At 41.1% G+C, this 72,089-nt stretch overlaps 1 protein-coding gene across 1 annotated transcript; it reads left to right on the top strand.

Annotated features, from left to right (window-relative positions):
- Nucleotides 1–12,447: 12,447 nt before the first annotated feature.
- On the top strand, nucleotides 12,448–48,927 carry wdr75 (WD repeat domain 75). Its single transcript, XM_047046803.1, has 17 exons — nucleotides 12,448–12,589; nucleotides 12,892–12,962; nucleotides 16,286–16,402; nucleotides 16,487–16,575; nucleotides 16,705–16,863; nucleotides 18,331–18,390; nucleotides 18,593–18,708; nucleotides 18,801–18,976; nucleotides 29,415–29,566; nucleotides 30,087–30,267; nucleotides 34,050–34,141; nucleotides 34,235–34,330; nucleotides 46,886–47,055; nucleotides 47,533–47,592; nucleotides 47,717–47,860; nucleotides 48,127–48,218; nucleotides 48,534–48,927. Exons 1-17 carry the CDS (start codon nucleotides 12,467–12,469, stop codon nucleotides 48,745–48,747), a joined length of 2,112 nt encoding a protein of 703 aa, XP_046902759.1. The 5' UTR covers nucleotides 12,448–12,466; the 3' UTR covers nucleotides 48,748–48,927.
- Nucleotides 48,928–72,089: the final 23,162 nt, after the last annotated feature.

Below are 72,089 nucleotides of genomic sequence, written 5' to 3'. Positions count from 1 at the left end.
TTGGGATAATTATTTATATCTCAATTCCACTCGTTGGCATGGACACTGCCGCGGCTAGTGTAGTCGAAAGGCATTGTGGGAAATGTAGTTTTTGGTCAAAGCACGCTCTTAATTTATTTTTTGGTATTTATTTTTAGACACTCAAAACTTTCAAGCTCTCGCATCCACATAAAATGACATGGCGGGCCACATCTGGTCGCGGGCCTTAAGTTTGACACATGTGGAATAGATGAACACAAAAGAGCTGAAAGTGAAACAAGACTACAATAACTAGATTCAATTTGTAACCAGCCAGGAAGATTCCGGGAGGATGTATCCCATCGCCAATACAATAAGCTCTTGATATTGGCAGCCCAATAATACATATACATTTACATTACATTTATTCATTTAGCAGACGCTTTTATCCAAAGCGACTTCCAAGAGAGAACTTTACAAAGTGCATAGGTCACTGATAATAACAACAAGATAGCCCCACAGCATTGTGGGTAGTCAAAAACAAGAAGTACATATTGTGAACAACCAAAAAATAGTGCTAAAGGGAAGAAACCATAAGAACATGTAGTTAAACAAGTTAAAATTACACAACATTAATCTCTAAGTGCAGGTGTACCTGTAAGAAAGCAATAAAAAATAGGATTAACTAAAATAGAATACAACAGTTTAAATCAGCTACCACTAACCAACAAGAGCAACAGTCTAAGCAAGAGTCGTTGTGATCCTTGAGGAAACTAGCGTTGGGTTCAGCAAACCATTCCTAAGTACCATTGTACTCCCGGAACAAGTGCGTCTTGAGCCTTCTCTTGAAGGTGGAGAGACAGTCCGTGTCTCTGATGGAGGTGGGGAGTTGATTCCACCACTGGGGGGCCAGGCAGGAGTAGAGCTTGTGCTGGGACCAGGCGGTCTTGAGAGGTGGGACCACCAGGCGGTTGTCTGAAGAAGACCGTAGGTGGCGGGTGGGGGTGTAAGGCTGATTGTAGAGATTGTGTAAGGTAGATTGTAGACCAGGCGGGCCACTGCGTTCTGAATCTTCTGAAGAGGGCGGGTTGCGCATGATGGGAGACCGGCGAGCAGCGAGTTGCAGTAGTCCAACTTGGAGAGGACAAGTGCTTGCACAAGCAGCTGGGTGGAGTGCTCAGACAGGTATCTCCTGAGCTTCCGGATGTTGTAGAGGGTGAATCTACACGACCGGGACACCGCAGCAATGTGGGCCGTGAGGGAGAGCTCGTCATCCATGGTAACCCCAAGGTTCCTGGCAGAGGATGAGGGGGGTCACCGTCGCAGATCCCAGGGTGATTGAGAGGGAGATGGAGGGTTTGGCCGGGATGATAAGAAGTTCCGTTTTGGCAAGGTTCAGCTGGAGGTGGTGCTCAGTCATCCAGGCGGAGATGTCTGCGAGGCAGGCCTCAATCCTAGCTGAGATCCCCGGATCGGTCGGAGGGAACGACAGGTACAGCTGCGTGTCGTCAGCGTAGCAGTGGTAGGAGAAGCCATGGGAGGTGATGATTGGTCTAAGTGAGGTGGTGTACAGAGAGAAGAGGAGGGGTCCAAGGACGGAGCCCTGTGGGACACCAGTGGAGAGCTGGCGAGGGCCTGACAGTTTGCCTCCCCAGGAGACCTGGTAGGATCTTCCCGACAGGTAGGATGAGATCCACTGGAGTGCAGTGCCAGTGATGCCCATCTCAGAAAGTCTGGAGAGCAGGATCTGGTGGTTAACCGTATCAAACGCCGCAGAAAGGTCCAGCAGAATGATGACGGATGACCTGGAAGCCGCTCTGGCAGACTGGAGGGCAGTGGTGACTAAAAGGAGGGCAGTCTCTGTGGAGTGGCCGGTCTTGAAGCCCGATTGGTTGGGGTCGAGCAGGTTGTTCTGAAAAAGTAAGTTAGACAGTTGGTTAGATACAGCACGTTCAATTGTTTTAGAGAAGAAGGGTAACAATGATACCGGTCTGTAGTTCTGGAGGACGGCAGGGTTAAGGGAGGGTTTTTTGAGTAAAGGGGTAACTCTGGCCTGTTTGAAAGCAGAGGGGAAGGTGCCAGAGGTAAGAGAGGAGTTTAGAACATGGAGCAGAAAAGTTATGATAGAGGGGAGATGGTTTGAAAGAGAGGGGAGGGGACAGGATCAAGGGGACAGGAGGTGGGGCGATGAGAGAGAATGAGGTCAGAGAGCTCTGCCTCGGACAGGGGAGAGAAGGAGTTTAGACATTTAGTTGGGTCAGTAATGGAGGGTGAGGGGGTAGGAAAGGTGGGTTTAGGGAACCGACTGCTAATGTCGGCGACTTTTTTCTCAAAGAAGGAGGAGAAGTCATCTGCTGTCAGGGTGGAGGGAGGGGGTGGGGGAGGTGGGTTAAGAAGGGTGGAGAAGGTAGAGAAAAGTTTGTGGGGGTTTGAAGCGGAGTTAATTTTGTTAAGTAGAGGGTTTTGGCACCAGTTATGTGAGAAGAGAAGGATTTAAGGAGGGAGTGATACTTATCAAGGTCCAGACCGTCTTTGGACTTGCGCCATCTCCTCTCAGCTGCTCGAAGGGTGGACCGTTCTTTACGAATAACATCCGTAAGCCACGGGCAGGGGGGAGAAGACCGTGCAGGCCTGGTAGACAGAGGACAGAGAGAGTCAAGTGATGCAGTTAAAGTGGTTAGCAAGGTGTGGTGGCAGTGTTAGTGGGGTGGGACGAGAACTCGTCAATGGGAGGGAGGGAGGATGTTACAATAGAGGAGAAATGGGAGGGGGATAGGGAGCGGAGGTTGTGCCGGAAAGTTACGAGGGGAGGGGAGGTAGGAGGGGTTGGAGGGAGAGAGACACAGAATTGGATAAAGTAGTGATCAGAGATGTGCAGTTACAGAGTTACAGAGGTTAAGTCAGTGATACAGTTACGTGTCAGGACGAGGTCAAGCTGTTTGCCTGCCTTGTGGGTCGCCGGTGTGCTCAGCAGCGTCAGGTCGAAGGAGGTCAGGAGAGACAAGAAGTCGATAGCCTGCGTTCCTTGGAGGTGGATGTTGAAGTCCCCCAGGACTATCAGGGGGGTTCCATCATCCAGGGAGGACGCTGAGGAGCATGTCCAGCTCCTCCACAAAGTCGGCTAGCGGTCATGGTGGGCGATAAAGAACAATTAAGCATGCTTTGATAGGATTAGTTAGCATCACATAACAACGAGGTAGTCCCAAACATTGCAAGCAGCCAAAACATGAAGCATACAATGTGAAAAAACTAGTGCTGTCAGTTAAACGCGTTATTAACGGCGTTAACGCAAACCCAAATTAACGGCGTCAATTTTTTTATTGCACGATTAACGCTTTTTTTGACCTAGCAAACTTTGTAGTTTTTTTCACATTCTGTTGCGACAACCACGGACGTTAGAAAAACTACAATACCGCACCGGATCTAGCTAGACCGGAAACAAAACAACAGGCACGCCACACACTTGTTTGGGCTTGCGAGCCGGCTAAAGAGCAGAGCCCGTTTACGGATATTAAACATTCTGTGGTAGTAGGCTAACGTTACGTTTTGAATTGATTGCCAGCACCAGACGCCGAAATGGATGCCAACAAGATTCTGAATAGAAAGTTTACTTTTAAAAGGTTGTCAAATGGTTCCATTTACTATACGAAAGTGATCAGTGTGTTCTGTCGTTGTGAACTGAGCTATCATCGCAGCACGTCGTGGAGTGTAAAATACAATTTTGATGGCCAAGCACACAGCTGATGCAAATGCTCCGCCCGCTCGTCAAAGCCAGGCGATTGCAATGTTGTTTTCAATTAAAAAAAAACATTTGCACGAAGCAATCCGAACCACTTTTCCATGTTGATAAGAGCATTACAATTTGAAAAAATAATGGATGAAAAAGAAATCAAGGGACATTTAGAATATATAAAAATGTGCGATTAATTGCGATTAATCGCGAGTTAACTATGACACTAATGCAATTAATTGCGATTAAATATTTTAATCCTTTGACAGCTCTAGAAAAAACTAAACAAGTGCCAAAAGGGAAGACCCATAAGAGCATGCAGTTATACAAGTTACAAATTAAAACAACATGAACCACAAAAAAGTGCAGGACTGTACCTGTAGAAGAACAATCAATAGTAAAAAAAATTAACAGCGAGTACAAGACTTAACTGTTGTACTCCCGGAACAAGTGCGTCTTGAGCCTTTTATATAGCCTTTTTTATAATACATTTGAAAATTAGGTAGAGCCGTTCCGCCATGTATTTTAGGCCTCTGTAGAAACAATTTCCTGATCCTAGGTGTTTTATTATTCCAAATAAAAGATGAAATAAGACTATCAAGCTTTGTAAAAAATGCTTTCGTAAGGAAATATGGGATGCACTGAAACAAAAATAAGAATTTGGGAAGGATATTCATTTTAATTTTTACTGATTCGCCCGGCTAAGGACAAAGGCATAGTGGACCAACGGGTAAGATCCTGTCGGGGTACGCTCCAAAAGTGGACTAAAATTGGCCTTCAAAAGTTGGGAATGGGACCTTGTAATACACACACTGAGATAATTAAACTTATAATTAGTCACTTTGAAAGGTAGAGAGAGAAGTGAGGTCTGATTAACAATTGTAGTAATGGGTAAGAGCTCACTTTTGTCAAGGTTGAGTTTGTACCCTGTGAAACTGCCAAAAGCTTTAAGGATGGTAAGAATATGCGGAATGGATGTAAGAGGGTCAGATATATACAGGAGGACATCGTCTGCATATAGAGACATTTTGTGTTCCTGATTTGCTCTGAAGATCCTAAGGGAATCATCTGAATCTAAGGGAGTTAGATGGCTGAGCGGTGAGGGAGTCGGGATAGTAATCAGAAGGTTGCCGGATCGATTCCCCGCCGGGCCAAATGATGTTGTGTCCTTGGGCAAGGCACTTCACCCTACTTTCCTCAGGGGGAATGTCCCTGTACTTAATGTAAGTCGCTCTGGAGAAGAGTCTGCTAAAAATTACTAAATGTAAATGTAAGATCCCTTTGATATCTGCAGACTGCCTATTAATGGCTGCAAGGGGGCTCCATTACCAAGGCAAAAAGCAGTGGAGACAGAGGACAGCCCTGTCTCACGCTGAAGAGGGAAGTATGAGGAATACGTATCATTAGTTCTGACTGAAGCCAAAGGAGAGGTGTACAACAGTTTGACCCAAGAAATAAAAGTATCCCCAAACCCAAACCGCTTAAGAACATAAAACAAGTAATTCCACTCCACACGATCAAACGCTTTCTCAGCGCCCAAAGCTAAAACTGCCTCCGGACGCTGAGAAGAGGGAGTGTAAAGGATATTAAATACACGCCTGACATTAAAAAATAAATGTCTATTCTTTACAAACCCAGTTTGGTCAGATGAGACAATAGTGGGCAAAACAGATTGAAGGCGGAGAGCCAGCACCTTAGCCAATATCTTTACATCAACATTAAGACGACTAATTGGACGATAGCAGAAACAACTGTGGGGATCCTTGCCTTTTTTTAGAAGAAGGGATATTGATGCCTGGCATAAAGTTGGTGGAAGGCACTGGGAGTTTAGACTCATCAAACACAGCTTTGAGGAAGGGGCCAAGTTTTGCTGAGAACTTCTTATAAAACTCTGTATTAAAGCCATCCGGCCCCAAACATTTTCAAATTTGCATGCATGCAATAGCATTGTTAATTTTGTCTAAAGAGATAGGGCTGTCTAAAGAATTCACCAACTCCTCCTCCATAGCGGGGATATTTAGACCCTAAAAGAAATTGTCCATTAGTCTCAGATCATTGGGGGGTTCAGATGTATATAAATTAGAGTAAAAATCACAAAACCGTTTATTGATATCCCTAGGGTCCGATAACAATCCTGACTCAGATTCAATTTGATCAATGATATGAGTAGTAAAGGTAAGTCTCAGACTATAAGCAAGAGCTTTGTTTGGTTTTTCTCCATATTCATAGGACATCTGTTTAGACTTCATCAAAGCCCGTTCTGCTTGTCCAGTAGAAAGCATATTCAATTCAGCCTAGTACATCATTCGTTGTTTATAAAGCTCTGGGGTTGGGTTACCAGCATAGACTTTGTCTACATCCGAGATGAGCTCTGTAAATTTTGTTAGTCTGGCCATTTGTGCTTTAAACTTGGGCAGTGTGATAACTGCTTTGAAATAGAGAGTTGTCACTTTGCATTGCACTCTGTAGCCTAAACCCAACAGATACTGCATGAGATCAGTATAAATTCAAATCAACCCGTCGGGAAAGAGTGTCACAGCAACAGCAACAACAAAATATATAGCTGCAAGCAGCGATGCAGGTTTCTCCGCAAAATGGTAAATATTATAAAAATGTACATTGTAGAAGGTCAAGAGTTGGACAACAAGAAGGCAAAACTACTTCATGTTGGGCCAACTACAATAGGCTGAATGGGGATTTGAACTCATGAGCATAAGGTTACAAGGCAGCCTCTCTATCCTCTCTGCTACACATCAACTGTTGACAATGGATGAGTAGAAAGGGAATAGTATTAGCTTTGGTCAGCTTTGGGACAAAGGTTAAGAAACGGTTGACATTTCAAAGTGGAATTGCATGAAATTGCGCATGGTATTTCATAATGATGTCATCCTGTTTAACTAAACAGATATTCCAATTTAAGACAGGCTTAAAGACTGTGGCTGGATTCAAACCTACAACCTTATACTTTGCAGGTCACTGTCCCAGTCCATAGAGCTATTTTCAGTGTTGAACATTGTCATGTTCAGTTACTGTATAAAAAAGTAAGCTGTTTCTTCTGTGGTAAGAGTTGTTAGATTCAGCCAAAGTTTAAACTACTCAAATTCAATCATATTTTAATTGTAGATGGTACTTCAGAGTAGGGGTGTCACGATACCAAAAATTCAGTAGTCGGTGCCAATACCATTAAAATAACACGATTCTTGATGCCAATTTCGGTACCATGGTAAAAAAAGAGAGGATTGTCTAAGATTCCATGTAGGCTGCTTGAACCATGAACTTCTTTAAAATATTTGAAAAATAGCAAAATGTCCTACAAAGACATACAAAACGTGCAATAGAGCAAAGCACAACATAATAAAGTGCAAATAAGCCATTCAGCTAACAAGATGAACATGACATGAGTTTACCTTCTAAGCTATGGGCTAACGTTAAAACTACAGCTAACCTAAACTATGTACATAAGCCATTGTAACACACGTGCCCACCATCTCAAACATCATGTAACGTGTATTTTAGTATGACAGATTAAAACAAACAAAAAAAGGAGCATTCTTTGGATGTATTCAGAATTTCGCCGACTTCAACGAACATTGATTTATTTTGTATGATGCCAGATGTTAGCATCGGTGCTGCGCCTCTTCTGGAACTGAATCAGAACTTGCCTTGAATTCTTTAAACAAATCCAGATGACGATCTTTCAGGTGCTTAGCTAAATTGTAAGTATTCCCCCTTGGTCTGAAGACTGCGGAAGCATTTTTTGCATAATGGCTTCTGCGGATTAATTATAACGCCACGGTCATCTGCCTCAAAGCAAACTACTTTTTTTGCCTTTCTTGTCAACAAGTCGAAGCGGGGGCGATCGCTAAAGCAGCAGTTGTTATCTTGTTTTTCTTAATGTAAACGTCGACTGGAACACTCCAGAAAGCGCAGCACCGATGCTAACATCTGGCATCGGCGCTTACGGTGCTTAAAAAAAATGGGCATCGTCGGTGTTTTGTTATTTTAGCATCGGAAGGTACCGTAAGTATCGGTTCTCGTGACATCCCTACTTCAGAGTGATGTCATCTTGAACCCAATAAGGTTTGAAAACCATCAGTCAAAATGATATTTGATTTATTGACACAAATATATTGAGGCAATGTGGACATTTACTTAAATACACCAATTTCAGACATTTTGTATTACATTTCTCATTCCATTTCACCCTATATAAAAATACACCTGCCCGCACACTATCCCCCAATCCATGCCGTTTACCTCCCTCCCAGCACAAGTCAATCCAAAGCAGAAATGCTGTAGCGGACGCATGAAGTTTAGACGTCGACCAGAAATTGCCTCCCACAATCAAAACACATTGCTCGCAACACTGTTTCCAGAATTTCTCAAAGAAGGCTTGAAGACCGTTTTCCAGAACCACAGTCATCTTACAATCAAGAAGAGCCTCATTGGCAAAAGGTCTATGGCACAGCCCACGATCATCTCCTTGCCAACATAAATGAATAAAGGCCGACTCTCACTTCCCATTAAACCACACAACATGCACTCTCAGGGTGACCAACGAGATTATTTTAACAAACAACAATATTACAAACATCTAACTGAACGAACGCAACAACTGAAATCCCTCGCATCGCTGTTGTAACCAAACTATTTTCCACAAATCTTGGCGTTTTTTTAACATGCCGCACTGCATGCTGGGTACCCAAGAGCGCTGACGCTGATGATCTAGCTGTGCTCCAACTGCGTGATATGACGAGATGCTAGTCAAGGTCTTGGCGTCTCCTGAAATGTAACGCGTCTTTCTGCATTGAAGCTTCGTGCGCATCATCATCAAGACCCCATGTATATGTCAAGATAACATCCAAGCTAACAATTTTGCCAAATCTGACTGCAGCTTTGTATACCATATGTACTGTGTTATGGTTGTTTGAGTTAAACAACTTGCTTAATGAATTAAATGGCTGTTAAATGTTAATTCCAAATATACATTTATAAAGAGAGTTCTAATCAAATCTGAATTATTTTTAAACCTAGAGATTTAAAAGACAACCTTTGCCTAAACTGACATGCACCAACTCAGAGAACTGAGTTTCAACATCCATTTACACATTTAGTCTCTTTTTTACTCTACTCTTAAGGCATAACTATGTTTAACTTAATGTCTGCACCTCTCTGTCACCTACTGTCTCTGGAGTGGGGGGTGGGGGCTTCACAGGGTGTCTACAGGTGTAAACAAGTTAAATTTAAGACTTTAAGACATTTTAATATCCCTTCCAATTGAAATTAAAGGCCGAATTTACGGTGGAATACAGATCAGAAGTGGAAATATACAGTAATCTTCCCAAACACTGATGTTTGTTCAATATGAACAGTATGGTGAAATGACAACAATCGGTTGAGTTTAAGTACATTGACTAAATGTGTGTAATGCGAAAGGATAACACAAAAATGGAATTGCTGTCCTAAATTATATTTTTTATTACACAATGGTGGAGCAGAAACTAGCAATTCCATGAATCCCATGGAAACAAAGGCAAATGTGTGAGATGTACTGATGTGGAGCACAAATCATCCAAGAAGCTGTACTTCTCTTGAGTGGTTTTTATTCAGATGACTAATCATTGGATTCAGGTAAAAAGTCTATAACTTGAACTGGTTTCATTACTTAAGACACTAAAAGTCAGCAGCTTGGCATGCTGGGACATGGAAAGGATACATTTTTTTTACTTTCATCAAAGTAAAAAATGCTGGTTTGTCCTTTTTCATCAATATCCTCAAAAAAGCAGCCTGCAGAGCTACTGTGTCTGTGGGGTAGGGCCTGCAGGCAGGCAGTCAGGGCAGGCCAGCTGGATGAAGCTGTCCTGGGGTCAGGGCAGATTCTGATTCTGTCCAGCTAGAGGGGGGTAGTCCAGCAAGGGATGAGTGTTTCTCTCAGCATCCTCTGTTGAACTCTGTTGAGCAGGCCTCTGCATGATCTTAAAGGTCTCAAAGTGCTCAAACCTTCACCATAATTCAAGAGTAGTGTACTTTCACGAACCCAATCATTGATTCTAGCTTAAAATGTGTAAAAATAGGACTTACTGAATGTGGCTGCCTCCAACACAGCTTTCAGGTGATTCCAGTTGAAAACAACAATGGCCGCCCAAAAATTATTTATATTCGTAACGGCGAGCTGCGATTGGATGCGAAATGAGGGTGAGGGTCGGCTTGGTCAGCACACCATTTCCAGAAAGGATGTGTGTGCGTCTCGCCAAGCTCACGCGTGTCGGTAGGTTGACCACCTGTTCCTCTATGCGCTGTATAGCACAGCATTTTCAAAATGCGACGTGCGGAACAAGGGGTGAAAATGCTGTGCGACACAACGCAAAGCGGGACAGGTGGTCACCCGAGTGTCAAGGGGCAGGGTGAGTCTGTGAGAATTAAGAGCGCGCGCACTGTGGAGCAATTAAATTGAATTCAATCATATATTGACATACCAAGGTGAAATTGTTTATGGTACTAGATTGATGTCGTCTTCAACCCTATTAGGTTTGAAAAACAGTCAATTATATTTGATTTATTAACAAAAAGAATATTGAGGCAATTTGGACATTTACATAAATACACTTCTTTCAGCCATTTTGTATTGCATTTCTTATTCCATGTCACCCTATGTAAAGACATGTATTCTACACATCTGTAACTAATTTCAAGTCGATTGGGTCTATGGTTAATGAGTAGAAGGGTTTTGAAGGTTGTACCAAATTTGGACAGTACAAGAAAATTCATAAGTCTGACAATATGGGTCCTTGAGGCTTTTTGTTCCCCATGAGAATAAGGCATGAATACAAATTTTCTGGTATTTTGGAGAAATGGGGCGCTGGGGAAATCTTGTAGACTTTGGGCGTGTTTTATAGCGCCACTTATGGGCGCACATGGGCCACTAGCCGTCTGGGAGTAATGAGTGACCTGTTGTATCATTGGGCCATATTGGAAAAAATCGGGGTCCAGGACTTTTTCAGCTATTGGGCCATTTAGCGGAGAAATATAATAATAATAATAAGAATACTAACAAAAACAATAGGTTTCCTCCTACCGGAGGAACCCTAACTAAAACAAATCAGACAACCTGTAATTTAACACAGTGTGGGCCCAGGCCAGGGTCTTCATAATTAGGTCAATATTCTAACCATAGAAACATTTTTAAACGTGAATTATACAAAAACGCTCTCAGAGAGTTTAACCTGAGCAATTCAAGTTGGAGTAAGCTAAACCAACTGGTAGGGTATGCCTATTAACAACAATGTACCTGATCATGATGACGGCAGAATGTTCTCCTTTATGTAAGATAATGCAAGTTCGGGATCAGTGAAAGATTTCTCCTCATCCCTGAAAGTGATATGGAATATAGCTGTAAAACGGATACCATATTTGACATCCTTGACATCTTTAAGGAGCTGCCTCGCCTCTGTAAACGCTGCTCGTTTCTTAGCTACTTCTGGTGCGAAGTCAGGGAAGATGTGCACGCGCTTCTCCATGTTAAACAACTTCTTCTTCTGACTTGAAATCCGTAGGATGCAATCTTTCACGTCTTCGTGATGCACGCGAATTATGAACGGTCTGGGCCTCTCTCCTTTTCGCGGTTTTGGTGCCAGTGAACGATGACCACGGTCCAGACGTGGCGTGTCTTCCAAATCCAATATCTCTTTCAATACAGTCGCACAGAACTGCCGTGGGTTTTTACCTTCTGCACCCTCCTCTATTCCTATTAGACGGATATTCTGGCGACGGCTAAGGCCTTCCAAGTCCAAGCACTTCTTTGTCAAACTGCACACTTCTGACTGCAATTGTCTCACGGTAGTTTCAAGAGTCATGACTGATGAACTCCACTCTGTGGTGGACTGCTCGAGATCGTCAATGCGCTTGGTGTTCTGTGCATTAGCAGACTGTAGAGAGTTGACGGTGGAATGCAACTCCTGTCGAATGGAGACAATTTCTTGACGAAGGGCAGTCGTCTGTGTATCCATTTTTGTGCCCAGCGATTCAATCGCCATCATAATTTTCTCAGTCAGGAGAAAGCTGTAGAGAATCAGCTTCAGCGGTTGGGCTAGCACCTTTCCTGCTAGCAGTTGAATTAGCAGCCTTGTGCTGACGATTAGCCATTATCTTTAAATGAAAAAATAAGTACTATGTATACGCAATATCTCCCTACCTAAGTTACCTCACTGATGTTACTAGACTATAAGATGACATATTCATATAATTATCGGTATTCTGCACGCTTAAGAAACAATTATACTATGAGTTGCATGCAGAGCTCTGGACTTCACAGCCTCACATGGCGAGCGTCAGAGCCAAATTGGTAGACACATTTCTACCACCCATACCGCCCAGCCCTAGTGAGTACTTGTATCTTGTGAGTGAAAAGTTTATATCTGTGCATGTGAAAGAATCTATGCGCTCACGACGTTTGACAAATCGGACTCAATAAGAATGATCTGTGCCTACCTCGGCTGTGTGTGAAGTTGTGTTTCAGCTTGAGGAGGCAAAGATGGCACTGTTGGTATCGATACTGTTGCAAATGAGTATCTATTCCAATAAAATAAAAATATATCGATAGTATCTGAGCATCAATTTTTTTCACAAACCTAGTCTGTATAGTAAGTAGCTGTCTATTAGCATTGTATTAATATTATAGCATTCTGGAGATTTTTTTTGGGGGGAGATACTGGTATTTCAACTTTCTCTATCAATTTGAAATTGACTGTGATCCGTTATTTGATTTTTCACTTTTTAGAGATGTTCCAGTTGGTTGCAGTAAATCTCCCTCGCTGTGGAGACCAGCAAATAGAGGCACGAGAACTCTCTGCTGTGCTCAGCAATGTCGATTCCAATCCTGAAGCTACCTGTTTTGGTAAAGGGGTATGTACGCTTTGCTTTCTGTCCCATCACAAACTCTGAGGTCCTGAACATCCTATCCCTTTTGAGAAATACAGCATGACAGATAGATGAACCAACTGTAAAGTTTGTCCACCATTCTTTGTGAAACAAACGTATACCCCGAATATTTTTATATTGCCATACATCTAAGGGACTTGTGTTTTTTCAGATTACAGTGTTAATGTCTTGAGCAAATAGTAGATTTTCAAAACCCCAACTTTTCAAAACCCCAACTTTTCCATGCAGATACACGAAGAAAAAGCTGACTTTGCCCTTTTTCACAGGGGGAATACATTGCTTCGGCTAAATGTTTACAACTTGAAGTGTATTTCTTTAAAAAGCAGAAGGCTTACAAGTAAGTAATATGTTCAATAAAACAAGTAGGAATTGTCCAGTATAATAAAGTTCGTCAGCTAGCCTAGCCTAAGTCTAGGAGCATGTGTTTCTTCCCCCGCTTTTTGTGATCGTACTTTGTAACTGTGCTTAGTACATGTTCCACAACTTACAATTTCTTTAAGAAAATGGAGTACAGTTAAGACAACAGTAACAAACTCACTTATTTGCCGTGTAACATTGATTGCCCAATTGACAATATTGAACTACAAAAAACAAGTGCTTTTGTTGTTGAATATTGTGTTTAATGTGTTTTTTTGGCCTGGTCACATTATGAATAGACACAAATTACTATTAATTACACTGTCTGGTGACTAGCTTGCAGTAAATAAGTTATTGTCTACTTATGGCTAACGCATGCTGCATACAGTTGGAATATTGGTTGATTTGCCAGTTGCCAAATGGTAGGCATTTTAATAGCAAGCTAGCAACAGCTGAGCAAGTCTAGATGTAACAGGCTTGCTTGAACCCTAACAATATAGAAGATTACTGTTGTATTACTCTTTTACTGCAATTACTTGCACTTAATGGTGCTAACAAAGCTGGTACAGGTATTGGAAGCGTTTACTTAAAGGGAAAATCGATTTTACCTTGTCATATTAGAAAAATGACAGTTTGGTGTGTAAAGTAGACATACAGTGAACTTCAAAGTCCATTGACGCCTCTTTCCTATGCAAATCTCAAAATTGTTAACTGCTGCTGTGAAACGATAGGTTTAAAAAAAAATCCCCCGCTGTGACGTCCCAACGGGTCTCCACCTTTTTTGGCTCATTGTCACGCCCCAACATTTACCTACAGACCAGCCCACCGGTGTTTTGGCCCAGGGACATAAATGGAGGTTGCATAGATCTCAGACACTAGTTTATCTGCACGCTGCTCTGTGTAGCCTACTTCCACAGGAATTGAAAGAATAACGTTTTTCTAACGATATTTAAAATGGACCACGGTCGTAAATGCAGTGTTCCAGGCTGTACAGGGAATTCTGACAGTCATAGTCTTCCCACGGAACCAAACACTCGGCGGGCATGGCTGGTGTTTGTCTATGAGAAGATCCCTGTGAAGTTTGACACTCATTAAAGGATTTGTTAAGCCGCTGTTGCTGAAAAGAGGTGCTTTTCCGACCGGATGCTCATCACAAACGCAAGCTTTAAGTAAGAATTTATTTAATGTTGCGGTGCGGCAGGGATAGACTGGAAATAAAAATAGGCCCCCACATACGCCACCACAGCTGCCCTGCTAATGCATGCACATTCTGTGTTTGATGTGATGCTAGTTAAGGATTTCGCTAGTTAATGCGAGCGTGCATTTTGTGAAAATGAATAAAGGCCAAACATTTTGCGGCCTTTGTTTGTGCGCAAAATAGTTAAACTTTATGTAAAATAAACATAGCCGTTATTCAATTGGTAAAACCTTGTCTAGTGAAGGTGATGTATTTTTGTCTCTTATCTTCAGCCCCACCCTTACGTTTCTTAGCCTGGTTTTCCATCGTTCTTCTTCCCCCGGTGCTCTCGATGGCCAGTCCACTACTGCGGGGCTGTGCCACGCAGCCGCGGTGGTGGATTTTCAAGTCATATCATTTTAAATTCTCGTGCTGTCAGGGGGTGCTGCAGCACCCCTAGTTCCCGCGGCCATAATAACAACAAGATAGCCCCAGCAGTGGTAGGAGAAGCCGTGGGAGGTGATGATTGGTCCAAGCGAGGTGGTGTACAGGAAGAAGAGGAAGGTTCCAAGGATGGAGCCCTGTAGGACACCAGTGGAGAGCTGGCGGGGGCCTGACACTTTGCTCCCCCAGGAGACCTGGTAGGATCTTCCCGACAGGTAGGATGAGATCCACTGACGTGCAGTGCAAGTGATGCCCATCTCAGAAAGTCTGGAGAGCAATATTTGATGGTTAACCGTATCAAATGCTGCAGAAAGGTCCAGCAGAATGATGACGGATGACCTTGAACCCGCTCTGGCAGGTTGGAGGGCAGTGGTGACTGACAGGAGAGCGGTTTCTGTGGGGTGGCCAGTTTTGAGGCCCGATTGGTTGGGGTCGAGCAGGTGGTTCTGAGAGAGAAAGTAAGAAATTGGTTAGATACAGCACGTTCAATTGTTTTTGAATAGAAGGGTAGTAGTGATACCGGTCTGTAGTTCTGGAGGACGGCAGGGTTAAGGGAGGGTTTTTTGAGTAGAGCTCTTCTCCTGTCTCGCCCCCCAGTGGTGGAATCAACTCACCACCTCCATCAGAGACACAGACTGTCTCTCCACCTTCAAGAGAAGGCTCAAGACGCACTTGTTCCGGGAGTACAACGGTACTTAGGAATGGTTTGCTGAACCCAAAGCTAGTTTCCTCAAGGATCACAATGACTCTTGCTTAGACTTGTTGCTCTTGTTGGTTAGTGGTAACTGATTTAAACTGTTGTATTCGCAGCGAAATATTCTATTTTAGTTAATTTTTATTTTATTTTACTGTTGCTTGCTTTTTTACAGGTACACTTGCACTTAGATTCATGTTGTTTAATTGTAACTTGCTTAACCACATGCCCTTATGGTCTTCCATCTGGCACTTATTTTCTGGTTGTTCACAATGTGTGCTTCTTGTTTTGGCTACCCGCAATGCTTTGGGGCTATCTTGTTGTTATTATCAGTGACCTATGCACTTTGTAAAGCTCTCTCTTGGAAGTCGCTTTGGATAAAAACGTCTGCTAAATGAATAAATGTAAATGTAGTAGAGGGCTAACTCTGGCCTGTTTGAAGGCAGAGGGGAAAGTGCTTTTATATATTAGCATTGAGGGACCAGAGGTTACACAGTCTCAGCCAGACAGAGTTGTTGCAGAGATGGCTGTCAGCAGGGGAGAGAGCACGTCATGTTTGAGGTTAAAAGTCTTGTTTAGCTGACCTTTTAGTTTTTTATCACTAGAAATGTGATTCAATTTTTTTTCTTTTTATATCAAAGATGTGTGTAATAAATGTTTAAACTCGCTAACAGAATAACATAACTTAAGTCTTTGGTTTGTTGTGACAATGATAAATTAAAACTTTTGGAGGGGGGGTTCCAGTAAAAATTGTCTTGGGGTCAGTAAGTTTCAAACCCACTGGCCCAGTGGGGCCAGCGGCAAATAACGTTGAGCCCTGTAAAGTTACAAATGCAGAAAATTGTGAGGGCTTTGGGCCTATAGTCACAAAGTGCATGTTTATGACAGACTTGTGGGTATATTTCACCTTCTTCTGATCTACGACTTGTTGCATAATATAGTGTTGAAACCGTTTCAATTATCTTCTGTAATTTAATTGTGTTCTCAGGTTTTATTTGAGTGCAAGCTGTAAGAAAGGGGCAAGGAACGTTTTCACATGCATTTCTTGTCATCCTAAAGAGGACTGCATTGCAACTGGTCATGTTGATGGCAAGATTCGCCTGTGGTGAGTTGCACAAAGTTGTTGACCTAGAATTTCACGTCTATTAACAGTTCTGTGATTCATATTTTGTCATCTCTTTTACTACAGGAGAAACTTCAACCACAATAAGGAGTACACTTACTCCACCTTACACTGGCACCACAATACAGTCAACTCACTTTGTTTTACGCCAGAAGGTTTGTCATTCCTGGTTTGTTTTCAATTAGTTTTGCATATTGTGTTGGTATACTACAATATGGTAGCAATTTATCTACAGCTATGGTTTCTCCATTGGTCTAAGTCTGTTTTGATTTATCTTGTTTAAGGCACAAACTTGCTTAGTGGAGGGTCTGAGTCTGTACTGGTTCAGTGGCGCTACACACAGGAGAACCAGAAGGAGTTTCTGCCTCGTCTTGGTGCCACCATTACACACATCACAGTGTCACCAGATGGGACGCTCTGCTGCACTTCGCACTCTGACAACAGTAAGGAGGGATCTCGCAAACACATGACCCATGGCACATTATCATAGATAGGTTTGAAAAGTCATAGAATCATCTATCCTATATTCATGGCCTGATCACCATTTTACACATGATTTCAGTCATGTAAGGGATAATGCCCGACAAGGTGTCCAATATCATCCAATAATAACCGTCCGACACGCAGCGGAGCTTCCGCGGAGTCCATTATTGGATTATATTTTACTAGTGGTGGGCTGTTATCGGTGTTAACGTGCTGCGTTAACATGACTCTTATCAGTGATAGAAAAAAAATATTGCCGTTAATCTATTCTCAAAGTTGGGTTGGGAGCTGGGTCTATACTCCGCAAGCTATGATGACTTTCACCTTGATAGTCTAGCGCGGATGTATACCTAGCCGAATTGCACTGTAGGGGGCGAGAACGAGTCTTTGAACCTGTGTGTATGCCTTGTGTATGAAATTATCACATCAAGCGTGACGTGCTAACATGGATGCAGCTATGAAGCCGCCTGGTTTGCTTCAGGGAAAATTTATTTTTAAGAAGCTTCCCAATGGAAACCTCGACAAGACGAAGGTTGTTTGCACCTTGTGCTATGCGGAATTAGTTTACTGGAGGAGTCACTTCCAGTACTAACTACTATGTTTGAGTGCAACCGAGGCAAGCCCGTCAGCACAGCTCTATCAGCCAAGCTAACTAATCTAATAAACAGTTAATAAACACAAGTACATCTTATTGAAGATAATTTATTTTCATCACCAATTATCATAGTCGAAACAGCTTTCTCAAGCAGTTTGTGATGCATTTTGGAAACAGGAGACGAGCCCCTGGTCTAATCACCACCTGGCTTGAGAAACCCGTTCTCAAAGACATACTTTTAGTCATTATTTGGGTAGCACACATATTCTGAATGCTTTTGGCGGAAATCAAATGAGCCATTTTCATCTAGATTTAACGCCCAGTTTATAGTGAAATTAATCTAGATTTTTTTTAATTATCTATGCCCACCACAAATTTTTAAGCAACATAAAATTGTTGGAACAGCAGTAAACATGTCAAGTTGAATAGTTCAATTCTTAGTTTTTTTTCTACTAAAAAGAACAATACATAAATATAGCTGCAAGCAGCAATGGTGGATTCCTCCTCAAATAAACACTCATTGCAATGTTTCTCCAAATAAGTTAAAATAAATGAAGTCACTCATTGGAAAAATATTTTAGCTTGTTAATGTGTTTCAATAAATTGTAAACAGAGGCTTTGACTGCATTCCTTTTGCTATGGTTACTTATTTAGACACAGACTCGTACTATAGCCAGCGCAATAATTTACACGTTTTACTGGAACTAGTACATGTACATTATCACCTGATAACGGACACCCCTACAACCCAGACCATGGTATAAGTCACATAAAATCACAAAAATGGATCTCACTATTATTCACGAATTGTCTTTCCTTGTGTGCCTTAAAGAGATTTCAATCATCCAGGACGGTGTTAATGTGTCTGCCATCATTCAGGGTCTGGTTAAAGGTCAGTAACCTAGCGTACCTTAGGTTTCCTTACGTACATTTCCTCACAATACCTGGTGAAATGTTTTGGCTTAAGAGGAATTTAACCTTTATAAATGACATTTCTAAGATTTTTTTTACATAGCATATGTATTTAGAGCACACTCCCTGCTATCTATTGAGTGAGAAATGTTCACGTTTTCCTCTCTCCCCCTTACTCCCAGATGAGAAAGTGTGGACGGATCTAGTGATTGACCCGCGGAGTAAAGCTTTAGTGCTCAATGGTAAACCAGGACATCTGCAGTTCTATTCTCTCCAGCAAGACAAGCAGCTGTACAATGTAAGCTTTCCCTGTAATTCCTTTGCCCTGTTCTTTGTTACTTGTTGGATATTTGTTTAATAGCGGACATACTTCTTTTTCTCTCCATGCAGTTAGATATTGTACAGCAGGAGTACATTCATGAGGCAGGATTGGACCAGTTTGAAGTAGTCAAAGCTACATTTGATGCCTACGGTGACTGGCTTGCAACGGTGGAACAGAGAAGACAGGAAGGCTCTGGGCCGGAGATCAATTTGAAACTCTGGGCAAATGATGAACAGACACAGAGGTACTTTTATAGAACTGTTACTAGTGGTGCAACGGATCGGAAAAAAGTGACAAATATAACTGCTCTTCGTTTATTGCAACTAAATCATACGGGAGGCTTTTCAAGTTCTTCCGCTCCTCTGCCAGCCATGACTCACTGCACTTTTTCTTAATAGCTCTTTTGCAAAGCGAGCATCGCAGATTAAGACTTAAGCCATTTGTTACCTTCAATTTAAATTCCCCTATTCACATTCATGTAATCTATTAGGGTTACTGTACTAGGGTTACTGTGGTTGCACGACCTATATATATATTTATCATTTTTTATTTACCATGAGGGATATCAATTATTGATAATAAGTCCTGTAGAGCAATTGATGCCATTCAATATCTGAATGATTGGAGTGGACAAGCATAAGGCGGTTTCCCCTACTTACATTGCGGATAGCCGGTCACATGACCCCCTAGTCTTCAAACAGGGATGTTGTTACTGACACATAATGATCACCATATTTTCAACTTGCAGATGGTAGTGTTTACGTTGAGAATCCAGTTAAGATACTGCCAGTGACAACATTGTGTCTGTTCACTACATAATTTTTTACGCTCTGCCCTGCTTGCCTTCCCACAGTTCACCACTCTAGCAAGACTTTATATACTAAATAATGGTTCTGGCTCTTTTGTGCAATATTTTACTAATGAAAGTTTACAGTACATGTTACGCCACCGCACCTGTCGGCTGGGCTAGCGAGCTAGCAGTGGCACAGAACAGTCACGTAATGTGACTAAAATGAAAGATTATATTCAAATAATAATCCAATCTTTAAATAAAATCTTGTCACATTACGTAACTTTGTTCTGAACAGGACTGGGTGTGCAGCCACACATGATTAGTTTCCTCTCCGCGCCGGCCGCTCCGCTGTAGTGAAACTGTCAGTTGCACTGTTAGAATCACCTCTGTGATTGCCAACAAGGGTTTTGCCACCAAGTACTAAGTCAGTTGTTCCCACTTCTGGGACTTTCTCTGCTGGGCCCCCCTTTGGTACATAAGACATTCATTTTTGCGCGCCCCCCCACCCCCGCTATTGCAGGGCTGCCAACTCTCAGGAGTGTAGTAGTTAGTGTTAAGCGCACGCCTAGTGGCAGGGTGAGAGGGAGGTTTAGATTCCTCTCAGGAGTAACTTTTAAATATAACACTAGTGGCGCGGCGGCCTTGCACATGGTGGTGATTGGAAAGGGGACTGTAACGGTGTCCTGATTGGGGCCTGGGTAATTAAGGGGAGGAGTTTATTGTTTTTAAACTCCCGGATGGCGGAAAGAAGGGGGGAACCTGAGAGTTGTTTTAAGAGAACGTCACCATCAATGCGACCAGTTGTCCCCCTGGGTTTTCTGTTCCCCACTACTGCTGATCCGTCTTGTTGTTGCACAAGCCGTGCTTAATGTATAGACCATCTATATAATCTGATCAACCCGACCAACCGCGAGCGAGCTGTCCGCCGAAACGAAACGGTGGCTTGGGCTGTCCCGGAGTTTGGGATGGGAGTCTATATGAATGGGGGTTAGTGTTCCAAGTTTTCCTTCCATTTTCCACCTGTTGGGGCCTGCCGCTGTTTTAGATTAGCATCTGTTGTAGCCTTAATATTCCCCCCAGACAACGACGACTGTAACATTAGCTAGCTGTACAATTTACCGGGGCTAGGTCTAAATCTAGGAACAAAATGGAGCACAGCTGCCAGCTGTAGGTATATGCAGGTAGCAACGCTAGTGCAAAATAACTATTTAGCTGGTCGGCTCCATGACGCCAGGTAAGTAAGTGTCGTGAGACTGCTCACCAAAAGAACGAAGTGGAACCCACTTGTGTAGCAAATTAAGACATTCGTAGGTACCTAGCGAAAAGTAGCCTCAACTTTCCTAGACTTTTAGTTACGGTACTAATGCTGAGGGCTCGCTGATAACGCTGTCTGTCTTACTAGAACAGCGTATCTATGTGTCGTTGCCAACATTTACATTTATGCATTTAGCAGACGCTTTTATCCAAAGCGACTTCCAAGAGAGAGCTTTACAAAAGAGGATAGGCTACTGATCATAACAACGAGGTAATCCCAAACATTACAAGAAGCCAAAACATGAAGCATACATTGTGAAAAAATAAACAAGTACCAAAGGGAAGACCCATAGCATGCAGTTATACAAGTTAAAAATTAAAACAACATGAACTACTAAAAGTGCATGACTGTACCTGTAGAAGAACAATCAACAGTAAAATATTTCACAGCAAGTACAAGACTTAACTTCGTTATAACTAACCTACAAGAGCAACAAGTCACTCAATAAGAGTCATTGTGATCCTGGAGGAAACTGACAACAGGAACAGTACTCCCGGAACAAGTGCGTCTTGAGCCTTTTCTTGAAGGTGGGGAGACAGTCAGTGTCCCTGATGGAGGTGGGGAGCTGGTTCTACCATTGGGGGGGCCAGGCAGGAGAAGAGCTTGTGTTGGGACCGGGCGGTCTTGAGCGGTGGGACCACCAGGCAGTTGTCTGAAGAAGACCGTAGGTGACGGGTGGGGGTGTAAGGTAGCAGGAGAGACTTGAGTTGTCGGGTGCAGTCCCGTTCACTCGGAAGGTAAGTACCACGGTCTTGAATCTGATACGGGCGGTGATGGGTAGCCAGTGGAGAGAGATGAGGAGAGGGGTAACATGTGCTGATGTTGTGACGTTAGGCTAGCACTGAGGTCACTTGGTGCACACAAGGCACTTTTTGCCACAAAAACGTAGTAAACTCCTAAACCGTGCAATGAAGCATAAATCGCAATAGAATCGACGCAATCGCTAACAAGATGAAACTTTTGACACCAACGTTGTCTAAGTAGTCAAAATATTGAGGGATCCTTAGGGGTGGGAAAGTAAATAATAATGAATGATATATATGTGAGAGAACAATGGTGTGTGCTCGCCAAAGGCAAACACCCCAATTACACTCAGTGCATTTTTGTCACATATGTGTGTAGACAATGGCTGCAAATGGTAGATTGCAAACTCGAGAGGGTACAATTCCTGTGGAAATTGTGAGCTTGCGTCGGTTGCAGCTGGGATCACAGGGTTTCCGCGGGGTCTTAAAAAGTCTAACATTCTGAACTTGAACGGCCAGATTTTCATCCGAGGTCTTAAATGTCTTTGTCAGGTTTAAAAAAGGTTTTACCTTCGTTCATTTTCAGAAACGCTGGTCGCAGAAAGTTATTACAAAGTAGCAAAAAGTATTGAGTCGTAGCCTACAAAGTGGAGCTCTAGTGTCTTTGCTACAAAACCATCAGAACGCTGCCCTCAAAACATTGGTTCGGTGTGTTGTAGTTCTTTCTGGGGGATATTGGTGTTGGTATGTATGCGGTGATAAAACTACAAATCCCTTGATAAATGCAATACCTGCCCGCAAAATACATCGGTGTCTCCTCAGAGTTTGTTATAGTTTGGAAAATGGGAAAGTGTACTTTCAACGAGACATGGCTAGATCACAGCAATTTCTGCTGTTGGTTACAAGCGGTACCCAGCTCCAGGTACGAAGCTCGCTACAAACTTTGCACCAAAAATAGGTAGAATTAGGGACTCTTGGTGTGAAAGCGCTGGAGTCACACGCCAGAGCGGAGAAACACGAGCTACACACACTCTATTTGAGGTAAAGTTTGTTTTAGCCTATTTTCATTTTGGGGGTAAGGTTTTGGGCATTTAGCCCAGATGTGTGTGGAAGATTACTAATGTGATTATGCTTTTTCAATGACTGAATTCGAAAAACGAAAATAGAGATATCCGCCATGTTACTCTGTCCTGTTTTCTCCCTTCCATTCCAAAACTTCAGTCTCCCTTCTCTGCGGAACGCACTAGTCAGCTTCTTTAATACTCCCTCTATATCAGTCTCTCTCAATCCTGGTCGATGATCTTGGTCCTTGGGCCTACTGTAACCCTGCTTAAATGTTTATCTGCTCCAAATGACTTGGTTGTCAAAACCAAAGTTGGAAGCAAGATACCACTAATGAGTGTGTCCTTTGTGCACCTCCAACCCTTTAATTGTTAGTCATATTCATTATTTTAACGATTGAAAACAGACCGCTGTCATATGCCGTCCAACAGATGCTAATGTCATGATGCCAGCGCCTCAGTAAAATAGCAGACTACTGTTTCCGAAAGTAGATGTTCTAATAATATCAGTGTATATCGTATTGTACATTACATTTCACAATTGTTTATCACAATGTTAAATTAGCAAGTAGTTATCACCTTGGTCTTTGCCTATGGCGTTTTGGCAACTGTTTTGCAGTTTTAGGTCATTAGCTATGTCCCAAAAGTTTACGAGCGCCCGGGTTTGTGACGTATGTGACTGTGGCTAGCTAGTTAGCTACCGTTTGATTCACTTTTCTCCACAAAAACTTAAATTAATCCTAAACCGTGCAACAGAACATAAAATCGAATGCAATTGTGACCAAGACAAACATTTTGACACCGACATTGTCAATGTAGTGCAAGAATTGAGGGACGAGTTGGGGTGGGAAAATAAATAATTATAAATAAAATGAAAGAGAATAAGGTTGTAGGTAGAAAGGAAGGGGCAGTGTTTCCCATACACTGATTTATAATAAATAAATAAAAATTACGCCACAAATGCATTTACTGGTTAGATTTTTTTTTATACTGTTGAACATGAAAAGTATTTCATTGTAGGGCTGCGCGCACCGCATTGATGCGCTCAGTCCTTTATTGCCCCCCTCGTCTTCTGTCTCTCAACAACGGACCCATCTGTGAATAGCCCTCCTCTCTCCGTGCACGCTCTGAATCATTCTCACTCAATTTAAGACTTTCATGACCCCCAAAAAAATGCGGATGTGGCGGATCAATTGGGAATCGCTTTGTCTCAAAGGCTGTCCTCCTTGACCTTTTGGGTCTTTTTAAATCTAACTATTTGTATTATCTGTGTGGTCCTTTTGGCGTTATAAATGCTATCCTTTCCCGGTTTTCTGCCACCACTGCGAGCGCATCCCGAATGTTTACAAACAAATAATTGGTCTATACCAATCACCTGTGTGAGTCCGACCATTAAAGAACTGGGCAGAGAGAATAACAGAAATGTACCTAGAATCCACACCTCAAACAAGTTAATCTAAAGGCAAAACGATACGTCCAATCAAAAAATGATATTTTCCGAGACCCATGACTCTGCCGAAACCAGAGATATCCTTTTCATGTCTGTGCGGTTAGAAATACGACTCTACCAGCAGTTTCAAAAACGTTCCCTCCGCTTTCTCTGAGAACTTTGTCACCAGATTTGCATTGGTCTCCATGGGGTGAGAGTTGGACTTTTTCTCACTCTCGTAGGGCTCTAAACGAAAAGTCTGTTGGATTCCACAGACAACTGTCTACGACCAGCCCAACATTTGCTATCTATTGATCCAAAAATGAAGCATGAAGAGTGAAAATTGTGGTAATGCTGGGAAACTAGAAATATTTTTTCAACCAGATTTCGAAGCTCCTCTCCACTGTAGCGTTCCAGTCAGCACTCTAGGCTCTCACATACACACCCATGTAAATCTCAAACGGTTTGAAAAACTCATGAAACATAATCAGTGATATTAAAAAAAGTTTAATAGATATCATAAAGCCTCTGCAAGTGAATCTTCCACTTCCTGACGGGGAGGCCACAGGTGGTGAGAATCGGTGACCGCACCTCATCTGTACTGATCACCAACACAGGCACCCCCCAGGGCTGTGTGCTCAGCCCTCTCCTGTTCTCCTTGTTCACCCACGACTGTGCGGCAACGCACAGCTCCAACCTCCTCGTTAAGTTTGCTGACGACACAACCATTTTGGGCCTCATCTCTGACAGTGACGAGTCAGCCTACAGAGAGGAGGTTGACACCCTGACATCATGGTGTCAGGACAACAACCTCTCTTAACATCAGCAAGACCAAGGAGATGATTGTGGACTATAGGAGGCGGCAGGAGGAGGAGCATGCACCCCTACTCATCAATGGATCGGAAGTGGAGAAGGTCAGCTGCTTCAAGTTCCTCGGGGTGAACATCAGCAATGACCTCACTTGGTCTGTTCACACGGACAAGGTGGTCAAAGCGGCCCGTAAGCGCCTCTTCTTCCTGAGGAGACTGAAGAAGTTTGGTATGGACTCAGTCATCCTCACTATCTGTTACAGATGCACTATAAAGAGCATTCTGACTGGTTGTATCACAGTGTGGTATGGGAGCTGCACAGACCGGGACCGCAAGGCCCTGCGAAGTGTGGTCCGTTCTGCTGAGTTCATCATCGGCAGGAAGCTCCCAGCCCTACAGGACACCTACCACACACGTTGCTAAGGAAAGCCAGCAGGATTCTAAGAGACTGTTCCCACCCATCTTTCAGTCTCTTTACCCCGTTGCCTTCTGGCAGGCGTTACCGCAGCATCCGGTCGCGCACACGCAGACTGGACAACAGTTTCTACCCAAGGGTCATCAGGCTTCTCAATGGACACTGAAATTGACATTTTTTTTACTGCACACTAGTCACTTATACACTGTCACTTTCAGCTACTGGTTGCTCTTTCAGTAACATTGCACTACTGTACCTCACTGTACCTCGCCACCAGGCTCCTGTTTGGTCATTGACATAGTCACTGATCTGCAAATTTGCACTATTGCACTGTACTCCACTTAGGTTAGAATAGGTTATAGGGTTGAAACAGGTTTTTTGTGCATTAGGGTTAGTATAGCGTACTATTTATTGTTATCTGTAATTTACGAAGTTTTAGTGTTAGGGTTAGTATAGTCGTTTATTTATTGCTACCTGTATATTTAGGAAGTTTCACTTATTTAAGCTCAGCATAGATGTAAATTTGTTCCGTGTATTTATGTTTGTTATGCCAGGTGCTTGCGTTGTCTTGTCTTAAGAATTTCAGTGCCCAGTCTAACCTTGTGTTATTCTGTGCACCTGACAAATAAGACTTGAACTTGAACTAAAGCTGATTTTTCAGCTTTACACATTCGACTGTAGGGGGCGCCATAGGCCGACATAGGCCCTAAAGTCCGATTTTTCTCATCGGGAACAAAAAAGCCTCAAGAACCCATAAGGTCCGCCATGATGGATTTTCCTGTACAGTGAAAACTTGGGGAAATGTTTGAAATGCATCTCCTCTGAAACCAAAGGTCCAATTGACGTGAAATGTTGTATAGATGTGTAGAATTTGTCTTTATATAGGGTGACATGGAATAAGAAATGCAATTCAAGATGGCTGAAAAGGGGTGTATTTATGTAAATATCCACATTGCCACAATATCTTTGTGTCAATAATGACAGCTGCGGATGGAAAAGAGAATTGCAGCCTTGGAATGCAGGAAAATAAATTGCCGAATGCGCATCTGGCAGCAATTTAACAGTAAACAGGAGTGAAAAAGCCTTAAATTAGCTTTTCCTGGTGGGATTTTGAAAAAACAAAACAATACTGGGTGATAAAACATATTTAGGAAAGGAAAGAAAGCAGGGTCCTGGAATTTGATGGATTGCGAAGATATCATTTTTCTATTTTTAGTGTTAATGCTTCGGTTGTTGTGTGTCAGCAATACTAATGGGGGATCTGGAAATGGGATATCATAGCTCTAAGTACCAGGATTTTTCCTGCATAGAGAAAATGTTGGCGCGCGCCAAAGCAGTTTTCCCGAGCGCCAATGACAAATCCCAAGCGCCAAAGGCAAAAAAAAAACCTGTGTTCATCACACGTGCAATGCATGTCAGCGAACATGTTCTCAATAGTATGTTACAAGTAGGCTACAGCCAAACTCTCGTTCTGTTTTGATCAATATTAATCGAGTTGGTAAGCGTGTATTCTTGTCTGATCAATTTGCAACTGTGAGGTGTGCGAATGGACAGAGTGGCCACTAAATTGTCGTTCCGCTGCGAGGGCCAGCCCGACGTGCACAAATACACCTGTACAAAAGACCTGGGAATAACGTTAAAAACTTTGCAGGTGTCCTTTTTATAATCCAATGGAGTGCGGTGCCACAATTGAAGTTTTTCGAATCAGCATTTCAACATTTTTAAAAACAATCTTTCATGTGCCTCCATGAGAACTCATCCCAGGCTCTTCACTCTGATTGATCCCAGCCCCTTCACTGTAATTGGTCCTCTGCTCCTCCCTTGCAGCACACGCTTCTCTAGCGTGTGCACTAGGAGGCTGTATCTGAGACTGTAATGATATATCAACTGCTTTCAAAGGGGTTTGCTGGCTAGCTGACAGAACAACAATATAAAGTGGATATACTTTCAGAATAGATCAGTGAATTTTGTTACACAAATTAGTGTGTTTACTGATGTCAAAACTGCCAGCACATTGCAATTATACATGCAAGCGCTGTAGGGTGAATTATGCCTACAATTATAACTGGCTCAACCATTGTGCATGTAATGATTTCTGTTATGAACTAAATGTTTAGATGTTTGTGGTAGTAGGACAATTTATCAACATAACATAAGAAATGGGAAGTAGGAAATGGCAAAGAAATGAAAGCTACATAATCATTTGGATAAATGTAGGCTACCACAGCATTGGCAGTTTGAGTAGAATAGATGTGGAAGTCTAACAAGTACTTCAGATATGACAGAATTTTAATTGTGATCTGAGAAATATACCAAAACCACTGAGAAGAACTGTCATCACCAGCTGCACCATGTATCTATATTCCACACATCTGTGTGTGCCACCGACATAATCACGGCAGGGTTTTTCCTACATAGAGAAAATGTTGGCGCGCGAAAGCCGTTTTCCCAAGCGCCAATGACAAATTCCGAGCGCCAAAGGCAAAAAAACCTGTTCACGCGTACAATGCATGTCAGCGAATATGTTCTCAATAGTATGTTTCAAGTAGGCTACAGCCGAACCCTCGTTCTGTTTTGATCAATAATAATCAAGTTGATAAGCGTGTGTTCTTGTCTGATCAATACGCAACTGTGAGGTGCGCGAATGGACAGAGCGGCCACTAAACTGTCGTTCCGCTGCGAGGGCCAGCCAGACGTGCACGAATAGTACACCTGTAGACTACAAATGCTAATTACATTTCCACTCAAAATGCTGACAAAAGTTTGATTTAAGATTTCAAACGCAGCCTCCATTGGTATTCTTAACCTGGAATGATAACATATAGTGCAGTGTTTCCTCTATGGCTACATTTCTGCCATCATGGTATTAGAAATCAGGCTGTACAAAAGTTTAGTCCGTATATCAGCAGTGAGTGCATGTCGGAGAATAGCACGGACACGCGCTTCACACCGCAGTTGAGATTGCACGTGTGCGTCCTTGAGAACGTATAACTTATGTTGTCAGTTCTTAAGATAGTTATTGTATAAGTCTATAGTTCTTGCAAATTTAAATTAAGTTAACTGGTGATTTTCGTTGTTTGTATTCTTCCCCTGCTAGCTAAATTGCACATGTCTGTTGATTTGATAGCGATTGCTGCCCTTTCTCAGGTTTGTATTTTAGGTGCATTATTATGCTGCAGTAGTTTTAATTAATAAAAAGTGGGTATATTGTTAATATTTGCTACAGAATGCTTAGCCTATCAAGATCAAATGAAGCAGACAGTGTACATGCTTCAGAGTGGCCTACCTTAATCGATAGGCTAGGCTACTGACCATTTACAATAAGTTGTTACGTCAATTATTAATTGGCAGCATTTATGCCATTTAAAACATACTTTATAACTTTATTGCTTTAGGGGAAATTAGGACCAAAATATGTGTGTGGGGGGGGGGGGTGCAAAACACTTGGGAATAAATACATTTATTAGAAAAAAGAAAAAAGTGTATATATATATATATTTTGTATTATATATATATATATATATATATTTTGTTGTATACATTTTGTAGATTATTTTTACTATGAACGATCAAAGCTTTCAGTGAAGTCACTGCCTAATGTTTAGTCAGTTGCTCAGAGACTTATATTTACATTTATTTGAGGTATTGTCTGCTCTTTACAAAGTTGTTAACATGAAACTGGTCTTAAATGTCATTCTGTGTGGTATTAAAAAGTCTTAAATCCATCTGTCCTAAACCTGCAGATACCCTGATATAATATTGTTGATAGATGGCCTATACAGCTCATATCGGTTTGGACTTTAAATTTTCCTAACAAGCGACCACATTTTTAAAAACGTTCCCAAAAACCTGCAACTCAGGATTATTTCAAGCGACTGATAGAAAAAAGCCCAAAGTTGTGGATTATAAGTGGACTTGGAAACTCTGATTTTGTCGCGTTGACCCATGGTTATTCAACGCAACACTCAAATTGAGTAACATCTGTTTGTACAGCTTAAATATTCTGTTGAAATAGGTCAGCTGATCTTTGTTTCAGACATTTGATATGAAATCTATTATTTCTTAATGTGTTCCTTTAATGTATTTGTTCCTTTTTCCAATCCCACCCCCTATCTAGTTTTGTGCTGAACACCACTGTCTCGGCCCCCCACGAGGACAGGATTACAGCCATGTGCTTCTGCCCTCTGCCAGAGACCACCATGCTTGTGACCGCCAGCCAAGACAGCAGCTTCAAAGTTTGGCTGCTGGCAGACCAGTCAGACATGAATGGTAAGCCAGCCCAGTTCTAGCCTAATTGTTTCAAGTTCACCATCCAATATAATTCCTCAAGGATGGGTGCCCGCTAAAGAGATCCTTGGGAAACAGACTTGTACCATAGCCCAGTTAGCGCCCTTGGCCAGTGTTAGGCAGCCATCCATTATCTGAGTTGCGCATGTTGTGATTCATGCTGAGATGGGTTTGTGGCCAAAAAGAGGCTGACCATGTATAAACTCCATGAGAATGGTTTCACAAACCTCATGTAATGTGGCCACATGACTCAGTCTTTTGGCAAAGACAGCTAAATACGTCAGCATTTACAACACAAGGCAATTTTCACAAATGATCAAATCTGTCTCAAATGACAGCTTACATTGCATGTTTACATAACCTTGAACACAAGCAACACAAACATGTATTCACCAACATGTATTGTAGTGGTACAATTTGGTGGATGTAATCCCCAAGGCCGCTAGTTAAATACTCGAGTAAAAGTTCATTCTGTAACTTTCTCACTTCCCTTAACCCACAGACGACGTTAACTCCTGGTCGTGTTACTTTGTGGGAAGATATCACCACTTGAAGCCTGAGTGTTGCTGCTTCTCGGCAGACGGCTCCTTACTGGCTGTGGGCTTTCAGGAGGTGGTGACTGTGTGGAGTTCTGCCTCTTGGGAACTGGTGACCACTTTTTCTAAGCCCCCAGGAACAATCAGGTAAGGATAAGTGTGTGTAAACAGTGACCCCCCTGCTAAGCAATCCAAGTGCACCCAGTGCTTGACATTGTACATACATGCTAATAATTTACATGTTCAAAGAATCCGGTGTTTGTAAAGTAACAATTGCTGCGGTGGATTAAGGTTGTCACGATACTAGAATTTCAAACTCGATGCCGATACCCAGGTACTGGGATACCATTTTCGATACCACGGGTGGACAATGACAAAACATATTAAGATGCATACAATTTTGTATTTAATAGAAATGAGAACAATACAAACAATATCAATGACATCTGAAAGTTGTCTAACATAGTGCAATAAAAGACTGTACAGTGTTTCTCACAGATTAGAAAGCAATTTGTGGTGTGTGTTGGGGGGTATCGCCCCGTGTCTGACCGGGGGGGGGGGGGGGTATTATATTATGTATTATACTTTATTAGGGATGAGTATTGATAAGATTTTAACAATTCCGATTCCTTATCAATTCCTGCTTTTGGATTCTTTTATCAATTATTATTGGGCAAGGGGGGGGAAGCACAAACGGGTTTATTTACATTAATTTTATTTTATATTTTTCTATAATGCTACACACCATATACAGTATGTATACATACACATTTACATTTTGTCGTTGCTCTTCTTCTACACTTCTATTTGACCTTGGCTGAAAATTGAAGATTCTATAGCTAAGATATGTCAGTTATAGCTACGCTAGCTTAGCTATAGAATCTTCCATTTTCAGCCAAGGTCAAATCATATAATATGACAGTGTCGCTCCGTTTAATATTGGGTTAACACTACAACATGAACGTTTGCTAATAACTAGGGATGAGTATTGATAAGATTTTAACAATTCAGATTCCTTATTAATTCCTGCTTATCGAATCCTTATCGATTCTCTTATCGATTCTTATTGGGTAAGGGGGGGGAAAAGAGCACAAACAGGTTTATTTACATACATTTTCTGTTTGTAGAATTTTCTATAATGCTACACACCATATACAGTATGTATACATATATATTTACATTTTGTTGTTGCTCTTCTTCTACACTTCCATTTGACCTTGGCTGAAAATGGAAGATTCTATAGCTAAGCTATGTCAGTATATATAGCTACGCTAGCTTAGCTATATAATCTTCCATTTTCAGCCGAGGTCAGATCATATAATGTGACAGTGTCTCTCAGTTTAATATTGGGTTAACACGACAACGCAAACGTTTGCTGATAACACACGCCCTCCGATAATTAACGTGAAGTGATCAATAATGGGAGACGAATGTCGGAGCAAAAATGTATGCTTCAAACGACGGGACAGAAGATAACTTGATTGACTACACACAATAAAGGCAAATTGCTTCACACAGTGACAAGTGGTTGTGATCATTTTTGAGGAGGTTAGCTCTACCTTGAATAGTTGGAGATGAAGCGCAAACGTTAGCTGCGCTGCTGCATGCATCGAACACATGACGTTCCAGTAACTTCATTCCATGCTGTGTGTTCAAATGCTTATTCATATTTGTTGCATTTCCTCCCTTCGACAAAATAGACTTTTTACACGCGTTACAAGTGGCGTTGTTGTCATTTTGTCGTGTGAAATACAACCAAACTTTAGAACGCTTCTGCCTAGTTTGCTCCAGTGTGAATAAAATATTAAAGTTTGCGCATGCGCAACGGCACAGAGAACCGTTAGCAGAATCGTTAAAGAATTTGGCTGACGATTCCAAGGAATCGGTTCACTGTGAACCGGTTCTAAACAATAATTTTATTATTAATCAAAATGATTCACACCTTCACAAAATCCACATGCCCAACCCAAAATACACACATTTAACACCCTATACAAAATTTGGTTCAGGCTGGTCCTCATCCTCAACACGTGCCTTTTTCAGTCACGGAAAATACTTTTCAATACTCACCTGGATTGAAGCAGAAAACATTCAGTGTAAGAATAAAAAAATGACTGAACATTATTTATAATAAGTTTATTTGATTCACAGCTGCTACGTATAGTGTTTTGACCTCGACAACCCAACTGCATTTTACCGCAAACTTGCGACTAGTTAACGTTCTAAAGAAGGCGCAAAGTGTGTTTGTGTCGAATATTTTATAAATAAAAGGTAGTGCGGGCATACATTTTGACAACCCTACCGTGGACCGCATTTGAAAAAGGTCCATTCATATTCCATACTGTCAGAGTAAAGGCCCTTGCACACTGAGTCAGAAATTTTTGTATGCGTTTTTTTCGTATTCGTCAGCCTAAAATTCGTCACACAAACACCTTGCACACTGAGTCCGATGCGTATTTATTAAACGTTTGCGGAAAAAAACGGAAACAATACAAAATGGATTCGTCAAGCAGTGCGGATGGTTTTGTTGCCCTCTCTTATAAAAAAGAGAAAAATGAGGAGAAATAGGAAATAGTCTATTGGGTCCATCCAATCCTGAAGTTGCACAGAGAGGAAGAGTTTCATCTCCCTTATCAAGGAGCTCAGAAATTATCCTCAGAATGTCAGTGGATCAGTTTGATTATCTAATTGCATATATTATAACTTAACAGTATATTGTTATGTAGTTTATTGCAGTCATTTAGGTGACCAGGGCATTGCATGTATTCTATTAAAAGTCCAAGTATACTAGCAACTGAATGAATACACCCTGGTTGGGACGACGTTATCACTTTTGACAACGAATGAATGACATTAGCAACAAGCTGTTGTTTAGTTAACTTGAACACAATACTATATAAATCTTCATACTTCCTTTGTCTTTATAATCCACACTTTTCTTGTCATACAGTGCTCTGTGCTGCGAGACCAAGTGTATCAACACGCCATTCTGGATTTTGTCGTTCGCTTGTATGGTGGCTCTGAATTGCCAAAAACCTATCAAAATGCTAGCTACGGATGCGAAAAACGCAGAAAATCGAACCCAATCCGAACTTGTTTTGACGGACGAAAGTTTCGGAGGCAGTGTGCAAGCGCGATTGACATAACGTGAGGTCGTTTTTTTTTTACGTGCGAACATTTCGGATACGAATTTCGGACTCAGTGTGCAAGGGCCTTAACTAGAAGCGAAAATAGATTGAAATCAAAACATGTACTTATTTATGCATATTAATCAATGTGAACAGTTGTTTTTTTTATAATAAAATACAAAAAGAATAAGTCTCTGGCATTGTTCAGAAAGCCGGTCCAAATGCGTGGTTTGGGGACCCCTGCTCTACACTTTATGTGCAGGAGTAGTACTGGTACAGAGTTGGTTGGTTAAGTCTTAACTCTGTCCCTACGCTGCTAAGAGAACCTCATGTACAGTTAAAATTGTTTAGTTATAATTCTAGATTTTCACTCTAGATGTTATCTTTGCTGTGTAACCAAACAACCTTATTATAATGTCCAACCAGCCGTGACTTAAGGATTTCATGGAACACAGGTCGTCATCTTTTCTTGAATACTATGACCAAGTAGCTTTGGACATTTATTCATTTAGCAAGCGCTTTTGTCCAAAGCAACTTCCAAGAGAGAGCTTTACAAAGTGCCCCAAAGCATTGCGGGTAGCCAAAACAAGAAGCACACATTGTGAACAACCACATGTGTATACTTTTAGCACCATATGCTGTAAGTGCTCTGTAGTACAATTGGTTCCATATTGTGTGTGTTGAAAATGACTGATTAACTAAATAGTTTTCTGGTTCAAAATGGTATATGAGATGACAGTGATGTTATAAATGTATTATTTTAAGGTTTGGGTTTTAAAATGGTCTGTCTCTATCCACCAGGGACATTTGTTTTGGACGACTGAGCTGTTCCAAGTATCTGCTTGGAACAACCACAAACAACCTCTGCTGTTGGAATCTCCTCACCTGTGCATGTAAGTTCTCATCCTCCATCTCCGATCTCCCCGGGCCGCTCTCTCTCCCCTGTGTCGTCAATCTGTTTTTGTTGTTCATCTTTACTCCATCAGTGGAGTGGAGTACCTCCATGGATGTGTCTCTTCTCGTGGCTGACCCCCTGTCTGAGCACATGGCTGCCTTTAGCTGTCAAGCTGGCAGCACAGACTGTAAGTTCTACCATACACTACCATAGAGTTTTTTCGTTGATTTGGGTTTAATTATATTTTGATAAAAAAAAAAAAAAAACAGTTGTAGACAAAATATGATGGTGTAAAATTACGTTACAACTTCAACATTTGTTTTTACCTCTTTGCGTTCCATGGCCCACATTGCAACGCACACAATTATTTGTTTTATATTGGTACACATGCCATATATTGTTGGAAATCTATGATTCTTGTGATTCTATTTATGTAATTTTTGGTTACGTGAATTTCAAGATCGAGTCGCAACAGCAGGTACAATCAACTTCTTTGTCCAACCAACAAACCGAAAGAAAACAGAGATGACTCACCTATGTGAGCAGTGATATATTGGTTTAGAGGGAATTTTGGAACCTTCAACTTAAAAGTCCCTGCACACAACTTGCTCACATAAGCGAACACTTTTGTGCGTTCATGCACAAAAAGTTAATAGGACTGTTGGTAATTTTTTTTACTTTTTAACATTTCAAATCAAGGCAAAATGGACTAGGAAAACTAAATAGTTGCAATTTTTTTAATATATATATATATAGAATAAATATGTTTACTCATTGATCTTCAAATAACAAACTAGTAGAAATAAAGTAGAAATAATAATACAATTTAATGCAAATAAACCACTAACTCAAGAACATTAATAAGAAATATAACTGCAAGCAGTAATGGCGGATTCCTCCAAACATTGCGAACCATTGAAAAAAGTATTTTCTTGACAAATTGTAACTGTATAGAAAAATCAATGCTGCAGACTTACCAAGGGGATACCAAATCTGACCAATTCCAAATATAGCTGCAAGCAGCAATGAGGTGGCCAAGCAGTCAAATGACCCAGAAAACATTTTAGACATTCTGAGAAGAGGGTAACAAGTACACGCAGCAAGTTTGGTGTGAATCCATCAAAGATTTGCTGAGATACAACCCAACTTCCTGTTTGCTGGCTTAACGGCACATTTTGATTGCCTGTACAGGAAAAACGGTTTCGAAAATCAGAAAACCACCTGTTAGCTTTTGTGAGACTTGGTCTGAAGATAATCTCTGCTAAATTTGGTGAAGATTGGACAACATGTGTAGGAGGAGTAGAGAAAAAACGTTTTTCAATGAATTCAAAATGGCGGCCGCATCAATTCGGCTATTATCACAAATTATTATGAGTCACACACGGGATGTCCTAAGATATCATGAGACAAAGGAATCACTCAATAAAGGAAAACAAATCAATTGTTATTGGCCAAAACACATTTTTGCTTGCTGCGGCCACGCCCAGTGATCACATGACACCAAATGTTGTAGATATTCTCAGAAGAGGGTTCCGAGACATCATACCAAGTTTGGTGTTGATATCTCAAAGATTTGCTGAGATATGACTTCACTTCCTGTTTGGCTGCTTTTCTGCTGAATTTGATTGACTGTACCGGACAAACGGTTGTGAGGATCAACATTCTAATTCTAACTTTTGTGAGGCTTGTTCTGAAGATCATCTCTGGTCATTTTGAAGAAGATTTGACAAACATTTCAAAGGTTTTTGATAAAACCGGAAACTGCGGAAAATCCATATAACCGGAAATTGACGCCATGGTGTGCGTTGAACTCGTCTTGATCCAGGGAATCCAATAGTACCTCATTTTTGAAAATCGGTCATACGGTTCAAAAGTTGCGTTTGTAAACACAAGTCCAACTTTGACCCATTGGTGGCGCTAGAGTGGTCTAATGGGAGACATGAAACTTGGTGTAAGTATGAAAGGGACTGTCCTTAATGTGTGCCAAATTTCACAAAAAGTTGTCGATGGGGTCTAGGGGCTGCCATAGACTCCCATGGTACAATAATTACAAATAATAAAACCACCAATAACAATAGGTTTCCTCCTGACGGAGGAATCCTAATAACAGGAGTTAATAGTCTGGGGGAGTATCAGAAATAAAGTAAAGATAAAGCACTCTAATGTATTTATGCTTCAGTTGCTCTGTGTCACCAATACTGATGGGGGATCTGGAAATGGGATATCATAGCTCTAAGAACCACCTTTCATTAAAGCCAGCCATTATATAAAGTAATACCTTTTTATCCTAGTATGGATAAAAGTATTTGACCCAAGGTTTTTTTTTTTTGTCTCCAAAGGGCACTTTTGGAAAATGCCTGGAAGTACATTTACATTTATTCATTTAGCAGACACTTTTATTCAAAGCGACTTCCAAGAGAGCTTTACAAAAGTGCATAGGTCAATGATCATAAACAATGAGATAGCCACAAAAACATCGCGGGTAGCCAAAACATGAAGCATACATTGTGAAAAGCAAATAAGTGCCAATAGGAAGAAACATAAGAGCATGTCGTTAAACAAATTACAAATGAAACAACATGAACCTCAAAAGTGCAAGAGTATACCTGTAGGAAAGCAAGCAACAATAATATAATTTACAGCGAGTACAATCAGTTAAAACTAGGGATGCACCGATACTAGTGTCGGTATCGGACCCGATACCAAGCTTAAGTACTTGCACTCCTAAATATACCCCCGATAACAAAGACAGCCAGGCCGAATCCCCTCAAGTTTTTTACATTAATTTTTAAAAATTATTATTATGACAATGGTGTAGGTATATATACACGGCTTTCTTTTGTAGCTCTAGATTTATTGCTAGGAAATTACCGGAGTTTTCCGTTTCTTAGCCTACATGAATCGTGGTGTTGAAATAACACAGAACGTAGACAATCAGCATCACACTCTCGACACAGCATATTACAGACTATACAACAAATAATGTGTTACCAATGCCATCATAATCAAGCAAATATCATACGGTCTATTAACATATTAATAAAATCCTTCCACTGTCGAAAACTAAACATTCCACAGCGCTGGTCTGACCACTACATAGACATACACTATTTATAAACTTTACAGAATTAAATGAGGTTAAACAGAGGACTAAGAACAACAACCTAACAGCTTACTTTTATCATGAACGCTAGCCTGACGTTGTCATACTCATAATTCTAGTCAGAATACGAGTCTGATACTGCTCCATTGGGCTGTGATTATGGGGCGTATTTCAACCGAACCCGGAAAAAAAATGCCTCTTCGCTCAACTGGATAGAGCTACAACCAATCAGAGCAACGTAGTATGTGATGAATCCCGTAGGAAGGACGGCAAAAACATATTTTTGATCGACAAATGCCTTGATCGCGTTTCTCTGTTCCTCTTTAAAAAATGTATGCGTCTTCTAAAACAGACTCAATGGCAGAATTTACACATCTCAGCTCTCCAGCGGCAGCCATGTTTGTTAAACGAATTCAACCCAAGCGCTCTTTGGTTACGTGGTTGATTACGTTACTGTTGATCATCTGTCCATCATCGTATAAAGCCTGCCCTGACTATTTGATTAGTACAAACAGCTCTTGTTAGGGCATAGTTTTTCCCCGACGACAATGCCAGACCGAACTTCCCAACCTAACATGTTGTGGGCGGGGCTAAGTTCGGCTGGCACCCAGGCTACACGAACGCACCAATTCACCTAATTAAAGATTGCGAGCCAAAAAATTAAACCTTGTGCGGTATTAGCCTACTGCAGGAGACCAACCGTCATTTCTAATAACTCTAGCTGATAAGTCTGTTGACAAGCGTAGTCGGTCTCCTGTTGGCTGATCCCACCAGCCTTTCTTAATGGTAATTATGCCCTTTGAAGGTTATCGGACACTGACATTTGTGCTTTCAATTTATGATAAGCACATAAAAATAATACTTTAATTTGAGTAATTATACCGAAGCTGTCCTACATTCATTATTCTCACTGTGTTGTGCTTGGAAAACTGGCACAACACCCCTAAAAAATATAAATTATTTATGTATATATTCATAAATGTACAGGTATCGGTATTGGCGAGTACCAGAAAAAATATATAGGTACTCATACTCGGTTCTTAAAAAATGGTATTGTGCATCCCTAGTTAAAACTAACCAACAAGTGCAACAAGTCACTCAATAAGTATCATTGTGTTCCTGGAGGAAATAACGTAACATCGGATCCAACAAATCTTTCTTAACCTTTTAGATGTGAGTTCTAAATATTTCCGACGCTTCCACCAGAGTTATTTTTCCAAAACGGAAGCTAGCTAGCATTAGTTAGCTTCCGTTACTTAGCAACCTAGCATTATACTCGTAGAAATGCTACTACCTGCTAGTGCTACTTGTTAGCCTCCTAATTGTAAATACTATAGCGTATGTCATACTTTTTGTGTAACAGAAAATAGTCGGTTGGAATGTTCGCACATGTGCGATGTTACGCTGTGGGACCCACTTTCGAACGATCACATATGTGCGACGCTACTCCTTAACGGGTTAAGTACCGTTGTACTCCCGGGAACAAGTGCGTCTGTAGCCTTTTCTTGAAGGTGGGGAGACAGTCAGTGTATCTGATGGAGTCTTCGTACGCCGAGGCTGCCACTGCAGTACTAGGCTGCCTTAACAATGCTAAGCCGCACAGTGTTTCCCACAGATTAGAAATCTAATTGTGGCGGGGAGGGGTGGGGGTTGTCAGACGGGGGGGGGGGGGGGGGGTCGTAATAATTCCTTCGTTAATAATTCGTTACAGTTAATTTGTTAGTAATTTGTTACATTAAATATTAATCCAAAATGATTCACACCTTCACAAAATTAACAACAAACCTATAATTTGTGCATTATGCATGTAGCAACGCTAGTGCTAAACAACTATTTACAGTGCCCTCCAAAAGTATTGGAACAGTGAGGCCAATTCCTTTATTTTTGCTGTAGACTGAAAACATTTGGGCTTGACATCAAACGATGAATGTGAAACCAGAGATCAACGTTTCAGCTTTTATTTCCAGGTATTTACATCAGGATCTGATGCACAAATTAGAAAATATCACCTTTTTGTTCGAACCCACCCATTTGTCACGTGAGCAAAAGTATTGGAACATGTGACTGACAGGTGTGTTTTGTTGCCCAGGTGTGTCCTATTTACATACATTATTCAATCAATAAATACCACTGAATGTCTACACTCAGGTTCAGATTGGGTAAGATAGGTTTTGTCTATGCAGACTATATTCAGAGGTGAAAACAACATGAAAACCAGAGCGCTGTCTTTGGGTGAAAAACAAGCAATTGTGAGTCTTAGAGAAGATGGAAAATCAATCAGAGCCATTGCAGAAACATTGGCCATAGCCAGTACAACCATTTGGAATGTCCTGAAGAAGAAGAAAACTACTGGTGTACTAAGTAACAGACGTCGAACAGGTAGACCAAGGAAAACATCAGCAGTTGATGACAGAAACATTGTGAGAGCTGTAAAGAAAGACCCTAAAACAACTGTTAGTGAGATCAGCAACAACCTCCAGATGGCAGGAGTGAAGGTATCACTATCTACTGTTCGCAGAAGACTTCATGAACAAAAGTACAAGGGCTACACCAGAAGATGCAAACCACTCATTAGCAAGAAGAATAGGAAGGCCAGGCTGGAATTTGCCAAAAAGTACAGAGATGAACCTCAAAAATTCTGGGACAAAGTTTTATGGACTGATGAGACAAAGATTAACTTTTACCAAAGTGATGGAAAGGCTAAAGTTTGGAGAAAGAAAGGAACTGCTCATGATCCCAAACACACAAGCTCATCTGTGAAACACGGTGGAGGTAATGTCATGGCTTGGGCTTGCATGGCTTCTTCTGGGACGGGCTCATTAATCTTCATTGAGGATGTAACACATGATGGCAGCAGCAAAATGAACTCGGAAGTCTACAGAAACATTTTGTCTGCCAATTTAAGGAAAGATGCAACCAAACTGATTGGCAGAGCCTTCATCATGCAGCAAGATAACGACCCAAAACACACTGCCAAAACAACAAAGGAGTTCATCAGGGGCAAGAAATGAAAGGTATTAGACTGGCCAAGTCAATCTCCAGACTTAAACCCTATAGAGCATGCATTTTACCTGCTTAAGAGGAGACTGAAGGGAGGAACCCCACAAAACAAACAACAACTGAAAGCGGCTGCAGTGAAAGCCTGGGAAAGCATCAAAAAGGAAGAATGCAAAAGTTTGGTGACGTCAATGGGTCACAGACTTGCTGCAGTTATTGAAAGCAAAGGATTTGCAACTAAATATTAAGTCTTATTCACTTAAATATGTTTTAAGTATATCTGTTCCAATACTTTTGATCACATGACAAATGGGTGGATTCAAACAAAATGTGATATTTTCTTAGTTGTGCATCAGATCCTGATGTAAATACCTGGAAATAAAAGCTGAAACGTTGATCTCTGGTCTCACGTTCATTATTTGATGTCAAGCCCAAATGTTTTCAGTCTACAGCAAAAATAAAGGAATTCGCCTCACTGTTCCAATACTTTTGGAGGGCACTGTAACTGGTCGGCTCCATGACGCCGGGTAAGCTAGCTCTTGAGACTTCTCACCAAAAGAACGAAGGGGAAACTTCGAGTACTGTAAGTCGCTCTGGATAAGAGCGTCTGCTAAATGACTAAATGTAAATGTGAGTAAGCTACCTAGCGAAAAGTAGCCTCAACTTTCCTCGACTTTTAGCTACGGCACTAATGCTGAAGGCTCGCTGATATAGCTGTCGGTCTTACTAGAACGGCATATGTATGCATTGTTGCTAACGTGTGCTGACGTTGTGACTGCGTGCATATGTGAGAAAGACGCATGAGTGACAGAGAGACGGAGGGAGAGCAGGGGAAAGGAAATGCAGCTGAACGAATACGCTGCGTGTTTTAACCTAAATAGCGATAAAAAAACATTTTTTACGAAACGCAATGTGTGGCGGCCGGTGTTGATTCTGTGGCGCACCGCCACAAATAAGTCTATGTGTGGGAAACACTGCCGCAGCTGACAATGATCCGTCAATTATGACAACAAAGCCGTGTCTCGCTCGTCACAAGTACCAAAACTTTGATCTTTAGCTACCTACTATGTAACCTATTTAGCTACTAGATCCCCTTCTGCTCTACCTGTGAAACTAAATTACCTAAGCACAATGAATGGAAACACAAACTATCTACTTTCAGTTCAGGTGGCAGTCACTAAGTACACTCAGCAAAGACACTATGCGCTAAGTACCCTACGAAACATATATTTTTTTGGGGTACCATTATCAACTTTAGACTTGGACTAGGTAAGGATTCATGCTGTGGTCACATTGTTTTCCAGCTAATACTTCCCACCTGCATCTGTATGCAAAATTAAATTCAGGCGGAAATAAAAACTTTCTATTTCATTGTTGTCAAGCTTTTATTACTCAAAAGCAATAGCACTCTAACAACAGGGGAAAGAACTTCAGGGTCACCTTTCAAATGAGACCACAACCATGTTCTCCAAATTGTTCAAGAACAACTTTCAATTTGGTTTGGGTATGCCTTGTTTAGGCATTTTAGGCTAATTTTACAGGATTGTTCAGAGGTTAGTAAGTAAAGTAAGTAAATTGTAGTTCATTGTTGTTCATAAAGCACACTAACACAGCAAGGCTGACCGAGGTGCCAGACAAAAGCACTACAAAATAATAATAATAATAATTTCAAAAGACACCATAAAATACATAGTAGAAACAAAATACAGACAGTCAATAACAGTAAAATAAGTAACATCACAACTCAAGAGATAGTGGGAAACGCTAGCAGTGTTTCCCCTAGGATTTTTTTTAGCAGTGGGGGCAGGTCAGGTCTACCCCCCCCCCCCCCCCCCCCAAACAAAGGGCTAACCCGATATTTCGGAGCAGCTTAATGTATTAGTCTAATAGCTAATGTAATATTGCACATACTTTCGTCCTATTTCCCCTAAAAAAATAAAATTAGCATACTTAAAGACACCTTACAATATGTTCTTAATGGCATAAATGCTGCCAATAAATAATTGACGTAACAACTTATTGTAAATGCAGTGGCCTAGCCTATAGATTAAGGCAGGCCACTCAGAAGCATGTAAACTGTCTGCTTCATTTGATCTTGATAGGCTAAGCATTCTGTAGCAAATAATAACAATATACATTTTGTCATTTTAGTCATTTAGCAGACGCTCTTATCCAGAGCGACGTATATACCCACTATTTATTCATTAAAACTAGGCTACTTAAGCATAATAATGCACCTAAAATACAAACGTGAGCAAGGGCAGCAATCGCTATCGAATCAACAGACGTGCAATTTCGCTAGCAGGGGAAGAATACATACAACGAAAATCACCAGTTAACTTAATTTAAATTTGCAAGAACTATAGACTAATACAATAACAGGCTTAAATGAACTGACAACATAAGTTATACGATTTAGGACGCACACGCGCAATCTCAACTCGCTGTGAAGCGCGTCTGTTCTCCGACATGCGCTCTAACAGTCACGGCTGATAGACGGCCAAAAATGTTGTACAGCTTTCTTTTGGGCCGCCACAGCAAAATCAACATAGGGGAAACACTGCGCTAGTGCATATAAGTGTTTTAAGTATTGATTTTAAAACAGACACCGAAGGAGCCTGCCTGATAGAAAGGGGAAGTTGATTCCACAGCCTAAGACCAGCAACTGCGAAGGCTCTATCACCTGTATGTTTACAGTAGGGCTGTAACAACGAATTTGTTGTGTCGTGCAATTATTACGCCACTCAATATGTTGCGGAGATGTTTGAGTATCTAAAAAAAGTTACGTTGAGCGAGAAGCGGAGGTAGAGGAAAGGCCATCGGAGAGACGTTGTTGAGTAACGTTGTTCTGAAACACATGGCGTAGGGAGATAAATCAGTACGACTCAAGTCATCCAAGGTGTGGGAGCATTTCACACTAAATACATCGAAACTGTGTGTTAATTGACTGAGGTGAAGTTAGTTTCATATTCAACATCCGTCTCACATTCGGAAGACGCTACTTTGCAGCATTGCGTTAGGGACCGGGTGAAAACAACTCATACCATTTTGAACAGACACCAGAGTATCTTAACAATGTCTGGTATACTTTCACAGCCTTTACTTTTTCAAAATTACTTAGAAAATAGCATTAAATCCACGCTGATATTAATAACATTTTCAAAACTGTGTTTCTGTTTGTGCACATTCTGAAAACAATTTGCATTGTGAATTTGCATAGTTCTGTTTCTGAATAAAGGGTTGGAAATAAAAGCCTTTTTTTTTATTAATCGAAAAAAGAATCGACAGATTAATCGATTATTAAAATAATCGTTAGTTGCAGCCCTAGTTTACAGTGTGACCGGGGAGTGTACAAAAGTAGCTTGTCCTTAGACCTCAGTGACCTAATGGGTGCGTGTAATTGTAAGAGGTTCGAGATATAAGGGGTCATTAAGAGCTTAAAAAACAAATAACATTTTAAAATGTATTCTGTACTTGACAGGAAGCCAGTGCAAAGAGGCCAAGACTGGGTAATGTGGTCAAACTTCCTAGTGGATGACAAAATTCTGGCAGCAGCATTTTGCACCATCTGAAGACGGGAGAGTGAGGACTGGGGGAGACCATCATAAAGGGAATTGCAATAATCTGAACGTGAGGTGATAAAAGCATTAATTACAGTTTCAAGGTCTTCAAAAGACAATGCAGATTTAAACTTGGAAATCAGTCGTAACAGATAGAAACTGTTTGTCACCACTGAATTAATCTGCTTAATTAACCCAAGGTCTGAGTCAATAAAGAACCCAAGATTCTTGACGTGAGAACTCGCATTGGGGAAAAAACTAGAGAGGGTAACATTTCTGGGGAAATTGTAGGGTGTGCTTGCTTGCGTCGGTTGCAGGTGGGTCCGTTGTCCCATCTAGTGATATATTCAAACATTTAGCCTACTCATATTGCATAATTCATTAAGAACACCCTTTGAAACAAGAAGCCCCCTTGAAACAAGCTACTGTAACAACGTTGTCACTGGCAGTATTTCAGATGGAATTGCAATTCAAATAGTACCATCTGCTAACTGAAAATAAGCCCCCCAAAACGTAAATAAGTTCGATATAAATTTAGGGGGACATGGCTAATTCAAAAGTTTGCTACAGGCAAGCTTGCTGCTGTTGCTATCCACACTTCACTGATTGTTTGAAAGCGCCAGAAATGGGGAAAAGAGATAATTACGGTGGCCGACATGTTCAAACACGCTACAAATAGACAAAGTACAAGCAAATTGACAATACACAAGCAAATTAAGAAAAAAAAATTTTGACCACACATGCGCAGCATTCAGCAAACGCGCTGCAAATATAGAAACACGCTGCAAATACACACAACAAATACATAAACACGCTGAAAATATAGAAACACGCTGCAAAAAGGAAAATACGCAAACCCCGAAAACAAATTCAAACAGAAAAACGCTGCATCCAGATAACACAACGGAAGTGCTCCTGGCCAGTGGCTCCCACTCCGCTAAGTAGAAGAGCGTGATTTTAGAACCAGAGAGGGCAGATGAGAAATTTGTTTTGAATAGGACCAAAATCGAAGAGGCGACATAAAAAGATTAATATTCATTTTTACATGTGCCCCTCCTCTTTGACAGTTTTTCAAAAGACTTACTTCGATGTTGGTCCAAACTTTTCATATGCTCTCTCCTTCTCTCTTGCTCCATGGGGCCGAAAATCAAGATGTTCCACTTGGCTCTCCCCCTAGAGGCCTGGAAACTTCCGTTGTGAAAACTGGATGCAGCATTTTTGGTTTGCGTGTTTTCGTTTTTGCAACGCGTTTATGTACTGCAGCGTTTTTGGTTTGCGTGCTTTCTTTTTTGCAACGCGTATTTGCAGCGTGTTTATGTATTTGGTTGTGTTGTGTGTATTTGCAGCGTGTTTGCTGAATGCTGCACATGTTGTCAAATTAATGAAGATGTTTTCTTAATTTGCTTGTGTTTTGTCTATGCATGTGTTTTCTTAGTTTGCAGCGCGTTTGCACATGTCGGCCACCGTAGATAATGTATAGAAAGCCGGTCATTCTCGGGAAAATAAGCCCCGACAGTGCGAACAGCTCCCCGACGCGAAGCTAAGGGGTTTTGTTTCGCCCTGAAGGGGCTTATGTTCCTAATAATGACCGGCATTCTATACATTATCCCGCTTATTACACGGCTACTTGCCAACAAAAATAACTTAACACAGTGCGTCTTTTTACAATGTATTTGTTACCATTCGTATTGTTGATCAGCAGAGAAATAGTTCGCCAAAGACGTTGAACTTCATAGACTTTGAACATTCTTTAGGCTTCAAATCACCTGACGTCGCTAAGCAACAGAGTACGCTGGGGTTGAAAAGTTACCGGACTACTTGCGGAGTGCTACGAAAGATGTGAATCCGAGGCAAAAAGGCCACTTCCCTTGACAGCGGTCAAATATGCATAGCAACGGTCAAATATGAGAAAATTGTTCACCGCAGAACGTTGGGAAGCTTCATTCAAGTGAATGGAGCATTCTACAGCATTAAGAACAGCCGTGTAATAAGACATAGAGCTAATAAAGTTAGCTGTGGCATTGAAGACAGTACTGTAACCTACTACTACACACTGCTGGTGGGCGAGCCGAGTCTGTGACTCAGAGGCTAACGTCAAAACAAGATGCGGTCTCACTCAAATTCCAAGTTTTACACAAGTAACAAAAATATGCTGACCCGCTGGCTGTCTTCACAATCGCCCAATCTTTAAAACACTGCTCTCCATTTGGATGTAGAATTGACCCTGGTACGAAATTAAGAAAATACTCATCAGACGCAGATCGGCAACATTGTTGTTGACGAGTGTCAACACTTGTTGACAACACTGTTGTTGCTGCCGCAATCGTCAATGGAGGCTGACGGGGCTCTTACGTAGCAAATAAATCAACGTTTTTACAGCAACCTGCATTAAAATCTCACCACCTGGCTGTCTTCACAATAGTCATATCGTCATAAAATGTCCCTCTTTCTATAAAATTAGCTACGAAAATACTACTATGACGCTTTCTAGCATTGCTGCCGCTTAAAAGACTAGGCGGTCTCACGGGCGACACGCACTCACTCAAATTACAAAGACTTTGACAACCTAAAGCAAACATCCGAGATTGCAGTTCCACTTGAAATCGCTTTCTCAACAAAGCCAAATGGTTGGGATTGTTTGGGGGTGGGATTTTTCACTCGTAATCCAAGCTCCAATTTGCGTGCTAGAATGTCTATCACGTTGTATCCATGCGTCGTTGCTAACGTGTGTTGACGTGGTGACGTAGCTAGCACAGATTACCCTTCGTCGACGCCACAAAAACGTTGTAACCTCCTAAACTGTGCAACGGAACGTAAATCCCAATACAAGCAACTCAATCGCTACCCAGACGAAACTTTTGACACCGAGGTTGTCTATGTAGTCCAAATATTGACAAAGTTTTAGGGGTGGAAAAATAAATAAATAATAATATGTATGTGAAATAACAATGGTTGTGCCCTTGCCGAAGGCAAAGCACACCCAATTACCAATCCTGTTAACAAAACTAGCTCTAGAGCCAGCAGGACCAAAAATAATCACAGGTTACTAACATCTCTTGATTTGGTTTTGTTTTCCCCATAGTGTTCGTGTTCAAGCCGAGGGAGCCAAGAACATTCTTTTCCCATAAGGCTTTGTGCACAGGTAAGGTGCAGCGTGCTATATTCGCCCCCCGAGGTGAGATGCTGGACAGCTGCGATGAGCGTACCAAGTGGCTCAACAGATCCCAGCTTTATTTCCTTACCCAACACATGGTAAATATTGCTAGACAAACTGAAATATTATGCACTCATCACTGAGTATCTTGAGAATCAAAATTTTTAAGTAGCTTAATTTTATTTACTATTCGTTCGTAGACGACTTTTGTCAACAATAGGTTACGTTTCTAATCAAGCTGCTAACAAATGGGCAGGGAAATTCAGGGAAATTTTGATAATTTATTCCAATTCTTGCTGGCAAGCTATTTAGCCTAGATAAGATGCAAGAGAGTAGCATCAATCTCTTTGAAGCCACTTCCATTGGTTCAAAGAACCAATCAGAATCCCTTTCATACAGAATCATCTTTCATGGTCAGCTGCCTCCACAAACTCAATACAAAGCTAAAATACTTTTGTTTCCCCCTCCTACTATCAACATCATTATATGCTGTAAGGCACTACAACCTACAATAGCACATTGCTGGCAAGTAAGGCTAAAGATTATTAAAGGGACACATACCTTCTCCATTTTAGGATCTAATGACTTTTACTACCGAAACTAACCAGGACAGGCTTGTGGCATCTACTAAACAGGTACTGGTAATTTTTTTCTTCTGAAAATACAAATGATTGGAAATGGCTTTGGACTTTTAAGACCTGTTACATCAGTGTTTAGCATTGTTTCCTTTCCTCCTTGTGACAATTATTTGTGTTTAAGCTTGTTACCGATGACTGCGTTGCTGTGACGCCATTCTACCTGCTGCTCGGAAAACACAGGCTGCAGCAGAAGGAAATTAATGACAGTCTAAGCAGTCTTGCTACTGGAAGGACTCTACCCTCTAAGAGCTCTGCCATTAATGAGGTGTGTGTGTTGGCAAATCATGGCCGTCATAAGTGGCTGGTGAATAATATCCATTGGTCAATTGCCAAAATCAAGGTGTGCTAAATTCAAGAGACCTGTCCTAAATACACTTGCATTCAATTAAAATATTATTTGGTCATGTACACTCTTCTTAAATGTAATGCAAATTACTCTTCTAGGCCATACGGCTGTAAATGTCTATGATTTTAATGTTTCTATTGTCCTTGGTCTATCTGCTTGACCTTATGTGCTCTGTCATCTATCAGCTGCTGCAAACCCCAGCCCACGTCCTGCCATCGGTCTCTTTCCTGTGTTCCATGTTTGTGCATTCCTTCTTAATCTCCATCACTGAGAACAGGTGAGCAACTTGCCATTGAATGTACATGTGTTTTCAAGCTTCAAGGTGTCATTCTGTGATATTCTAAATGTTCCCAAATAATGTATCATTATCATCAATAATGTAGCTTCATCAAAACTGTATCTTGTAGCTTTATCTACTAACATCTTACAATTGGTGATTGTAGTGTTAACATATGTTCAGTGTATGGATAGGAAACAATGTCCCTTTAAACGATTTGTTGTTAGATGAGAATAATATTATAGGTGCATACATTTCATCACGCATCATGATGTTTAGTTCCTAAAAAAATGTTTTTAACATGTGCTTTTATAGCACAAGACATGAAAAGGAACCTATTGCAGAGGAAGTGGAGAAAGAGGAAGAGGACTCTGGTGAGGAACAGGGGGCCCCTGTTCCCAGGCATGAATTTACATCAAGAAAACGGGGACCAGTTGAGGAACCAGAGCTTAGGAAAGCCCAAGACAGGGAACTGAGGAGAGTGAAAAAAAATGACCACAGCTGGCTCAGCAGCCTCCTTAACTCCTAATCCAAGTCCAAAAAAAGATCCAAGTTTTGTAACCTATTGAAAGGCTTATCATTATTGACATTTAATTTTCAAGGATTTAGTAGACTTTATACAATTCATAATCTAGTACAAGTTAATTGTTTAAGAATGGCGTGTGAAGAATATATGGCATATAGAATAATAAAAATGTTTTCTCCCAAATGTATTCCTCTTGTTTGATTCCAACTTTAAAACAGTAGGATACTTTTTAATCATTTAAAAAAAGGTCCCAGTTTGCAGAGTTGTTCAGCTCTTACAGCTATGACATAAAAGTTTTAATGGTTAGGATTTTTTCAGTAAACGAGTTTGTCCCCTTTAAACTCAAATTATATTATAAGATTGTTAGTTTAGTTTTAGTTTTTTAGTTTTTTTTACATGTTCAAATAAACTATATATATATATATATATATATATACAGACATGCATACATATATACAATTGACATGACAGCTTAATAAGGTAATGTACTTCTCAGCATAATCTTCCAAAATAATTGTAAGTAATTCAAATTAGAAATTCCCATGTTCAAAAAGGAGTAGGAAGAAGTTAATAACAAACTTTTAAAGTCCTACCCCCTTTCTCAATTTTTATCCTTTAGTTAAATACGAAACAATTTAATGCTTCTCTTAAACATACATCTTTACATACACCGTAAATCTACCTACCTACTGTTCACATAAACCCATGCATTCACATAGATACAGATGCATGCATACACATTCAAAAAATGTTCTTTCTTTTCCATCTATCTTCTTAATATCCTTCTATCTATAACAAATCAAATAACACCTCCATACTAGACTTAATATGTACACCAAGGAACCTGTATACAATACTATCACCTCGAGTCCTTTTTGTATCCATTTAATATATTCAGTTTAAATAGTCTTAAAAAAGTACTCATTTTTGTACATGATTTCATCTCTTCACTGCAGCTGTTCCATACATTAACTCCTTTGGTTGTGATGCAGTGATATTTTGAATTTGTTCTCATATGTTTCTTTTTAAATACAAATGTTCCTCTTAAGTGATGTTTGCTCTCATTTGAAACAACCCTTGAATACTGTTCGGTAGCTGTCGATTAGTTATTTTGTACATAATTTGTGCAGTTTTGAAGTCAACAATATCTCTGAATTTTAGTGCTTTTAATTTTATAAACAGTGGAGTAGTTGGTGCTCCATAAGCAGGGCTCCAGACTAACTTTTTCCCTTGATTGCACTGGTGCGCCTAACTTTTTTTATTTAGGTGCACCACCACATTTTTCCTTGCTTAGCCACAATTTCAAGGTCACCTTTTTATCACGCTTCATATACATTCATATATATTATGTAAATGATCTTAAACAAGAATAAGGTGTAGGTAAATATTGGTTTTATTTGAAGCACAATTTAACTGTATATAGAAATATAAATATTTTAAGTAATTCACTGAGCTGCCAAACTAAAACATAGCGAGCAAAATAAAACTGTTCAAAAGTGCTTCCCTGAACTGAGACCTAACATTTCATGGCTCAAAGTATTATAGCGGGTCCCCCCTTGCTGTCGCATGCCCTTCAGATGGCCAACACCTGTCCTTTGTCTTTCTTGCCCTTTGGCCTTGGCTAAACCAGCTTGCCACACTCTCCCTGGCATCAAAATCCCAGCTCCCTGGCCCAGCTCCGTTACTCAGGGGTGGACAATTAATTTTGACAAGGTGCCACATGAGAAACTTGAAATTTGTTGGAGGGCCGCATCAACAATAACTTGAACTTAATTCTGCTCACTATTCATTTTCCCCCATTGTAAAAAGCAGTAAAGTATATATTTTGATTAGCTGCTACTGGTTATCAGAAGAATAAGGATATTCTGTAATTATTTATATAAATATTTTACGTTGTTGGTCAACTAGGAAAAGACTATCGACGTAACAGTTAAAACTAAAAATATAGCTGCAAGCAGCGATGCGGGTTCCTCTAAAAAAAACTACTTCATGTTGGGCCAACTACAATAGGCTGAATGGGGATTTGAACTCATGAGCATAAGGTTACAAGGCAGCCTCTCTATCCTCTCTGCTATACACCAACTGTTGAGAATGTAAGAGTAGAAAGTGCAAAGTATTAGCTTTGGCCAGCTTTGGGACAAAGGTTAAGAAGCGGTTGACATTTCAAAGTGGAATTGCGTGAAATTGCGCATGGTATTTCATAATCCTGTTAAACTAAACAGATATTCCAATGTAAGACAGGCTAAAAGACTGTGGCTGGATTCAAACCTACAATCTTATACTTTGCAGGTCACTGTCCCTGTCCATTGAGTTATTCTCAGTGTTGAATATTGTTATGTTCAGTTACTACATAAAAAAGTAAACAGTTTCTGTGGTAAGAGTTGTTAGATTCAGCCAAAGTTTAAACTACTCAAATTCAATCATATTTTGACATACCAAGGTGAAATTGTTGATGGTACTTCAGAGTGATGTCATCTTGAACCCAATAGGGTTTGAAAACCATCAGTCAAAATGATATTTGATTTATTGACACAAATATATTGAGGCAATGTGGAAATTTACATAAATACACCAATTTCAGACATTTTGTATTACATTTCTCATTCCATTTCACCCTATATAAAAATACACCTGCCCGCACACTGTCCCAATCCATGCCGTTTACCTCCCTCCCGGCGCAAATCACGCCAAAGCAGAAATGCTGTAGCAGACGCATGAGGTTTAGATGACGACCAAAAATTGCCTTTTACAGTCAAAACGCATTGGTCACAACACTGTTTCCAGAGTTTCTCAAAGATTGCTGTAAGAGCGTTTTCCAGAACCACAGTAAACTTAGTATCAAGATTAGCCTCATTGGCAAATGGTTTGTGACACAGTCCACGGTAAACTTCTTGCGGAAATTGATGTACTATGGCCGACGCTCACTTCCGATTAAACCACACAACATGCACTCTCAGGGTGACCAACAATATTATTTAAACGAACAATAATATTACAAACAGCTAACTGAACGAACGCAACAACTGAAATCCCTTGCATAGCTTTTGTAACCAAACTATTTTCCACAAGTTTTGGCATTTTTTGACATACTACACTGCATGCTGGGTACCCAAGAGCGCTGACGCTGATGATCTAGCTGTGCTCCGACTGTGTGATGTGACGAGATGCTAGTGACGCGCTAAGGTCTCGGAGTCTCCTGAAATGGAACACGTCTTTCTGCCTTGAAGCTGCGTGCGCATCATCATCAAGACAACATCCAAGCTAACAATTTCTCCAAATCTGACTGCAGCTTTGTATACCATATGTACTGTGTTATGGTTGTTTGAGTTAAACAACTTGCTTAATGAATTAAATGGCTGTTAAATGTCAAATCCACCTATAAATTTATAAGAGAGAGCTCCAATCAAATCTGAATTCTTTTTAAACCTAGAGGTTTAAAATACAACCTTTGCCTAAACTGACATGCACCAACTCAGAGAAATGAGTTTCAACATCCATTTACACATTTAGTCTCTATTTTTTACTCTACTCTTAAGGCATAACTATGTTTAACTTAATGTCTGCGCCTCTGTCACCAACTGTCTCTGGAGTTGGGGGTGGGGGCTTCACAGGGTGTCTACAGGTGTAAACAAGTTAAATTTAAGACTTTTTAAGACCTTTTAATACCACTTCCAATTGAAATTAAAGACCAAATTTACGATGGAAATACAAATCAAAAGTGGACATATACAGTAATCTTCCCAAACGCTGATGTCTGTTCAATATGAACAGTATGGTAAAATGACAACAATCGGTTGAGTTTAAGTACATTGACTAACTGTGTAATGCGAAAGATAACACAAAAATGTAATTGCTGTCCTAAATTATATTTTTGGTGGAGCAGAAACTAGCAATTCCTTGAATCCCATGGAAACCAAGGCAAATGTGTGAGATGGACTGATGTGGAGCACAAATCATCCAAGAAGCAGTACTTCTCTTGAGTGGTTTTTATTCAGATGACTAATCGTTGGATTCAGGTCAAAAGTCTATAACTTGAACTGGTTTCATTACTTAAGACACTAAAAGTCAGCAGCTTGGCATGCTGGGACATGGAAAAGATAAAACATTTAGACTTTCATCAAAGTAAAAAATGCTGGTTTGTCCTTTTTCATCAATATCCTCAAAAAAGCAGCCTGCAAAGCTACTGTGTCTGTGGGGTGACTGTCTGTCTCTGGAGGGGCAAGCAGGGCCTGCAGGTAGGGGCAAGCAGGGCCTGCTGGCAGGGGCAGGCAGGGCCTGCTGGCAGGGGCAAGCAGGGCCTGCTGGCAGGGGCAAGCAGGGCCTGCAGGCAGGGGCAAGCAGGGCCTGCAGGCAGGGGCAAGCAGGGCCTGCAGGCAGGGGCAAGCAGGGCCTGCAGGCAGGGGCAAGCAGGGCCTGCAGGCAGGGGCAAGCAGGGCCTGCAGGCAGGGGCAAGCAGGGCCTGCAAGCAAGGGATCAGTTTTTCTCTCAGCATCCTCTGTTGAACTCTGTTGAGCAGGCCTCTGCATGACCCTTCAGACCTGTAAAAGTGAAGGGATCCATGTCAGTTGTGAAAAATGAAGCTTTTTACATCTACACTTGACATAAACTACAGTTTTGACTGTGAAATGCAGTGGCATTACTTAAACTTGAATCCAAATGCGTTGAACTGATGGAGACCCGGCCATGCAAAGTCACTCCAAACATTTGGCTCGATTCCAGGCTCTGGCAAGAGTATTTAGCTCTAAGCTGGTCGATATACACATCTGACCAAAGACCAGCTCGAACTTTGCCTGTAAACAGTGATTCTGACTGTCAGAGACCTTTAAATAGGCTGACCGAGTGAAACTAGCCTGGCTAACGTAGGTCGCTTTCTCAGGAAAATGACAAATTAAATAGGCTTGTTTTGAAAGATCCTATATACTGGCTATCTTCAGTAGACTCTTGTCTACAAAAACAGCCCTCCCTGACGTTTTAGGACTAGAATTTAGTGATTTACGATATTGTTTACACACTGCCAGTGAGTGAGCGAGCCGAGTCTGTCACTGAGCCTAAGTCAAAACAATGTACCCCCGGGCACAGTCTCACTCCACTTGCAAGTTTTCCACAAATCACAAAAATAATCGGAGCAAATGTGTTTGGTAACAAACACATTTTTGGTGTCGACCGAACTGTGAAATGGTGAACTTATGAGCATGACGCGACCAAAACATGGCTGCCGCCTAAGCCTATGCGGTCTCCCTGGCGCATAGGCTTATTACAAAGACTTTCTCGACCCAAATCAAAATTCTGAGCCGACAGGTCTGTGGGGAATTGCTTGTTCTCCTAAAAGCTGCCCTCCTCTACCTTTTTGATGAATTCGCCGAGATGCTACATGATTCAGTAATTCCACAGAGGGAAAAAGCTAGCTACTTTTCGAGTTCGGTTTTCCGTCACTTCAAACACACGATCTAAAGGTCTCAAAGTGCTCAAACCTTCACCATAATTCAAGAGTAGTGTACTTTCACGAACCCAATTATTGATTCTAGCTTAAAATTTGTAAAAATAGGACTTACCGAACGTGGCTGCCTTCAACACGGCTTTCAGGTGATTCCAGTTGAAAACAACAATGGCCGCCAAAAAATAATTTATATTCGTAAGGGCGAGCTGCGATTGGAAGCGAAATGAGGGTGAGGGTGGGGCTTGGTCAGCACACCATTTCCAGAAAGGATGTGTGTGCGTCTCGCCAAGCTCGCACGTGTGTCAGTAGATTGACCACCTGTTCCTCTTTGCGCTGTATAGCACAGCATTTTCAATATGCGACGTGCGGAACAAGGGGTGAAAATGCTGTGCGACACAACGCAAAGCGGGACAGGTGGTCACCCTAGTGTCAAGGGGCAGGATGAGTCTGTGAGAATTTGGAGCGCGCGCACTGTGGAGCAATTCAATTGAATTCAATCATATATTGACATACCAAGGTGAAATTGTTTATGGTACTAGAGATTGATGTCGTCTTGAACCCTATTAGGTTTGAAAAACAATCAGTCAAAATTACATTTGATTTATTAACAAAAATAATATTGAGGCAATTTGTACATTTACATAAATACACTTCTTTAAGCCATTTTGTATTGCATTTCTTATTCCATGTCACCTAAAGTAAAGACATGTATTCTACACATCTGTAACAAATTTCAAGTCGATTGGGTCTATATACGAGTAGAAGGGTTTTGAAGGTTGTACCAAATTTGGATAGTACCGGAGGAACCCTAACAATAGGTTTCCTCCTACCGGAGGAACCCTAATAATCATGACATCAGTGTTTCATTTTATTTGTAACTAGTTAATCTTCACAAACACTGAGAAGTTGTTTTGCAGTATGTTAAAGATATGTAACTGATCAACTTTATACAAAAAGCAATACTTTTTTCCAGTTAATTTTATTCTGTGAGAGGAACCAGTGGGCTTGAACAAGTGCATCGAAATCTGGCTGAATGTCTCAGGTGGATATGCGAAGGACAGCTGACAGGTGATGATCCGGGTCTGCAATTTAACTAGCAAACCATTAACCATCAGCCCGCGCCCACTAAATCAGTCAAGTTCTTATTATGTCCGTGTTAGTTATTTTTATTGTCCCTTAGTGCCGATTCAAATTATAATCCTTCAACACAGCGACCTGTTCTCCAAAACTAAGAACACAGTTTTGGCTTTGACCTCAGTTAACAGAGACTATCCAACAGCTAACTCTCCTGTCGGTGAGGTTGCGCAAGTGCACATTTGTAAATCGCCTGATCACTAGTTTTTCAGGACTACATATTTACTACAGCTCAACACATTTATTTATTTATTTTTGATTTACCTCACGCGGGCCGGATTTGGACAGCCTGTGGGCCGGTTGTGGCCCGGTTGTGGCCCGCGGGCCGTACAATGCCTAGGTCTGCCATAACTGATTCTCTGGTGCTCAGGTCGTAATTTCAATCGCGCAGCACGGAGCAGTGTAGGCCTACAGGAATATCTGGACCACAGCCAATCAGAGTCAAAGACCCGCCCCATCTCTCAGGGGGGAGTCAGATGGCTGAGCGGTGAGGGAGTCGGGCTAGTAATCAGAGGGTTCCCGGATCGATTCCCCGCCGTGCCAAATGATGTTGTGTACTTGGGCAAGGTACTTCACCCTACTTGCCCCGGGGGGAATGTCCCTGTACTTACTGTAAGTCGCTCTGGATAAGAGCGTCTGCTAAATGACTAAATGTAAATCTCTGTCTTTGATTAGTTTTGACCACGATATGATCCAACCATGAGTGTGATTTCCGTCAATGAAGAAACAAACGCTTTGTTCCTGGAGAGGCAGCGGAGGTTAGGTGCACCGGTGCGACCTAGGAACAATTTTTGTCGCACCTGTACAAATTTAATTGGTTGCACTCTAGGGCCCTGATAAGTGGTTTTATTTACAATTCTTAAGGCTCTCTTTTGAAGGATGAATATAGGTTCAGTGTTGGTTCAGTTAGGTCCTGCGTTTAGCAACACAGACAGCTCAGTGTGAGTGAAATGTTGTTTCTAATTTACATTTACATTTATGCATTTAGCAGACGCTTTTATCCAAAGCGACTTCCAAGAGAGAGCTTTACAAAAGAGCATAGGTCACTGATCATAACAACGAGGTGGTCCCAAACATTGCAAGCAGCCAAAACATTGTGAAAAAACTAAACAAGTGCCAAAAGAGCATGCAGTTATACAAGTTACAAATTAAAACAACATGAATCACAAAAAAGTGCAGGACTGTACCTGTAGAAGAACAATCAATAGTAAAATATTTCACAGCAAGTACAAGACTTAACTTTGTTATAACTAACCTGCAAGAGCAACAAGTCACTCAATAAGAGTCATTGTGATCCTGGAGGAAACTAACAACAGGTCTAGCCAAGCATTCCTAAGTGCCGTTGTACTCCCGGAACAAGTGCGTCTTGAGCCTTTTCTTGAAGGTGGGGAGACAGTCAGTGTCCCTGATGTAGGTGGGGAGCTGGTTCCACCATTGGGGGGCCAGGCAGGAGAGTCCTGGGAGTTCCCTAGTTTGGGAGTGACCTGTGAGACGGGCCTTCCTCCTTGGCTTATTTAAAGTTAGTTAGAAGGCACAGAAGTTAAGATTAATTGGCGGTGCTGTTTCTCATGTGAATGTATAATGTTACCTTAAAAATAAGTCATACTACAGATCAAAGGTCTTATTCTGTTGTTCCCGAGTTGAAAAGTGTTAGTCTGGGACAGCGTTCCCCAACCACCGGTCCGCGGGACATTTGGTACCAGGCCGCACAGAAAAAAAAATTACATTATTTCCTTTTAATTGATTATCAGAGTCTGAAAGACGTTTTATTCTGAAAAATGAGCGGATTGTCTCCTTCTCTGCGGGCCATTTCCCCTGAGCAAAAAAGCTCAGCTAAGACGTTTGTTTACTCTTCCGCTTGACACATGACAGGTGATAGTTACCACTCAATAAAGCCTGTGCTGGTGTTTTGGATGAAGGCTAAATATCCTGAGATCGCAACATCCTTTGGAAACAGGATTTTCTGCCGTGACAACAATCAAACAAAATCACAGAATAAACTGGATATAAGGAACGCACTTCGGGTGTCACTGTCGTAGCTTAGTCTCGTTTACACATAAAAGTGGGACAGACAGATCGAAAGCTAGCTAGTAATATAACGATGGAAAACCAGGCTAAGAAACGTAAAGATGGGGCTGAAAAATTAAGAGACAACATCACATTCACTAGACAAGGTTTTACCAATTGAAAAACGTTTATGTTTATTTGACATAAAGCTCCAAAAACTATTTTTCGCTCAAATCAGCAAAAAGAAAATCTCGCATTAGATGTGAAAGTCGCTAACTAGGATCACATCAAACCCATAAATGTGCATGCATTAGCAGGGCAGCTGTGGTGGCGTAGGCCTATACGGAGGCCGGTTCTGGTGGGCCAGTTTGGATCAAAGTCCAGGGCCTATCTTTCCTCCCAGTCCGCCCCTGCCGGTCCGTGAAAATGTTTTACATGAAACCGGTCCGTGGCACAAAAAAGGTTGTGGACCGCTGGTCTAGGAGATATTAATTGTTCTTGGATGGATCTCATTTCATAAATGGTTATCAAAAGCATTGTAGCCTATCTTTGAGCAAGACAAAAAAAACTGATATAATTGAGATATAGTCTATGTTTAAAGACAGGAAAGACGGTAAATGTGTGAACAGAGGGGATGACACTTGGAAAGGGGCCTGGGCCAGATTGAACCTAGGCTGCCATGAGGCCTCAGCCTACATGGTGCATGCATTAGTCCAGTGAGCCAGTGAGATGGTTATTAGGATTCCTCCAGTAGGAGGAGCCTATTGTAATCGTAGGTTATATTATTATTATGCTGCTTCCATGGGAGTTTATGGCAGCCCCTAGAACAGTAATGTGAAAATTGTGAAATTTGGCACATTGAAACTAGAGTGCACCAGTAACTACCACACCAGACGTTGCCCACATGAGACTACTCTCGACTAGTGTTGTCACAATACCAAAATGTGGACTTTGATACTGATACCAAGTATTAATCGCATATGTGGTTCAAGTAATCGCAGTACTCAATACAGAAACAATACTAAATATAGCTGCAAGCAGCAAAGAGGTGGCCAAGCAGTCAAATGACCCATAAAACACTTGAGAAACCCTTAGAACAGAGTTCCGAGTGCATGCAGCAAGTTTGGTGTAAATCCATCAAAGATTTGCTGAGATACGACCCAACTTCTTGTTTGCTGGCTTGATGGCACATTTTGAAGTGCCATCAAATGGCTGTACCGGGCAAACCGTTCTGAAAATCAAATAGTCATGTGATGGCCTTTGTGAGGCTTGGTCTGAAGATAATCTCTGCCAAATTTGGTGAACATTGGACAATATGTGTAAGAGGAGTAGAGAGAAAATGTGTTTCAATGAATTCAAAATGGCGGCCGCATCATTTCGGCTATTATCACAAATGATGATGGGTCACAAACGGGACGTCCCAAGACACCAGGAGACAAAGGAATGACTTAATAAAGGCAAACAAATCAACAGTTATTGGCCAAAACACATTTTTGCTTCCTGCGGCCACGCCCAGTGATCACATGACACCAAATTAATTGGACAGCCTCAGAAGAGGGTTCTGAGTCATCGTAGCAAGTTTGGTGTTGATATCTCTAAGATTAGCTGAGATATGATCCAACTTCCCGTTTGGTTGCTTTGTTGCCGATTTTGATTGGCTGTACCGGACAAACGATTTTGAAAATCAAATATATTTGATAACTTCTGTGAGGGTTGCTCTGAAGATGATGTGTGCCAAATCTGGGGACGATTGGACCAAAATTGGAGGAGAAGCAATTTTTCACAAAATTCAAAATGGCAGAAAATCTATACAACCGGAAATTGACGCAATAGGGTGTATTGCATTCGTCTTGATCCAGGGAATCCAATGGTAACTCATTTTTGAAAATCGGTCATACGGTTCAAAAGTTACGTGTGTAAACACGTCTAAATTTGACCAGTGATGGCGCTAGAGTGCTCGAATGGGAATATGAAACTTGGTGAATATAAAGAGGGGATTGTGCTTAATGAGTGTGCCACATTTCACAACTTTTTACCATACGGTTCTAGGGGCGCCATAGACTCCAATGGGAGAAGATTATTAATAAGAAGAAAAGGTAGAAACAATTAAGTGGCTTCGCTGCTTCGCGACTTGCACATTTACATTTACATGTATTCATTTAGCAGACACTTTTATCCAAAGCGACTTCCAAGAGAGAGCTTTACAAAGTGCATAGGTCACTGATAATAACAACAAGATAGCCCCAAAGCATTGCAGGTAAAAATTTGTTCGTAAGAATATTTGGTGAATGAGGCCCACTTAAATGTCACACATTTAAGTGAACAAACGCAACAACTGAAATCCCTTTGCACAGCTGTTGTAACGAGACTATTTCCCACACCTGTTTGCGTTTTTAAGTGTGCACTGCATGCTGGGTACCCAAGGGCGCTGACACTACAATATTTATCTAGCTGTCTTCCGACTGCGTAATATGATGAGATGCTAGCGATGCAAACATGAAAGCTTGTCTCTGGGGGTCATGCATCTCACTAATCCAACTTTAAATGTATAAAAGAGAATTAAACCTAGAGGTTTAAAAGGCTACGTTTGTCTAAACTGACATGCACAAACTCAGAGCACTGAGTTTCAACATCCATAGACACATTTTGTCTCTATTTTTTACTCTACTCTTAAGGCATAACTATGTTTAACTTAATGTCTGCGCCTCTCTGTCACCAACTGTCTCTGGAGTGGGGTGTGGGGGCTTTTTATCCAACAAATTACATCCCTGAACTTTTAAAACATATCAATGGCCTACTACAATTGTAAATATAATTTGGCCTCTTCTGCAATTGGGCCTTGATACAAACTAATCTGTAATCCAATATTTGTTGCCCATTCAGCACAGTTTTTGGGGACTTTCCACACCAGCACAATTTTCCCTGTTCCACTATTCTGCACTAATACACAATTACTTTGAAACATAATGTAGGCCCATTTTAGATTAGCAGTTATGTACAATACAGATGACACTCAGGAGAGTTAATTGGAGATAATGGTAGTGGAAAAGAGTTGTACCATTGTGCTTCTCTTTTTTGCCACTCCTATAAAACATATCTGAGGCACCACTGCTTTTGCCTGTTAGAAAACTATCGTATTTCTTTGATTGAACGCCGCCCTTAAATAAATGCCGCCCTGGAAAAACGCTGCACCAAAAAAGAACATTGTGTAATAAACGGCGCCCTCAATTAAACGCCTCACAAAAAAAGGGTTATTTAATTGGTTAAATTTAAACACTGTATTTATTATACAAGTAAATCACAAGTGTAGCCTATTCCCATCAAGCACTAGCACACACAACTGGCTTTCTTGCTACAGGTTTAATTGAAGCTTCTTATCCAAATTTACCTGAAACTCACATTCACTGCGTTTACATGGATTCGAATTACTGGCTTATTTGGACTGAAATAGAATTATCCATTTCTTGTAAACACCTTTGTTCGAATAATTGCGGTCCGACTACGATCGGATTAAAACCCCAAGATAACTCGATCCAAGTCGGGTTGATAATTCGGACATCGCATGCTTGTAAACGGTGAATTGGACTATGAACTGGACTCTGTATCTTTGCGCATGCTTGAGATCCCGCCACCCTCTCTCCCAGGTCGTGACCTGGAAGTTGAAAGAGACGATAAGTTGTCGCTGCCGGGAGCCGGCCCGGCAGGTACAAACAAACAACGCGAACCAATAGCGCCGTTTGCATTCGTAGTACTCCAATTGTCATGATGCACGAAAAGTAGAGGGACGTAGCTTCTAGTTGCTCTCCGTTCGCCGTCTTTCTCGAAATGTTGATGTTGTTGTTGTTATTGGTAGTGGTGAAGAGGTCAAGCGGAAAGGGCTGTATCACCACTAGTTGTAATGAAAACAGAGCCACATATCGTACTGGGATATGACATGCTTTCGGCCAGTGATTCGGTTTATTCACTGCCATATATATTCGGATAATAGCAGTTGCCCCAAAAATTTGCATTATCCGAATAAAGCTAAATTCGAATTCATACCATCATGTAAACGCAGTGACTGTAACGAGAAAATAAAGACCACATTTGCTTGATATGAACATACAATGACATGTGCAGCATGTAAATAACGTTCACCAAAGTAAAATACAGACACAAAACAACATACGTAATTGGCTGCATGCTTAATTGTCCACTCACTCACGAGCGTCCCAAAATCAAATCAAATGTATTTGTATAGCCCTTTTTACACGCAAGCATGTCACAGAGGGCTTCACATGCGCCCATAGAACTGCCCCTCAACCAACCTAAACCCTCAAGGAAGACAAGGAAAAACTCAACGGGAGAAAAAATTGGGAGAAGAAACCTTGGGAGGAGCAATTCAGAGAGGGATCCCCTCCTCCAGAGGCGGTTGGTAGGAGAGAGGAGCAGAACACAAGCTAAACGTAGTCATACAGTGTCAATGGGTTTTGAAACACCAAAACCCATTGTTCGCCTTTATAGACGTTAGATGGGACCGGGAAACTCGCTGTTGGCCGTCATGGAGACTGAATTCCGGGTGACGACCTGGTCCAACGTTGGCAGACCGACGACCAAGCAGGTCCTGACAGCTCAAACCCCCCACACCACAGGGAATGTGTGGGGGGGGACAGAGAGAGGAGAGCAGGGATTAGAGAATGCCAGGAGCAGCTAACAGTTACAGTCATAATAGAATGAGATCCCCACCGGTCAAGTGTGGACTAGTGCAGCAATTTAACAGAGCTAAAAAGGGTATTTGATGCAGCCCCACACACCAAAACAGCGACAGCCCCCCTCGGTTGGAACATGAAATCTGTTCCAGGGGAAAGAACTCTAAAATAGATTATACTTATACGAATAAGGATGAAAACAACCAGTCCCCCGTTGTCTCCAACTAGTAATAAAAACTATATTAGTAACAAGATACAGTAACCGGTTTACTTTATTTGTAACATCTAGATGGGCAATGTGAACATAAGCTATAATTACAATTTAAAAGTGACATGTGATACACACATAGGCAAGCACACACCCCAGGTTTACATAGAAAGTACACACATACTTCCTTTTAACAGTCATAGAATTGACTAAACAAGAACATTTTTAATCTAGTTTTAAATGTCGAAACTGTATCAGCCTCCTTAATTGAGATGGGTAATTTGTTCCAGAGAAGAGGTGCTCTATATGAGAACGCCCTACCTCTAGCTGTTTTTTTTTAAACTTTGGGTATTACCGGATAGCCGGCATCTTGAGATCTTAGAGTCCTAGCGGAGCAATAGGGTGCAAGGAGACCGGAGAGGTACAGTGGTGCCAATCCATGCAGAGATTTGTAAGTTAGTAGTAAAACTTTGAAATCAGATCTGGCTTGGATAGGGAGCCAGTGTAAAGAGATAAGAGTAGATGTTATATGATCAAACTTTCTTGTTTTAGTCAATAGTCTAGCAGCAGCATTTTGCACCCGCATAAAATTGTTAGGTAGGTAATTGGGAGGCCAGAGAACAACACATTGCAGTAGTCCAATCGGACTACGTTAATAGTTTAAGCCAGCCAAGATAATTCGTCAAGAGCGTTGAATTGGCTAGTTCAACAGGAACAGTAGCGTCAAGCTCCAAAGAAAAAAAGCCGTGCCGAGTAAACCTATAAATGAGACAGTAGATGTATAGATTAAATCGGTAACGACAAAATAAATGAATAAATGAAGTAATATATAATATATAGCGATTAACAAGAAAAATAAATAACAAAGTTTGGGAAAGTTTAGAGCAGCTCAGATGCAGCGCGGTATGTCGTCAGGCCTTCAAAACAAAGGCACTTTACTCTTACCAAATAAAGTTACTTAATAATACTGAATGCAATTATATCATTCAAAATTAAGACAGTTGTTGAAAACAAAGTATACATTATTATAATGTAATTGTGACAATTACATTAAGGGGTGGGGAAGGTCCGGCCCGCGGGCCGCATCATTTGGTCCGGCCCGCCATGGAACTGCAGGAACCATATTATTAGGTGCATTATTTATTGGCAGCAGCACTATTTTAATATGTGGAAGAGGACCATGGAGGCACGCAGCGTTTCGTACCAATGTACCAAAACATTTCTGCATGCTCACATTAAGTGTGCAATTCCTTTCTGGCAAATCAAACCCCCAAAAAGTTGTTGGTTTGGCTTAAGCCCCGAATGTTTACAACGTCTGGCTCCGCGCCTGATTAACACTCGGATTGATAAGCAGTCTCAAAAATGTAGGTGCACCCAAATTTTTCCTTGCGTTGCCACAATTTCAAGGTCACCTTTTTATCACGCTCCATATACATTCATATATATTATGTAAATGATATTAAACATAAACAAATAAGGTGTAGGTAAATATTGGTTTATTTGAAGCACAATAAAATAAAAATCTTTTAAGTGCTTCACTGAGCTGGCAAACTAAAACATTGCAAGCAAAATAAAACATTTAAAAATAGAAAGTGCTACTGACCTAACATTTCATGGCTCAAAGTCTTATAGCGGGTCCCCCCCTTGCTGTAGCATGCCCTTCAGATCGCCAACACCTGTAATTTGGCTTTCTTGCCCTTTGGCCTTGGCTAAACCAGCTTGCCACACTCTTCCCTAGCATCAAAATCCTAGCTCCATGGGTTAGCTCCATGGCCCAGCTCCGTAACTAGGGGTGGACAATTAATTTTGACAAGGTGCCACATGAGAAACTTGAAATGTGTTGGAGGGCCGCATCAACAATAACTTGAACTTAATTCTGCTCACTATTCATTTTCCCCCATTGTAAAAAGCAGTGAAGTATATATTTTGATTAGCTGCTACTGGTTATCAGAAGAATAAGGATATTCTGTAAATAGTTATATAAATATTTGACATGTTGGTCAGCTAGGAAAAGACTATCGAAGTAACAGTAAAAACTAAAATAATCATTACATCAGTGTTTCACTTTATTTGTAAATAGTTAATCTTCACAAACACTGAAAAGTTGTTTTGCAGTATGTTAAAGATATGCAATTGATCAACTTTATACAAAAAACAATACTTTTTTTCAGTTCATTTTGTTCTGTGAGAGGAATCCAGTGGGTTTGAACAAGTGCATCGAAATCTGGCTGAATGTCTGAGGATATGCGAATGACAGCTGACAGGTGATGATCCGGGTCTGCAATTTAAGTAGCAAACCATCAGCCCCGCGCCCACTGAATCAGTCAAGTTATTACTATGTTCGCGATAGTTTTTTTCTTTAGTCTATAGTATTTTCTATATTTTCTATAGTCCCTTATCCTTCAACACAGCGACCTAACGGAACTAAGGACACAGCTTTGACTTTGACCTCAGTAAACAGATACTTGGAAGTCCATGTTTTGTTAAAAACTTAACATTCTGTATCAACCTTTTGTTTTTCATTTTCGAGGGCTAACCAACAGCTAACTCTCCAGTCGGTGAGGTTGCGCAAGCGCACATATGTAAATGGCCTGATCACTAGTCTTTCAGGACTATTTACTAGCTCTCAACACATTTATTTATTTTTAATTTTTGATTTACCTCACGCGGGCTGGATTGGGACAGCCTGTGGGCCGGTTGTGGCCCGCGGGCCGTACAATGTTCAGGTCTGCTATAACTGATTCTCTGGTGCTCAGGTCGTAATTTCAGTCATGCAGCACGGAGCAGTGTAGGCCTACAGGAATATCTGGAACACAGCCAATCAGAGGCAAAGACCCGCCCCATCTCTGTCTCTGATTAGTTTAGGCCACGATATGATCCAACCATGAGTGTGAGTTCCGTCAAAGAAGAAACAAACGCTTCGTTCCTTAAGGCAGCGGATGCGAGGAGGTTAGGTGCACCGGTGCGACCTAGGATTTTTTTTTGTAGCACCCGTTCAAAAATTGGTCGCACTCTAGAGCCCTGTTAGGGGTGAGTTAATTAAATGTTTGACCAAATATAGCAGGCACATTTTTAAGTTGATAATTCTATACGGCCTCGATGCGTTTGTTTGACCTCCTTGTCGTTTGTCTATGGCCGCACTGCAGCTACAATGCACTGAAGCGCTCTTACTAATTAAACGTTGCCCTTGAATAAACGAGGGCAAACTACAAATGATCATTGTGTAATAAACGCTGCAGTTTAAAATTGAAGGACACATTTGGAACGCACTATACTAATTAAAATTACATCAACAATGACATTTAAAAATAGAACAACCCAACCGCACAGTTACGTACAGTATACTAATTTCAAAGCATACTTAAAAGTACATCAAAAGTAGGGCTGCCACTAACGACAATTTTTCTATTGATTAATCTGTAGACTATTTTATCAATTAGTCGATTAATCTAAACGATTAATTTTCAAAAACAAAACAAAACAATTTCAGTTCATTTTATTTTGAAAACAACAAACTGTATATGTCATAGACAAACAAACAAAGACTTACATATCAAAGTGCAAAACTGTAGGTTTAAACTACTAACTCCAACAGGATAAAAAATAAATTTAAACGTTTTTTTTTTATTATTATTTAGTCAGCAGTGCCACAAGTTTCCTGCATCAAAATAAAAAAGTTAGGTCTGCATAATAAAAAAAACTGGTGTTTGTAGCAGCATCTTTGAAGGCCATCTCAACCTCCCACCTTTTTGTGATTTCATTTGCTGCAGCAGCCTGAAATCCCTGCACATGTTGTCAAAGGCTGCATTTTGTGTGGACTTCATCAGTCCTTTAGTGAGTGCAGGTAGTGAGGAGAGATAAACAGTAGCACACTCAAATGGCTTGAGAGCTTGTTCTAGCTCCTCCAGCAGGCTCCACTGTTCAGCTTTGAGGTCAAGGAAATGCTTGGCTCTTTTTGTTACTTCTGGGTCTGACAGAGTTGCTGTAACAGGCCACCTCTGCTCTAGCAGGTGGCTGATCATGTAGTAAGAGCTGTTCCATCTCACACTAACATCTTGAATCAGTTTTCGTTCAGGTTTGCCCATTTGTTTTTGTTTTGTTTTCAGCTTTGAGCTGGCCATTTCACTCTTTTTAAAATGTTCCACCAAGCACCTTGCAGCTCCAATTGATTTGTGGATTCTTCAGTGCTTGATTTACCACTAGTTGTAATGTGTGGCCAGTACAGCGGATTGAAGATATCCCATGCCTCTCTTCCATCAACTTGAGGGCTGCTACTACATTAGCAGCATTGTCATGCACCACAACCTTGATTCTACTTCTAATTCTAGGAATTCCAAACTTCTCAATTGCTGTTTCAATCCAGGATGCAATATTCAATGCAGTGTGTTTCTCTTCAAGTGGCATAGTAGTCAAACTATAGTTCTAAAACTGGTTGTTCCCATCCTTGATTGTGATTGGCTAAATCGCATTCCATGCTGTTGTAAAATCCAGCATAACCTCACAGGTTGTCCTCATAACATTCTTTAACATTCCATATTACTGCGCATCGAATACTTCAAATTGAAAAAGACGACAAAGGTGTCCATCTGGCTGTTGCGTGGCAACGATTTATGTAGGAACTATACTTTGTAGTAGCGGAAGAATGACGGTTTATTATTAAACTATTGTTTCTAATTGTTTTTATTGATGAAACCATATCAAATATTTGTAGTAACAGTTTTAGAAAAGCTTTGCGTCGTGCCTAACAACTCCCCTTACCTGTTCTAAAATCAGCGTAAACCACGGCGTCTTGGGGCTTATTGCTTAACTTACAAGCTCCCAGTCATTGTTAATAAAATGGCAGGTTATGCCCAAGTATGCTTCTGTGGCAATACTTGTCCATGCATCTGTAGTTAAACTGACCATGGAACCGGAAGAGGAGAGGGCAAGTTTGACCTTCTGGAATTCGTCCTCATATTTCTTCTCCATCATGTTGGTGAAGCATGTTCTCTTAAGGAGAACGTAGCCTGGTTGGAATGTTTTAACCTTAGCACGGAAACCCTCATCTTCTACCATTGACAGGGGTCTCATGTCTTTGATGATCATGTTAAGGACACTATCAGTAAGAGCTGCTGCAAATTGTGGTGAGCAATCCTTCTTTTGCAGGAATTCATTCATGTGGCTTTGCCTTTTACTAAGAGAGAGGAGAAAAACAAATACATCCTAATTATTTAACATGTAATAATGAAGACAGTTATATTCCCTATGATCCTTTGACTTACACCTTTCATTTTATTGATCACAATTACCCAAACGGTATCTATTGTATTTATGGCATTCCCCACACAAAGAAATGTGCTTCAAATAATGGCAGAAATAAAATATTTAAATAAAGTACATAACATATCCCAACAAGCCCAACATGAACGAACACACACTCCTTTTAAACCAAAAATTCCAAGGTGCTGGTTCTGGGCTGGTGCTTATGCCAGTTCGGTAATGATTCTAGTGATACTCGCCATTTATCTAAGAACAAGGTACATTTACCACAGACTAGAGCCGGAGTAGGGCTGCGTCTTTAAATCACTTAATATGCCTCCGTTGTCCTAGCAACGCGTCATGGCTATGGCAAGTTAGCTAAATAGCAAGAGCTATCCTATCAACCAACGTGGCTTTAAAGGTACGGCATAGACTGCAATGTTTAAAATGAGACTAGTGATTAATATAGCACCATCTTAAAAGGATTAGTATCGTGTAGTATATAGTATAGTGATGTTATTTCAGTGATTGACCAAATGTTTTTGTCTACTGTTGTTCAAGTTCAAGTCTTTTATTGTCAGATGCACAGAACACAGAGTCAGACTGGGCACTGAAATTCTTAGGACACAAAGCAACCTGGCATAACATGACATAAATACTCAGAACATAGATTACACTTATGACAAGCCAAGATATAAAATAAACCCCCCAATATACAAAACAGTATACTAGACATCTAATATACAACCTAAGCTAACCAAAGACAAGTGTTACCTACAATTTGTGCAATATTGCTGATGCAACCAGTAGCTGAAAGAGCAACAAGTGACTGAAAGTGACTAGTGAGAAGTGTTGACAGTGTATCAATGTCCATATCAATGTTCATTCAAAAGCTTGATGGATAAAACTTTGTTTGCATGTTCCGTGATAAAATTAACCTGTAATTAACCCACCTGTGTCACTGATGCATTCGCCTCAGGCTCCTCCATGTTGAATGACTCCAGAGAACTTGGCGCCCCATTATTGGATGGTCAGTGATCAGCATTCTGATTGGCTACTCAACAAGCAACGTGCTGATAAGACACCTTTTTGACCCGATTTTGACACGGCAAAAGATTTGCAGGAGCAGAACAAGATTTGCTAGCCTGACGTTGTCATACTCATAATTCTAGTCAGAATATGAGTCTGAAAACTCTCCGTTGGGCTGTAGACTACGGGGCGTGTTTCAACCGAACTCCTAAAACAAATGCCTCTTCGCTTAATTGGATAGACCTACAACCAATCAGAGCAACGTAATATGTTGTTTGTTGAAAACGTATTCAACCCAAGCGCTCTTTCGTGATGTTGTTGATTACGTTACTGTTGATCATCTGTCCATCATCGTATAAAGCCCGCCCTGGCAATTTCATTGGTACGCCCAGATTCTGGTTTTCTGTAGTTGTTCCCCAATACGAGACCCTCCAGACCCAACTTCCCGACCAAAATTTTTTGTGGGCGGGGAGAAGTTGGGCTGGCAGCCAGGCTAAAGATTTGCAGAACAAGATTTGCAGGAGCAGAAAAAGATTAGCAGGACCAGAACAAGATTTGCAGGAGCAGAACAAGATTTGCAGGACCAGAAAACGATTAGCAGGAGCAGAAAAAGATTTGCATCCGTAAAAAAGTGTTTGTCAAAAATAATTCGCATAATACAACATTTTTTTACGAATGCAAAACTATTTCTTCTCCTGCTAATCGTTTTCTGCTCCTGCAAATCGTTTGCTGCTCCTGCTAATCGTTTTCTGCTCCTGCTAATCGTTTTCAGCTCCTGCAAATTATTATTGACCCTAATTTGACTCCATACTCCTAGTCATGTTTTTTTTTTTTTTATGGTAACTAAACATACACATTATTTAGGCAGCCAAAAGCATTGGCTAAGCGGCAGGTCATAGCGGTGCTAAACACCGGTTAAAATAACACAATGGTAACTAAACATAAACGTTATTTAGGCAGCCAAAAGCATTGGCTAAGCGGCAGGTCATAGCGGTGCTAAACACCTGTTAAAATAACACAATATTGGGCGTCCGAATATCTGTTGAATACCAAACTTCAAACTCACTTTACCACGGTCGTCTTTGTTGTTGCTTTCCCAAAGCATTCATGAGTTAATGTTATTAACCTCAATTCAACAGGAAAACTAACGTTGCAACTTCGTTAGCCCTGCACTTTTCTAATTATTCTTAGTCATTTATAGATAATTGCTAAACACCTCATTCCTCCGGTGTGGTCTGCTGTCCATGCCGACGATTGCTTCTTTGAGTTGGAGCCTTCTATGGTCAGTTTGTGCCTTCCTTGTGTTTAAATGAAAGCAACTTCGGTTTACGGTATGGGGAGGGTGGATGGAGTTGTCTCGTGTTGCATTAACTTACAGTCAGATATTAGAAATTCGCTCTCGCAAATGTCCGATGATCCACAACTTTCTTTGTTTTCAAAGCTGCCAACTGGGGTGGATCCGCCCCTGCATCACACGCAGGTCCGCATTTCTTGAAGACACTAGCCTACAGCTTTTAACGCTGAGGTTCAACTGCCTGTTCAAATGCCAGTATCATAGCATTTCTAAAAAGCCAGTACCACGGTACCAGAACCAGTATACTGTGCAACACGAGTCTCGACTCTACGTGGCTCTACAGGCCATGCCCCAATTTGTCCATTTTTCAAAGTGATGACGTTTCCAGCCCGGACTCTTGACAATGTTTAGTACACAAATCTGAGAAATTGTTGAATGTAAGATGAAAAGTGGGTTTGTTGTGAATATTTGAAATATGAATGCTTGAAAAGGCTGTGCTTCCAGGCCCTTCGCAGCTAATCGCGGCGCTTCGCAGCCAGTGTGTTCCAGGCGTAAGCAGACCGCAGAGCTGCACCAACGATTGGTTGGAGGAAGGGAGGAGTTACATAGTAGTAGAAATTTCTGGCAACATGTGATATGCATCTTAGTCCATCTTTGCATCTGCTAAACAAGCACACTGTGTTCTCCCATATCTGCTCTCCACATATTCAAAAGCCTTTTTGCATCTTACGTTCTGTTTCTGATTACATTTGAGCAAAAACATTCTTCCAACTCATTGTTCCTATCCTCCTCATACAATTTCACTGGTTCTCTTAAACACATCATACCAGAATGTTCCTTTGATTCTTTCCTCATAGTTAGGTAGCTTGCTAAAGATCATCTGGGTTTTTTTTACCCCTTGTGGTACACAAACTGTGTTCAGGGGGTACGCAAGAACAATCTGTAATGGCGCAGAATAATTTGGTGATGAAATACAAGTTTAATCTCGCTGTTCTATAAACTTAAGATGCGTTGATGATTGTTTCAATTGCATGCTGACTACCAATGTTCAGTGCACAAATGGCTAATTTACTAAATCAATTAGCCCTGTTTTTAAAAGAAGACATGTTTAAATGACAACTTGGTGGAGGTCTATACTCTCTTCCTGTGTGTTTGTACCAGCCAATCATTAAGGTTCCTCCAGTAGGAGGGAACCTATTGTAATTGTTGGTATTATTATTATTAGGATTCCTCCGTCAGGGGGGTGTTCCAACAACGTCGCTAACGCAAGTCCCGCTAACACGAATAAGTCTCACTTGGGTAAACGTCAACTTAGACTTAAGCCGTAAGCCGTTCCACTAACGTTCCGTTCCACTAACAGGCAACGCTAATACAAGCTAGACCTCAATAAGCTTAGACTCTGCAGCCCAGATCAGGCGATAGTCGAAAAGAGGAGTTATGGCGCAAAAAGCAAAGCGTAAAGCAGCAAAATGTTTCAGCAGCGTAAACCGATTTTTTTAGTTTTGGGGGAGTTGTCCCCAAAAAGGGCAATGTTGCCGCAATTAACATGGCAAGGGAGACAACTTGTCAAACCATAACGACCGTTAACATGCGTAAATTGAAGACCTACCAAATCGACTTAACATATATATATATGCATTTAGGCCTACTGATAATTTGCGTAATTTGATGAGCTGTCTGAAACCGTTCTGACAGTAGGCTATATTATTCTCAACAGGAGATTGAGAATAATATTAGCCCAAAAGAGAACGTGGCAGCAATTGAAAATTGTAGGGTAAAAATTAAAACACTGAAGAAAGCCATGGTTAATTGCACTTGATGTGGGCTAATAATGTTTTAAATTACTTCAAAATAACTTTGCCACACGCAACTGATAGGCTAAATGCTGAGATTTAAGATAAAAGGGAAAGATAACCATGACTAAAATAGGGATTCACTGAAATGACTAGTATTGCACAGATCCAGCACTGACTTTTTAGATCAGAAGGTGACCCAAACTGCACACTTTGTTTGGAAGAACAGTCATTTAAAATTGCTCAGCATGACTATCATTATTATATCATGAGTATTTCCAATTAACAAACTCTGCCTCCACAGATCCAGAGGGGGCTTGGACAGTGACAGACTCACTTTGGGAAAGCATGCCCTACTGGGAACATTAGGGGAGACTGTTGGGCACAGCATCTAATTGTCTTCTTGGGAAAGGGCAACATTTGGGACACTGTCATGTAGGGGCAGCATAAAGGGCACTTCATAACAGCACCCTTTTCCATTGGAAGTAAGGGCATGGGAACAGTCCAATTTAGGCCA

The sequence above is a fragment of the Hypomesus transpacificus genome, chromosome 23, assembly GCF_021917145.1.
Source record: "Hypomesus transpacificus isolate Combined female chromosome 23, fHypTra1, whole genome shotgun sequence".
NCBI classification, from domain to species: Eukaryota; Metazoa; Chordata; class Actinopteri; order Osmeriformes; family Osmeridae; genus Hypomesus; species Hypomesus transpacificus.
Note: the sequence above shows the minus strand (reverse complement) of the source record. Positions and strands in the feature narration are given on the sequence as shown.

Excerpts from the sequence above, each read along its gene's own strand:
- wdr75 (XM_047046803.1), top strand. The coding sequence starts at position 12,467 with ATGTTCCAGTTGGTTGCAGTAAATCTCCCTCGCTGTGGAGACCAGCAA. Across the intron at positions 12,963-16,285 it reads AAAAAGCAGAAGGCTTACAA|GTTTTATTTGAGTGCAAGCT; the intron begins GTAAGTAATATG and ends TTGTGTTCTCAG. Across the intron at positions 47,861-48,126 it reads AGAGCTCTGCCATTAATGAG|CTGCTGCAAACCCCAGCCCA; the intron begins GTGTGTGTGTTG and ends GTCATCTATCAG.